Genomic DNA, 72,089 nt, shown 5'->3' with positions numbered 1-72,089 from the left:
TTACTGACTTCAAATAAGACTGGGTGCCCTTTGGGAAGATATGCTTTAGAGAAAAACAAGTTATTGGGCTTAATCAGAGGTAAGTGGGTGAAATTTAATGGCCTGTGACTTACAGGAGGTCACACTAGATGATCTAATGATCCCTTTTGGATTTAAACTCTATGAATCTCTGAGATCCTTGGATGTATGGTGATGCAGAAGAGAAAGGTATTGTTATTAGTATTTAATGAGCTGCAGCTAAACATACAACATTCCTTCTGTTCTGTGCTTGAAAGCCATTTAATGATAATGGAATGAATTAAACCTGCCAAGATAACTAATGGAAGGGACCAGAGGATTGAAAATCTCCACAGAGCGATTTTCTGTGTTTATTTAGACATCTCAGCAGATGGTCACCTTGCCTGGTAGATCATTATAATAGACTTTGCAATATCTGGGTCATCACACAAGCTGAGACCTGTTCTTCACTGAGTAACTATGCCTCTTCTCTCCCTTGTTCCTCCGTGCAGAGTTTTCTTTCCTTGGTTGTTGCGCACACATGCACTGACTTGATCTTGTGTGGAGAAATCTAGATGTGCACATAATACCAAGAGAAAACTTTGCAGAGGTTAGTGTTAGAAAACATGAATGGAAGTTGGTATTCTCACTAGGAATGAAAAATATCTTATAGTCATCATGGGCCAGATTTTTAAAGGTAGTTGAGTACCTAAAGATGCAGATAGGTGCCTAATTGGATACTAGGCTCCTGACTCACATTGATTTCAATGGACATTAGGCACCATGGGGCTTTTGAAAATCCCACAAGGCACCTATCTGCATCTTTAGGCATCTAAGTAACTTTAAAAATCTGGCCCATTATGACTTTCATCCTGAAGGATCGTTTCTGTGTACAGGAATCTCTTCATGCACCTGTAGAGTAGAACTGGCAGCTGCTAACAGCATGCAGCAACTATACATAATGGTTTAAGTAAGAAAGTGAAGAATCTCATCAACAAGAGAAACTGCAGGAGAAATTTAGGGAGGCAAGATGGAGAAGAGAAATAAATTATTTGTTTCAAATTATTCACTTGATAAATTTAATTGCTTCAGGATTGTTTGTAAGCAGCTTCCATTTGTCTCAGATGTATTCACTATTCAACTCATTCTTGGTCTGTGGCTTATTCATGAGCAGTTCATTGTGAGTATTCGATATCCGAAATTCAAGAATCAAGCTGCAGTACTAAGCTTTGAACTGCCTTCCTATATCTCTTTGCATCATCAGCTCCCCTCTTCATTTCAAATTTCAGATGAAAAATTTTCACCTATACTACTTAATTTCTCTCCTCTTCCTCCATTTTTTCTTTTCCTGTTGTAATCCTTGTCCTCATTCCTCCATCCCTTACCACCATGCATTCAATCATGATATGTTGTCATCTCTTGTGTACTTTGTCTGAATTACATTGCAAACACCTTGGGGCAAGGACTTGTCATTTTACTTGTTGTGTAAAGCAGGCTGTAAACATTTGGTGTTGTATAAATAAAAAATACAGCTACAGAGATATTAACTCTCTAAACCATTTTGCAATATAGCATGTATAAAAGATACTATGCAGAATAATATTGTACAGTATTTACTTATTATAGTTATCTTAGCTCTGCCACCGACACCCTGGGAGACCTTGGGGAAACTCACTTTACCTGTCTGGGTCTCAGTTTCCTGACCTAGCTCAGAGTCGTAAATCAATCAGTAAAAGAGCCAGGTATCCTGATGCCCAGCTCTAACCACTAGACAGTACTGTAGTGATGGGTGCTATAGAAAACCCAGGAGCACCGACAGCTTTTCTGCCGCCTTAGGCGGCGGAAGGTCCCGCCAGCGAAATACCGCTGCGGTCGCTGCCCCCCAAATTGTAGCGGCTTGGGCGACCGCCTAGGTTGCCTAATGGGTTGCGCCGGCCCTGAGAAAACCCTCAAATAGATAATACCTTGGTCTTATATGGTGGCTTACATCCATAGATCTCAAAGCCCTTTACAAAGGAGAGAAGTATCATTATTTCCATTTTACGGATAGGGAAACAGAGGCACAAAAACATGAAGCCAAGGTCACCAGGAGATAGAACCTAGGTCTGCTGAATTCTAGTCTGGTGCCCGATCCACTGGGCCACACCACGGCTCAGAATAGATAATTGCATTGAATTGAATTTTGGCTTTGCAGAATGACCCTTTCAGCACCCATATCAACTCACCTCAAAAGCAACGTTTGGATTTTGCTAAACTGGTGAAAAATAACAGCAAAGAGAGCTACCAATCCTTGCCATATCTGTCATTTCCACGTATGATATTTGCTTTTCTGCTGTTCAGCAATGAATCAGAACAGAAACCATGAGGGAGTCTTTTGTTTTCATTAAAAGTTCAAACAAATGCAGAGACTCTTTTATCCTTGAATAACAGGGAGGAATTGGTTGCAAATCTGAAGGTTAAAGGCAGTTTGGATTAAAGTGATCATGAAATGACAGATTTCATGAATCTAAGGAAAGGAAGGAGTGAGAGCAGCAGAATGAGGACGTCGGACTTCAAAAAAGATGACTTTAACAAATTCAGAGAACTGGTAGGTAAAGTCCCATGGGAAGAAAATCTAAGGGTATGTCTACACTATGAAAATAGGATGATTTTATAGAAGTCGATCTTTAGGAAGCGATTTTATACAGTCGATTGTGTATGTTCCCACTAAGCGCATTAAGTCGGCGGAGTGCGTCCTCAATACCATGGGGTTAGCATCGACTCCCGGAGCGGTGCACTGCGGGTAGCTATCCCACAGTCCCCGCAGTCTCTGCTGCCCATTGGAATTCTGGATTAAGCTTCCAATGCCTGATGGGGCAAAAACATTGTCGCAGGTGGATTTGGGTACATGTCATCAGTCTCCCCTCCCTCCATGAAAGCAATGGCAGACAATCATTTTGTGCCTTTTTTCCTGGGTTACCCGTGCAGATGCCATAGCATGCCAAGCATGGAGCCCGCTCAGCTCACTGCTGCAGTTGTGAGCATTGTAAACACCTCACGCATTATCCTGCAGTATGTGCAGAACCTGGCTAGGAGCCGCCAGCATGAGGACGATTGTGAGGAGGACACGGACACAGACATTCCTGAAAGCATGGGATGTGGCAATGGGGACATCATGGTAGCAGTGGGGCAAATTGATACAGTGGAACGCTGATTCTGGTCCCGTCAAACAAGCACTGGTGGGACCGCATAGTGTTGCAGGTATGGGATGATTCCCACTAGCTGCGAAACTTTCACATGCGTAAGGCCACTTTCCTGGAACTTTGTGATTTGCTTTTCCCCGCCCTGAAGCACAGGAATACCAAGATGAGAGCTGTCCTGACAGTTTAGAAGTGAGTGGCGATAGCCCTGTGGAAGCTTGCAACGCCTGACTGCTACCGGTCAGTCAGGAATCAATTTGAAGTGGGCAAATCTACTGTGGGTGCTGCTGTGATCCAAGTAGCCAAGGCAATCACTAACCTTCTACTAGCAAGGGTAGTAACTCTGGGAAATGTGCAGGTCATAGTGGATGGCTTTGCTGCGATAGGGTTCCCTAATTGTGGTGGGGTGATAGACGGAATGCATATCCCTATCTTGGCACCGGACCACTTTGCCAACCAGTACGTAAACCGCAAGGGGTACTTCTCAATGGTGCTGCAAGCACTGGTGGATCACAAGGGACGTTTCACTGACATCAATGTGGGATGGCCGGGAAAGGTGCATGACGCTCGCATCCTTAGGAACTCCGGGCTGTTTGAACAGCTGCAAGAAGGGAATTACTTCCCAGACCAGAAAATTACTGTTGTGGATGTTGAAGTGCCAATAGTTGTCCTTGGAGACCCAGCCTACCCCTTGCTCCCATGGCTCATGAAGCCATACACAGGCAGCCTGGACAGTAGTAAGGAGAAGTTCAACTATAGGCTGAGCAACTGCAGAATGGTGGTACAATGTGCCTTTGGACGTTTAAAAGCGCGCTGGCGCTGTTTGCTAAGTCAGACCTTAGCGCAACCAACATTCCCATTGTTATTGCTGCTTGCTGTGTGCTCCATAATATCTGTGAGAGTAAGGGGGAGATGTTTATGGTGGGGTGGGAGATTGAGGCAAATCGCCTGGCGGCCGATTTTGAGCAGCCAGACACCAGGCCACTTAGAAGAGCACAGCTAGGCACATTGCGCATCAGAGAGGCTTTGAAAACCAATTTCATGACTGGCCAGGCTACGGTGTGACAGTTGTGTGTGTTTGTCCTTGATGCAAACCCGCCCCCTTTGTTAATTTTAATTCCCTTTAAGCCAACCACCCTCCCCTCTTCGATCACAGCTGGTAAAGGAAATAAAATCATTATTGTTTTGAAACCATGCATTCTTTCTTTATTAATAAAAAAAAAGTGCGATAACAGACACGGTAGCCTGGGTGGGGTTGGGGAGGAGGGAAGGGCAAGGCCACATTGCTTATTGTAGCCACACTACACATCAACACTGTTTGAATGACAGCCTTCTGTTGCTTGGGCTGTCCTCTGGAGTGGAGTGGCTGGGTGCCCGGAGCCTTCCCCCAATGTTCTTGGGCATCTGGGTGAGGAGGATATGGAATTTGGGGAGGAGGGCAGGTGGTTATATAGTGGATGCAGTGGCAGTCTGTGCTCTTGTTGCCTTTCCTGCAGCTCCACCAGACGCCTGAGCATATCTGTTTGCCCCCCGCCCCCCATTAGCCTCAGCATTGCCTCCTGCCTCTTCTCATCGTGCTCACTGTATGCCTCCATGCATTCAGCTGTGCCCTATCAGTGCAGGAGGACTGCATGAGCTTAGAAAACATGTCATCGCGAGTGTGGGTTTTTTTCACCTTCTAATCTGAGATAACCTCTGGGACGGAGATGATAATGGAAGCGTAGAAACATTTTCAACATAAAAAGGGAGAGTAGAATTTAAGAAGATACATTTCTGAGAACAAAAGGGAGACTCTTTCACAGTGAATCAAGCAATTCACAGCAGACAGCACATGTGCTTTAGGTACAAGGTCGCATTTTGCCTTTTATATTGAGCGCCTGCCAGTATGGTGACACATCACACACGGCTGGGCAACAGAATTTGGTTTCCAGGCAGCCATGGTAAGCCAAAGTTAGGGTTACCATACGTCTTCTTTTTCCCGGACATGTCCGGCTTTTCGGCAGTCAAACCCCCGTCCGGGGGGAATTGCCAAAAAGCCGAACATGTCCGGGAAAATGGTGGCTCTGCTCCTCCCCGACTCTTCGGCTCTGTTTAAGAGCCGGGCTGCCCGAGTGCTACCGGCTTCGGGCACCGCCCGTGCCTCCGGACCCTGCGCCGCCGGAGCCCGGGAGGGGAAGTGCCCGGCTGGGGGCGCAGGGTCCGGAGGCATAGGGGCTGCCCAAAGCCCGAGCGCTACCAGCTTCACGGTTTGCCGGGCAGCCTCCAGACCCTGCGCCCCTGGCTGGGCGCTTCCCCTCCCGGGCTCCAGCTGCGCTGGGGAAGCGCCGGCTGGGGGCACAGGGTCTGGGGGCTGCCCGGCAAACCCTGAAGCCGGTAGTGCTGGGGCAGCCCTTTCCCAGTGGCTGGGAGTGGGAGGGAGGAGGGGGCGGAGTTAGGGCGGGGAAGGGGTGGAGTTGGGGAGGGCTAGGGGTGGGAAAAGGGGCGGTGCCAGGGCCCGTGGAGGGTCCTCTTTTTTTATTTATTAGATATGGTAACCCTAGCCAAAGTGTACGCGGAGTTGGCTCCTTCCGCCTTCATAACATGTGGGAATGGTTTCAAACTGCAGCGCCCTCCTTTCCCATAGCAAGCAATGCCAGTTCGGTTTGCCATTTAAAAGGAGGGGCTGTGGTTTTCGGGTGGATGTGCAGCACATCCCACCCCCCCACACCACCATGTGGCTATTCTCTGGGATGAGCCCTTCACCCTCCCCCCACTGCCTGGCTATTCTCAGGGATGATCCCTTTTAGCCAAGCGCAAACAGCCCAGCATGAATGGGATCCTTTTACTGTTCCCTTACAAAAATTCCCCTATTTCAACTATTTCAATGATATCACTCTCCTGAGGCTAACACAGAAAGATATAGACCGAATGTTGCTTGAATGCAACCAAAACCTAGGACCATTTGCTGCCATGCTTTGTGCTGCAATGATTCCAGACTACCTGTTATTGGCTTGACGTGGTAAAGTGTCCTACCGTGGAGGACGAAATAAGGTAGCCCTCCCCAGAAACCTTCTGCAAAGGCTTTCAGAGTACCTCCAGGAGAGCTTCATGGACATGTCCCTGGAAGATTCCCGCTCCATCCCCAGACATGTTAACAGACTTTTCCAGTAGCTGTACTGGCCGCGAATGGATCCCAAGTCTTCAGGTCAAATCAAACATTAAATACAATTGCTTTAAAACCCTGTAGTGTAGTTACAAGTGTGCACTCACCTGAGCAGAGGTGCCTTCTCTGCCTTCAGGGTCCGGGAATCCGCCTTGGGAGGGTATTGGCTCCAGAGAGATGAAAAGGTCCTGGCTGCCAGGGAGAACGGATTCTCCGCTTGCCTGCTGCGCATTCTCCTCCTCCTCCTCTTCCTCATCCACAAAATCCTCCTTCCTGTTGCGTGAAACTCCCCCCTTGCAGGTGTCCATGGAAAGTGGTGAGGTAGTGGTAGGGTCTCCCGCTAGAATGCCATGCAGCTGATCATAGAAGCGGCATGTGTGGGGCTCTGACCTGGAGCGACCGTTTGTCTCCTTTGTCTTTTGGTAGGTTTGCCTGAGCTCCTTAACTTTCACGTGGCACTGCTGTGTGTCCCTGTTGTAGCTTCTCTCCACCATGCCCTGTGCGGTTTTGGCATCTATATTAGCATTTCTTCTTTTTGATTGGAATTCAGCCTGCACAGATTCTTCTCCCTATACAGCAATCAGATCCAGTGTCTCCTGTTTGATCCATGCTGGAGCTCGTTTGCGATTCTGGGACTGCATGATCACCTGTGCTGCTGAGCTCGCCACGCTGACCAAACAGGAAATGAAATTCAAAATTTCCTGGGGCTTTTCCTGTGTACCTGGCTAGTGCATCAGAGTTGAAAGTGCTGTCCAGAGGGGTCACATTGGAGCACTCTGGGATAGCTCCTGGAGGCCAATACCATTGAATTGCGTCTGCACTACCCCAAATTCGACCCAGCAAGGTCGATTTTAACGCCACTCCCCTCGTCAGGGAGGAGTACAGAAGTCAATTTTAAGAGCCCTTTAGGTCAACGGAACGGGGTTGGTTGTGTAGACGCGTTGCTTATAAAATTGACCTAACGCGGCTAAATTCGACCTAACCTTGTAGTGTAGACCAGGGCTAAGCGAAAAAGGAGTTCAGGAGAGACAATATTAAAGGCACAACAGCAAACTATCCCAATGTAAAGGAAAGATAGGAAGAATAGTAACAGGCCAATATGGCTTCATTAGGAGCTCTTTAATTACTTGAAAATCTAAAAGGAATCCTACAAAAGTGGAAACATGGACGAATTGCTAAGGAGGCGTACTGAAGAATAACACAAACACGTAAGGACAAATTCAGAAAGACTAAGTATTGTTACAGAAGGAACTGATTTTTTTTTTCTCAGAAATTCAGGACTTAGCTCCCTTAGAAGATTCTTCAGACAATTCAAGAACTTGTAGGATTGTGCAGGTAACTATGGCTTGATCCCTCCTGCAGCTGCCTAGATGCAGCCATGGAGAGGACCCAGAAGTAGTTAATTCAGCTGCAAACTGTCTTAACTCCCAACCACATTTCGGCATGGAAATCTGACAGCTCTGTTGGAGATAGTGCTGCTGTAAGGCACAGCCAGTCCCATGCTCCTCCACCACCCCAAGCTCTCAGACCTTCCAGAGCTCTGATCCCATGAAGCATGCACGATGGACCAATGAAAGGGTACAAGTGTGGGGGCAGTAACGGAAGTGTCATCCCTCCATTCCTTATGGTTCATCCTCCTGCTGTTTCCCCCTCATTATAGCCCTCACCCCATTTATCTTCTCCTCTCCCACTATTGCCTCTCACTCTCCTCAATCTAACCCTGATCCCTCCTACCTGGCTCTCCTCCCCTCACTGTGACATTCTCATCTCCACTAACCTTCCCCACCCTCACTCTGCCTCTGCCTTCCATTCTCCTCAGTGTAATAGCTCCTTCCTCTGCCTGATCACTGTGACTAGAGGGAAAAATATAGATTTGCATGTTCATCTCTCTTACTTTTTTTCTTTTTCTTTTACACTCTTCCATTTCTGTGCATTGATTTCCGCTTCCTGCCTGTGGGTGAGTCTTTCTTTCTAACTAGGGAGCTTTTTTTTTTCTTACTTCCTCACTGATCTTTCCCTCATCTCTCACTTCCTGTACAGCATTCTCCTTTTCTTCTCATGCTGCAAAATGGTCTTGGATACTTTGCGAAAGATTTCAGAGTAGCAGCCATGTTAGTCTGTATCCGCAAAAAGAACAGGATTACTTGTGGCACCTTAGAGACTAACAAATTTATTGGAGCATAAGCTTTCGTGGGCATCCGAAGAAGTGGCTGTATCCCATGAAAGCTTATGCTCAAATAAATTTGTTATTCTCTAAGGTGCCATAAGTAATCCTGTTCTTTTTCCGAAAGATGCGACCTAACAATAAAATGTATCGTACTGTATCAGGTTGTGGTCCTCTTTCTGACTAATTTATCATCTATTGTATTTGTAAGGGGCATCTCACTGTAATATCTAAGCAACCTCCTTTTCAGCTCCATTGAAATCTATTCAAAATAATTATTTTTTTTATCAACCACCATATCCTAAATGTAGCAATAATAGCCCAGCTTGCAAAGGTCAGCCGCTGAGTTATAATTCAGCCATATGCTACATTTTGTTTCCCCATCAAAATACTCCATGTTTCTGATACTCTTGTTCTTGCAGAGAAATTGGTGTGGTCAGGTGACTCTGTGACAGGCTGGTTTGCTGCATTGTGGCATATTAGGAGGAATCACATTCATTTGTGCATAGAACTACCTGAGTGAATATTCACTGAAGGTATGTCGACACTACCCGCCGCGGATCGACTTATCATGTGTAGTGTAGACGTGATAAATTGATCCCCAATCGCTCTCCCGTCGACTGCTGAACTCCAACTTGGTGAGAGGTGGAAGCAAAGTCGACGGGGGAGCCGCGGCGCGCTGCGAGGACGCGAAGTAAGTAATTTTAATTCGATCTAAGATACGTCAACTTCAGCTATGCTATTCTCGTAGCTGAAGTTGCGTATCTTAGATCGATTCCCCCCCCAGTGTAGACTAGGCCTGAGAATGAGATCCTAATAACACAGTATTCTTCTCCGATGCAATATTCGGGGCTCTGATATCTGCATGGTGCTGAGCACTTGCTTGCCCTGCAACTTCTCTTTGATTCCTGACACTTCTACGCTGAAGAAGTTGTCTTTGATAAATAGTCCACTGTGGCAGGATCTCTTGATGGTCCCTCATTATAAGGCATCCCTTAATTGCCTCTGTCCGGCACAAACCTAATGTTGCCTCGCTCCTGTAGCTATATGTTATTGACATCAGAATGCAGAGACATAAAATTAAAGTTATAAAAATGTTCTTCTTCTCTCAGCTACATTAACTTTGTGCTTCATAGGTCAGAGGGGACCCCAGTCATCTAGTCTGACCTCCTATGTGTAACAGGCTATAGGAGTTCCCCAAAATAATTCCAGTTTGAATTAGACCATATCTTTTAGAAAAACATCCACTCTTAATTTATAATATCCTGTGATGGATAATCCACCACAGCCCATGGTAAACTGTTCCAATGATTAATGACTCACTGTAAAAAACATACGCCTTATTTCCAGTTTGAATTTGTCTAGTTTCCACTTTCAACCATTGGATCATGGCCTTGTCGGATTGAAGAACCCTTTATCCCATGAAAAACGACAAAGAGTCCTGTGGCAACTTATAGACTAACAGATGTATTGGAGCCTAAGTTTTCGTGGGTGAATACCCACTTCATCAGACATGCGTCTGACAAAGTGGGTACTCACCCACTAAAGCTTATGCTCCAATACATCTGTTAGTCTATAAGGCGCCGCAGGACTCTTTGTCGCTTTTTACAGATCCAGACTAACATGGCTACCCTTCTGACACTTTATCCCATGAAGTTACTTAAAGACATGGTTAACCATAGAAGCCAGGAGAGACACCTGAGGACTATGAAAAAGCAAACATGGAATCTGTTGTTCAGCTAGTTCTTGAAGGAAAAAGGAAGAGCCACAAAGGAAGTGGCTGATTGGAGAACAAGTGGGTTCTTGCATCTGAAGAAGTGGTTTTTTACCCACAAAGGCTTATGCCCAAATAAATCTGTTAGTCTTTAAGGTGCCACTGGACTCCTCGTTGTTTTTGATTGGAGAAGAGAGATCATGGTTAAAACATGAGACTCAGAAGCAAGTGTTTTAGATTCTTTTCCCAGTTCTAGTACACACAACCTCAGGTGATGACACAGGAAAAGTCATTTTATCCATCTGTACCTCAGTCTCTCTCTCTGTAAAATAATCCAAACCGTGTACTTCTCAGCCTTCTATCAGAGGACCTTAAAACACGTTACCAATGTTAACTAGCTAATCCTCCTCCTCAGAGACCTTCTTTAAGCTAGACAGATATTACTTCCATTTTACAGATGAGGAAATTGAGGTACAGGGAAGTTACATGTCACACAGGAATTCTGTGGCAGGAGCCAAATCTCCTGACTTCTAATACAGTGGTTTAACCGCAAGAGCATTCTTCCACCATACAAAGAGCAGGCAATTTTGCAGAAGAGTTAACCCAGAGGAAGAAGGGAATCTGATTCTGTAACTTTAATTTATTTTCATTCTTCTCCATCGGCAAGCTTAGTCAGGGAATAATCTAAAGAGGACTTTCTGGGTGGAAATGGAAAAACCGTAAAGAGATTGTTTCTGGATGTAGCAATGAAGCCTTCGAAAATATATTTCTTGCTATGTGTGTCTGATCTCATACACTACCGGGGTGTCCCGTCAGTGACAACAAATGACATTGGGATCTAAGTTCCCTCCAAGCTGCATGGCTGCCTATTAAGCCTTACGCAGCAGCTCAGGGCTGCGGCACGGAGAGATGCTGCTCTCCGCCGGGCAAAGTATGGATCTGCAGCAGCGGGGAGAGGTGTCCCTCCCCGACGGCCCCAGTGTGGACCTGCCCCGGATTTGCCACGGCCAGGGGAGAGGAGCCCCTCCCTCAGCCTGGCCTGGCCCAGGCCCACCAGAGCTGCCGGGGGGAGAGGAGCCCCTCCCTTGGCCTAGCCCAGCCCCACCAGAGCTGCGGCGGCTGGGGAAAGGCACCTCTCCCCTGGCCCTGAGCTGCTGCAGCAAGAAAGGGCTGGGGAGAGTCATCTCTCCCCACCGCAGCCTCAGAGCAGCCTGCACCCCAAACTCCTCATCCCTGGCCCCACCCGAGAGCCTGCACCCCCAGCCAGAGCCCTCATCCCTGCACACCCCAACCCTCTGCCCCAGCCCTGAGCCCCCTCCTGCATCCTGAACCCTTCGGCCCCACCCCCACCACATGAATTTTATGTGCACCAATATGAAGGTGATGTGTGACACATCACCTCCATATTGGTACACATAAAATTCATTCTGCACATGGACGTAAAAAATTAGAGGGAACACTGATTGGGATTATATTCTTTGACCTTTTTTTCCCCTTATGTTTCTTAGGTGTTTTATACATAAATTATTATTAATCAGAAATCATATATGGAATCTGTCTTGCATCTACATTAAACAAAAGTATTGAAATGACTGTGCAATTCCTAGTGTCCACTCACAACAGCTGACCCAGGCCTTTTACACAGGGCTGGCTCTAGGATTTTTGCCGCCCCAAGCAAAAAATTTACCATCCCAAGCGCAGGTTAGGCTGGGGCTCGCAGGCGGCGCTGGCAGCGGAGGGAGTGATGTCACCTTCTCCCAGTGCCTGCAGTGGCTTTACCCCCACCCCCACCCGGCCGCGCAGAGAAGTCCCGATATAAGGGGTGACACAAGGCAGCGCAGCAGCCAGTCCGCAGATGAGGCGGCGCAGCCCCGGCTCCCCAGCAGGACTCACCCTCTCCTCCCCAGGTAGCGGCTGGGCCCTGGCAGTTCAGCATCCCAGGGCTGGGGCTTCCCCTTTCCACTGCGGCCGGAGGCACGGCGCCCTCGCCCCGTCTAAGTGGCGCAGCTCCAAGAGCACAACTGCCCCGAAAAAAAAGGATGTCCGGAATGCCGCCCCTGGAAATGTGCCACCCCAAGCACGTGCTTGCTTTGCTGGTGCTTAGAGCCGGTCCTGCTTTTACAACCTGAGAGCAGGTTTTTAGTTAGAAAACTGAACAGAAAATATTTACCACTTTACAGAGGTGTGAATGAGTGTTTGCAAAGGACCTTGAGATTGTAACAGGTTGGTTTGCCCCTGGGCTGGAGAGCCCAGGGCTAAACTAGCTGTGATTACAAGATGAGCCAAAGGAATCAGAGAGGAATCAGACAATTCAGTATAAATGGCAGCAGGAAGGTGAGGAGGGTAGAGTAGTTGGTTGAGAGAAGTAGCGGAGACTGAAGAAGCAGGAGGCCCTGAAGTAAGCTAGGGAAGCCCAGGAAACAGGATGCTGTGAGGAGCTGGAACTGATTAAACACTTTGTGTTTGTTTTGGGACTTTTGAGTTCTGTTTTTGACAAACTGGGTTGGCTGCCTCATAAAGAGCGAATTAAAGGATTTTGGACTGAGAAGGTGACTGGAAACTGAGACTGGAGTTCTTAAAGGGGCTCTCATGAGGGGGAAATTGAGGTAGGTGGCAGACACTGCACTAGAGATCATCCAATAGAAGGTCAATAGCGTAGGATCTATTCCAGGTAAAGTACCTGACTAGGTAATAAATCAGACTGAGGAAGGAGTGATTGAGGCCTGCAAAGATTGGGTGACCCAAGTGCTCTCTTCTAGCTCCTATTTTTGCATCCTTTGTTTTGGGCCTTTGTCCCACCTTTTGGCCATGGCAAGCAAGGAGGTATATCATAGCTGGAATATTGATGGGCGGGGGGTGTCTATTTTTCCTGGAATATTGATGGGAGTGGGGTGTCTATTTTTCCTGCAACCCCTCAAGGCAACTACAGCATGTAACACAAGGACTCTGAAGCATCACCAGGAAGCCAGTTACCTGCCTTGGTGGACCAGGAGTCTGATGGGGCCTAGCAAATCCTAAATTCTCAGGAGCTGGTACCTGTGTTGCTTCTGTGTTTAGCAGCTACAGATGATGCAAAGTCGTTGCATGTAAATTTACCAGGTAAATTATTAAAAATTGGAAGAACTGCAGCAGGGAACGTGACCTGAATTAACCCTTAGCAAGCCAGAAGGAGTTCGCTGGAAAGCCGATCCTGCTCTATAGGAGGTGCTGTAGGTGCAATTGTAGGTGCTGTAGGCCAGGGGGTGGGAGCAGGAGAGCTGAGGCCTGCAGCCAGATGATTTTCCCTGCTAAAGTCAGTGCGGGTATCTCCCCTCCATCATCACCTCCCTGTATCGCAGCTGGCTCAGGACAGCAGCGAAGGAGTTAAGGGCTGGTGCTGGAGAAGGCCGGCTGTCAGGAGGGAGCATGTGCAGTTTGCAACCGCATCCATGCTACGGGTTAGAATCACTGGAACATTTAATCTCCAGCAGCCGCCGCCGCCGCCTCGAGCCATCCATGGAGGCGAGGAAGACAATGCGCGGCTGAGCGGAGGAGGAGGGAGAGGCAGGAGCGAGGCAGAGCGTGGCCGCAGCAGCTGCTCTGGAGCGCGCTCTCCCCATCTTCGCCAGGGTAAGTGCAGGGGGAGCCCGTCCAGTCCTCCCGCAACGGAGCTGGCGGATGCTGGGCTGGGCTGGGGGATGCCGGGGCCGGCGTGGGAGCCGGAGGGAGGGCTCTGGAGCCCGACCGCTGTTGCTTTCGTTTCTCGCTGCGCTGGCTCCGGCTCCGGCTCCGCTTCCTCCCGCAGGAGAGGAGTTGGAAGGGGGGGGGGTGAGGGAGTAACTCACACCCGGAACAAAGCGGGCTCCAGGGGTGGGGGGGTTGCCCAGGGCAGCGGAAGGCAAACACAACGGGAGCGGGCTGGCCCCGTGTTGTGCGCCGGAGCAGGGCGTGCTGGAGCCTGCTGTCGGAGCAGATGTTGGCAGCGCCGGGGGCTGGGCGCCAGCGCCGCTGGAGCGGAGTTGCGGGGGGTGGCTACAAGGAGCCGGGGCCGGCCATATGCTGGGCGCTGGAGCCACACGGACGATTCCGGGTCAGGATCTGTCGCCCTCTCCCGGGAATAGACAAGGCATCCGCGTGGGGCATCTGGCAGGCGCTGAGACCCGGCTCCCCAGCAAAGGGAAGGAACCTCGCCTCCCCCGGCAGGCTCTGGCGCTTGCCCGCCCTGGCTGTTCGGACAGCGGGACACAGGCAGGAGAGATCCCGGGCACCTGCAGCGTCCGCCATAGGTGCTGGAACTAGGGGGGCTGGAGGGACTGCCGCACCACACCCCCTGGCTTGAAGTGGGTATCATCATATACAGGGTTGACATTTGGTTCAATGGCTCTCCGCACAGCACCCCCAGTATACAAATTATTCCAGTCCCCCTTGTTCTGCTCTTCCCCTGCGCCTTCCACGCAGTGCCCTTCTTCCCCCCCCCTCCGCCCCCAGCAGGGGCCCTTCCCCTCCTTCCTTTGTCCCCTGTGGCTGTGAAGAGTCGGGGCTGGCACGCACTGGGTCAGGTCGAGGGCAGGAAAGTTTCTTTGTGTGTGTTTCGCGTTCAGCCAGAGCTGATTGAGATGAGGGGCAGGGACCCCTGTGCGATGTACTGGGGGATCCCTGGTAGAGCTCGCTGCACAATGTACATTCACATGGTCTCTTCGGCAAGAAAACGGGTCAGCTTTGACACTCAGCATTTTCTGTAGATTTTGAGAAGTTTTTGTTTTGGGAAACAAATTAAATGGTGTCCATGTGCCCTGCTTTTTCTGAACAGCACGGCTCAATTTTTCTCTGCCCAATGCCATTAATTGTTTTGATGTGAAACTAATTTTTCAAAAGTTTTTCATAAGGCTGAATTGGGAATGAAATGTTTTGATTTTATTGAAATGAAACACTTCAGATGACCCAAAATGGAAGAAATTTTCAGAATTTTGTTTTTGCAGAAAACTTCTTCACTTTTTAGTTTTTGTTCCTTTTTCAGAATGGGAAAAAAATGTTGAAATTCTTGAGGTTCCCACTAAACAAAAATCTGGCTTCTACCCATCCCTAGTCCTTGGTAGTGGTACTGGGATTTCCTTAGATACCTTTAGACATTTGTGATGGCTGGGATATTAGGAGATGGGTTCCCAGCCCCTGTCCGAGCTAGCTTGTCACACCCAGGCTTCCTTGTCTGGTTTTGGCATCCTCTTGCACTGGACCTGCAAACTTGTGTCACATAGGAGCTAAAGTTCAGAAGCTGGACCTGCTCTCCCTCCCACCAGAGGCAAGGAAGCTTTCCCAGCTTCAGTATTTCCTTTCAGTTTGTTGCATTGCTTAATAACAGGAGAATCCTCTTATTTCCCTCTTGCCTGCTGGAAAAGATGGTCCCTCCAGGAGCTAAAATTATTCATAGGCAGCATGGTGAATTTGATACCTGAACTGTATTTAACAAGTGTCTGTAAAAGAAATAAAGCACTCAGAGTGCAACATCCTTTCATTTTCATGTATACAAATACCTTAATACTTATACTGCATTGGTCAGGGACTTGATAGCGATAGATGATTCTAAGATAATAAATCCCAAAGGAGAATTTTTTAAAAAATTATGAGTGAGCGGAAAAACAGCACTTGTTACAATGAGACCTCTACTGGCGGCAGCCACTGCAGGCTACAAGTCAGGCAAGCCATTCACTATGTATCTAATGTTAAGTACATGCTTATGTCCTATTTACATCAATGGGATTTAAACCTGAGCTTAAGTACTTCCCTGAAGTGGGGTCATAATAAGCTGGTCCAAGATACTCCACACATAGATGACAGTAGTGAACATGTTCCTAACTACGATGACACAGTTCATTGCTGCTGGGAAAATGTATTACACTTCAAAGTGGAGGGGTATGGTGGGGAATCTCCTCCCTGAGCTGTGTTGTACATAAAGATGGCCTATTCTGCACTGCTTATGCAGAGGACCCTTCCATCTGAGAGACACTATTACCGTTTTGTAAAAGGGGAAACAGAGGCACTGTCCGTAGTAGATCTGGGACTACAACCCAGGAATTGACTCCCATCCCTTGGTTTAACCATTAGTTAACACTGCCTCTCAACAAAGGATAACAGGGGCCGTGAGGCTCACTTATTATTTTTTGTTATTATTGTAGGGCCTACCTAGGAGCTCTAGTCATGTGCCAGGACCCTATTGTGCTACATGCTGTACAGACACAGAATGCTTTGAGATCCTCCTGATAAAATGCACAAAGAAGTACAAAATATTAGCTTATCTCCCCCCTACCCAGGATAAGGCACTGGAAAGAATATTTACTTTCTCCTTATTGGTGTTGTCACAGCATGATCATAAGGGAAGTCAGTATTATTGTATCTATTCTACAGATGGGTGAAAACTCAGGCAGACAGAAAGTAAGTGACTTGCTCAAGGTCACACGGTGAATCAATGGCAGAGCAAAGAATAGACTAGGAATCCTGACTCTTATATCTATGCTGCAATCAGGCATTGTGATGGTAGCACCTGTATATGTGTCTGAGCTAGCTCAATGACAATGGCAATGAAGCCACCGAAACATGGGCAATTTCGTGGGCTAGCCCTGTCTGCCCAGGATCCTCCATTTCTACTTGAGTGGCTGCTGACTATGCTGCTGCCCTAGTTCCTTGTGCTAGCTTTGATCTAGCTTAGGTCTAGCTCAGGTATGTCTACACACGCTGCAGTCACATCTCCCAATTGCAGTGCAGATACCCCTCCAGTGGCTTGCCCTGGTCATAGTGCTATATATAATATAAACACCAGAACTGACACAACTAAGGCCCAGTTATGACAAACAAGCAAAACACCCTAATCAAACAAAAAAACAAATACATATAGAATAAATGGTTGACCTATTTGATTAATAATGACTTATCATAGCAGCAGTTCTGCCAGTAAGGGTCAAATATTGGCATTCTCACAGTACTGCAGATTATTGTAAAAAAAAACTCATGGAGGGTCACACAAATGATCCAGGGGCTGGAAAACAAGCCTACAATGTGAGGCTTAAGGAGCTCAGCGTATTGAAGGGAAGGATGAGAGGTGACTTGATCACTGTGTATAGATGCTTACATGCAGAATGAGAGAGCTGATCATCAGGGATCCTAGTTTTCTGTGATAAAAAAAACCAAAATTATCTGATTTAAAAAAATAAAAACGTGCATTTTTCCATGATTAAAATGAGACGCTGAGTTTTAGTTTCCCTAGCCACAATATATACAGGTATCAATAAAACATTGTGTTCAACTGGTATACAAAGAAACCCCATTTATCTGATGTAATTGGGATTGGGGCCAGACTAGATAATCAAAAATTCAGATAATCCAGAGAGCTTCAGCCCTGGGTGGCGAGGCTCGGGCTGTCAGCCCTGGTTCAGTTAGTAGGGAGATCTAGATAATGGAGGTGCAGATAAACTGGGTTCTTACTCTTTTTATTTTTTCACAACATGTAAAAACTAAAGATTCTGTGTAAAAATGCAAATTCTGCATTTTTCTGTGGCAAATAGATTTCTGTTATCCCTGCCAATCACAGGGGGCTTTTCAATCTTGCTCACAAAAGGCATAACAAGATCCAATGGCTGGAAATTGAAGTTAGACAAATTGAACCTCGAAATAAGACACAATTTCCTACCAATGGGGGAAATTAACTATTAGAACAGCTTACCAGGGGAGGTGGTGGGCTCATCATTAAGAAGACATGGGATATCTTTTTTAAAAAGATATTCTTTAATCCAGTTTCTGGGAGAAATTCTACAGCCTGTGTATGCAAGGGGGCAGGCTGGATGGTTGTGGTGGTTCATTCTGGCCTTGGAATCTGTGACTCTATGAACCATTGTGTCCATTCCCTTCTTTTATGGGCCAAGGAGACAATGGGAAGTTCTCCATTGCCCTCAACATTCTCATAATATTTGCAACTCTGCAGTAAGACAATGACAATCTCATGCTTCAGGGGCTTCAACCATTTGCCTGCAGGGGTCAAGAAGAAATGTTTCTTTTCCCTAATGCACAATTGTCTAGATGTATTCTGAGTTTTTTTTCCCATCTTCTTCTGAAGCATCAGCAATTGGCCACAGCTGGATACAGGGTGGGCCGATGCTCTGAAGTGGTACAGAGAATCCTCTGTCTTGATGCCTGGCTGGTGTTTTGCTCATGTGCTCAGGGTCAAACTGTTCACGAGATTTGAGGACAGGAAGGAATTCCCTCCCCACACACACACACACCCTGGCCCAGATTGGCAGAGATTTTGGTAAGATGCGGGTTTGCCTTCTGCAGCATGAAGCATGGATTGCCTGCTGGATCACCTGGTCATATCTCACCTAATCAATTCCCTGCCATTGCAGGAGCTTCGGGCATCCATGGCATCTTGGTCTCCTCTTCCTGCCTGTGGTGCACATTATTAGTATTATTATATGTATTATCATGGTACCTAGGATCCCCAGTCAGAGACAGGACCCTGTTAGGCTAGGTGCTGTATAAACATAGAGCAGAAAGATAGCCCCTGCTCCAAAGACCTTACAATCTAAGTATAAGACAAGAGGCAACAGCAGGATATAGACAGATGGGGTAGTACAAAGAAACAGTGAGACAATATTGGTCAGCATGATCACCAGCAGCCGAACTGTTGTCAAATTATTTGTAGGTATCACAGAAAAGGAGTGTTTTGAAGGAGGATCATAAGTTAGTTTTGCAGATGTTTACAGATAGCTTCTCCCGAGCAGCAGCATGGGGGAAAGCAAAAAGGTGCTTGTTTGAAAATTTAACAAATGGGTGACGGAGGCCGGCTTCCTGGGCTAATCAGAGGCAAGAGTTGACCTTTCAGTATTGAATGAGAGATGATAGGTAGGGTAGGGATAGGTCGTGAAGGGCCTGAAAAATGAAGACAAGCATCTTATGTTTGATGTGATAGAGAAGAGAGAGCCAGCAGAGGGATATAATGAGCGGGTGACATGGTCAAAGCAATGGGCTAGGACAGGAGTTCTCAAACTTCATTGCATTGCGACCCCCTCCTGACAAGAAAAATTACTACACGACCCCAGGAGCGGAGACTGAAGCCTGAGTCTGCCTGAGCCCCACCGCCCAGGGTGAAGGGCCAAAGCAGAAGCCCAAGGGCTTTAGCCCCAGGCGGGGTCCTATAACCTGAGCCCCACCACCCCGGGCCGAAACCCTCAGTATTCGGCCCTAGGGCTTGGGCTTCAGCTAGGGTTGCCAACTTTCTAATTGCACAAAACCGAACACCCCAAGGCCCTGTCCTACCCCTCCACTTTCCTGAGGCCCTGACCCTGCTCGCTCCATTCCCCCTCCCTCCGTCGCTTGCTCTCCCCCCATCCTCACTCACTTTCACCAGGCTGGGGCAGGGGGTAGAGGTGCGGGGTGGGGGGAGGGGTGAGGGCTCCAGCTGGGGGTGTGGGCTCTAGGGTGGGGCTGGGAATGAGGGGTTTGGGGTGCAGGATGGGGCTCCAGGCTGGGCCAGGAGGTTGGAGGGTGCAGGGTGCGGGCTCCAGGAGGGAGTTTGGGTTCAGGAGGGGACTGTGGGCTGGGGCAGAGGGTTTGGGTATGGGAGAGGGTTTGGGGTGTGGGGTGCCGGCGGCGCTTACCGCAGCTCCTAGGAAGCAGCCACCAGGTCCCTGTGGCCCCTCTGGCATGGGCAGCCAGGGAGGCTCTGAGTGCCGCCCCCACGCCTGCAGCCGCCACTCCCGCAGCTCCCATTGGTCACAATTCCCGGCCAATGGGAGCTGCTTAGCTGGCACTCGGGGCACGGGCAGCGCGCGGAGCCTTCCTGCCCGCTCATGTGTCTGGGGGCAGCAAGGACTTGGCAGTCGCTTCCGGGAGTTTGTGGAGCTAGGGCAGGCAGGGAGCCTGTCTTAGCCCTGGGCCCCTGCTGCACCGCCGACCGAATTTTTAACGGCCCGGTTGGCGGTGCTGACCAGAGCCACCAGGGTCCCTTTTCGACCAGGCGTTCCAGTCAAAAAACGGATGCCTGGCAACCCTAGCTTCAGCCCCACGCCCCAGCAAGTCTAATGCCAGCCCTGTCACAACCCACTTTGGGGTCCCAACCCACAGTTTGAGAACGCTGGGCTAGGAAAATGATCTTTGCAGCAGCATGCTGAATGGATATAAGTGGAGCAAGACTGCATCTCAGGGCCAGAGAGAAGAATGTTGCAGTACTTCCAAGATAAGATAATGGGAGCCTGGAAGAACATTTTAGCTGTGTGGATGAATAGGAAAGGCCCTCTCTTAGATATGTTATGCAGAAGGAATCTGCAAGATTTAAACATAGCCTGGATGTGAGGACTTAGAGAGGGGTTCAGCTCAAAGATGATAACCAGGTTATGGGCCTAAGTGACAGGCAGGATGGTGGAGTTGTCTGCAGAGAACAAGGAAGTTTAGTCTCCTGATGACTGGAATGGTTTAGTCTAACCCAAATTATTGGGCTCAAAACAGGGTGAAATTTAATGGCCTGTGATATGCAGGAGGTCAGACTAGATAATCAAATGGTCCCTTCTGGCCTTAAACTCTCTGAAACTATGAAGGCAGACAAGCAAATTTTTCGGAAAATGAAAGGAAAGTGTCCTGAAAAGACAACTACAAAACAGTAAAGATTTGGTAAAGCCTAATGTTTGTGAGGAGGTGAAGGTTACAGTGGCATATAAAAAGAATCTGTTTGTCCTGGCACTAAAGTCATACAAGTAGTAGGGTAGTCGTTATTTCTATTGATGCTATGTCACCCTCAGGATTTTGTGAGTTTCTGGATTTCATTTAATAAAAGTCATATTTAAATAAATAAAGTGAAGGGACTTCCAGTCATGGCTTTTCAATGCCAAACTGCCTGCCACCCTCATCAAGATAGACTAGAAAATGGTAATGTTAATTAAAGGGCACCAATATTCCTTCCCCCTTGGGTTAATTATTCTGGGGAAACAGAGTCAACTGAGCTGAGTAAACTTGTTGTTTACCAGTAGGAGTCAGATTGAGATAATTTTTCCTTTCTCCACCTTCCCCTAGTGGAGAGTTTTGTATATTTAGATATGTTCTGGGAGTCTTGCATCTTTCTTTGCATAACGCATTGGCCACAGATGGAGACAGGATCCTGACTAGAAGAGTGATTGGTTTGTTCTGGTTTGTCAGCTCCTATGTGGACTGAGAGTGAAGCAAGACTCTACAAAGGTACTTTTGGTTTTGGTTTACACTGAAGAACACTGGGGATGAATTTTAAGCGTCCAGCAGTGGGAGTTCCGCCTTCCAGAGAAAAACCTATCTGTAACAAGAAGGTGAAAGTGGCTATTTTCTTGTTTATTTTCAAAGGAAGATTTAGCACCCAGGGAGCTAAATATACTGGCAATACCTGTGCTCGTCATAGCCAAAAAGTAAATATATAAAAATGGCCTCATTTTGCTTCTCAGATCTGCTTCCCATAAATATATTTGAGTAAGGTCTGCTACTTGTATCATCACAACAAATGTTTCCTCCTGTTAGCCCTGCAAGCCCAATACAGATGTAGTGGAGTGAACTGGAGCCTGTTCTGCTTTCTAAGCCAGCAACAGAGTTGTCTGGTCAGTTTCTAGTCTCTCCATTATCCATGTTGATGTATGAAGCAAAAAGACCCAGATAGTTTCTCACTTCCTAGATGAAGATTGCTGTGCTGGCAGCCAGAAAAAGCACATTCTTTTGAAAACGGAGCCAGCTGGATTTGGAAGTCACACAAGAATGGGGATACTGTGTCAGACTAGTGGTCCATCTAGCCCAGTCTACTGTCTTCTGACAGTGGCTGGTGCCAGGTGCTTCAGAGGGAATGAACAGAACAGGGCAATTTATCAAGTGAGCCATCCCCTGTTGTCATGGAGAGGGGATAAATACGATGTCTTTTACAGCACCACTTTTCTGCCTATATCTGCACTTTAAGGTACAAATACCATCTGTGCTGGATGCTTGTGATATGAAGTTTAGGCGGTGATTCTATCTGATAGTGAATAGGAAAGAAAGCAAACTGAGTTGAAGCCCTGGCTCTGCAGCAACAGATACTAGCATCTGTGCCAGTTTGGACCAACGTGCCTGTTTCTGATTGGTTAGCATGCCACATTCCTGTTAGCTTCTTTGTAAGTGATACACCCATTGTTGTCTGTTACAAGTCAGAGGTTGTTCATAAACTCAAAGGCATCTAACATCTTCCAACCACCCCATCCCACAAAATGCAAAAGATATAGGTAATTTCCAGGGTTGCATATGGGCATGTTCGTAACTGTTTTTAATATAATATTAGCCTGAAGGGAAGCTGGACAGCTATAGAAGTTTCTCTTGTACACTGTAAATTCCACAGTGAGTGGGGAATTGGAACTGGTTCCCGTTAGTGGGGGGCAGGGAAGGATTTATTTCATCCTCTGCTTGCGTATTGCCATTGAACCCGGCTAATCAAATCTAGTACAGTAGTTCAGAGCAACCCCACTCCCAAACTTTCCCCTCCTCCATAAACTTCTTTTCAAGCTCTTCATAAACGTTGGATTAGCATATAAAGAGGATCTTGTCCATTAAGTCTTCACTATCATGTGTTATCTTTCCTTCAGTTGCATAAGGCTAGAGAATTAGTGCTCATTAGATCAGCATTGATGGGGTAAGCTGGCAAGTCTTGAACAATCAGTGAACTCCTTTCTTGCTGGATCGTCCCTCTCAGGCTGATATGTTTGTCTAGAATTAAGGCAGCGTCAACCAGAAGTACATATTATAAAGAAGCTCTGAAAATCAAACTTCTGTCCTTGAGTTTTGCTGCTCCATCGCTGCTAGTGGAAGAAAAGGGATTCTAAATTGCTTTGTGCTGTCGAATGGCTGCAGTGCTCCACCTCAGAGGTGACTGCACTTCAGTGGTGCTTGTAATAATCTCTGTATATGTGTCCTGGGTGTAAAATTCAAGGGGGCAAACTGTAAAACAGCATAAATGGGTATAGCTCCATAAATCTTGTCCAAGGTATTGATTTAGATCTATAAAAGCCTATATTAGCCTGGGAGCATAACGTAGTAAAATCTCATTCCATGGGCAAGTTAGTGATAGAACGGTAAGGGAGATGTCATTTGACTCATAAAATTCTATAGAATCATAATTTAAATGGTGTCATCCTCTGTGGTGTGGCAGGGGAGATTCTGAACCCCCCCCCCCCCCCCCCCCCCCCCCCCCCCCCCCCCCCCCCCCCCCCCCCCCCCCCCCCCCCCCCCCCCCCCCCCCCCCCCCCCCCCCCCCCCCCCCCCCGCGCCCCCCCCCCNCCCCCCGCCCCCCCTCCCCCCCAAACCCCCCCCCCCCCCCCCCCCCCCCCCCCCCCCGCACTTCCAGTTTCAAGTCCTCCAGTTGGTGGAATTGAAACTGGAACAATGTTGTCGGAAATGGGTCAAGTTAGGTATCATTCAAAAACCCTTTCTGCATGAACACAATGGTACCAAACCTGACAAACCTACTACAATTAAGTAGTTATGTATTTGAGAAAATGTTTAAAAATCAACTTTTTAAAATTATACTTTAACACCAGGGATGCATTGCTTATATAAAAGACGTTGATCTTTGGTAATCCAAGGGTAGTTAGCGTTGACATGTAGGAGTGAAACCATTTATTTATCAAAGTCATCATCGGTGTCCTCTCTGTCTAGGGCACCACTGCTAGACATGTCACACTGATCCTCATCTGCGCCACACTTGCATATCTCCATACAAGGCAGGCTTCTGGCCAAACATTTGCAGGATAGTGAACATCTGGTCTTTGCTTTTGATTACCTGAAGGATTGATTCGGGAGCATGTGATATTTCACACATAACTGGTTTTGATCAGTTCATCTCCCAAGATTCATCCATGCCTGATAGTGAGAGTAGTTCTGGATGCGCTCAATCATCCCGAAGCCATTCCATTGCTTGATAATTTGGCCTCTTGATAGCAGGTATGAATGCGTCCCTTGTCAGTGGCAGTTTTTCTCCATTTGTCTATTTCTTGGAAAACATCCACCAACCTAGCTCTGCAAGTGTCATAATGTTGGTCTTCAAATGGTAAACTCAGTATATGAACGCCTCCAGTGCAGTTATGACCTCATCAGAGAGTCTCTCAGCTGTTCCAAGGACTCTCAGAGAGAGGAGAGAGTCTTTGGAAGCTGAATCAAATGCCTTCCAGTAAGATAATTTGTTCTTCCCAGCCAGCCTTCCAGTAGTGTCACATCCTGAAAGAATGGTGGCTTTTAATGGTGTGAATGATAGGAACACACCTCCTGAGAGAGAGACAGTGATTCTGTTTCCCAGCAGCAGGCACAAAACCAGAATCTTGCAGAAATCTTGGGTAGTGTCTCACAGAGAGCACTAGAATATCTGTGTCTTGTGCAAAGATTTGGAGTTTAGTAGCACCTTTTTCTGTGGCACTGTGACGGAGCAGGGAGCAGGGCAGATTTGACCTGGGAATGTTGCAGGGGGGTTGCAGTGGGGATGTGGGACTTCCCTTGAAGGAAGCTACCTGAGCTGTAACCTGAGCCAGGAACGGGGGTGGGGAGAATTAACACCTTCTGCCCGGGAGACTGAACAAAGGAGAGGAGCAGCGGGAGGAGTTTGGAGTTTAGTTTCGGTTGGGGCTGGGTGGTGCAACGCAGGGAACCCCAAGCTGGGGTCTAAGCTCCCTGAACCTCCCAGAGGGACCTAATTGAGGGGGTCTGGTCGTACCTACACGCTCTGCTTGAGACTGTGTTCCTGTCCTTAAATAAACCTTCTGCTTTACTGGCTGGTTGAGAGTCGCAGTGAATCTCGGGAAGAGGGGTGCAGGGCCCTAACTCCCCCACAATCCGCAACAGGCACTGATGACATGCAAGATAATTTTAGTGTCAGCTTCCTCATGGGAACTATGAAGAAACTCCACTGAACAGAGCAAGGAAGCAGCTTCATTATGCCATCCAATGACAAAATTATTCAAGCAATTCTTCGTGTGCTGGAGTATTTTTCCTGTAAAGTATGTGGTTAACTCATCCTTTGTGTGAGTATGAGACAGTAACTTCTTCTCTGTGACGTTGGAGATGTTCATGAAGTCAGAGATTTTTGTATTGGACAGATGCAATATCATGGAGTCTCTTTTTTCTGGTAATATTTTAAATTAATTCCTCTGCATATGTATCAAACACCAGGTGGACTTTGCCATAGGTCCAATATTTTCTCTGTAGCCTCATAATGAAGTGTTCAGCCAAATCTCAGCGGGTGTTAACAGTTTTTGGTTTGTCAAGAGCTTGTACCTCAGCCATACCATCTATGATTGTATGCCGAAAGGCCTCTAGTACATAAGATACTGGTCATTTTGTCAGTAGATGCTGGCTTAGGAAGCCATGCAGGATACATATTAGTTTGCTTTTTGCCGGCACATATTAATTGTTCTGTCGCATTCTAACATCCATTGTGGTACCATGGAGAACTCATACTTCAAGTCTCACATAGATCAAGATCATGCTGAGATCTGGACACAACCAGGAAATGAGCAAACAATGACCTGTCTGTGGTAAGCCATGTAATAGTCCTGTCACACCTTCACTTTGATTTTCTTTTTTGCATTTGAGCACAGCTTTAGTCTGTTTTTGATCATAGCCCATAGATTGATGGAGCCTTGGATAATTCTTTGAATTTTGAAGGTTTCTTACAAGTGATGACCTAAAATATCCATTTGACTGACATCTTTAGCTATCTTATCCCTGAAGACTGCTTTCATCATGACATTAATGAGCTCCTGTCTGTCATACTCAAATAGGTTGCCAGTATGAGTAAACTCATCCTGTAGCTTTAAAATTCCCCCTTCTTGGCATTTAACAATGCCTAATGAGTCTAGATGGTGCTTGCTTACTTCTGGGGACATCATCCCAGCTATACTCAATGTTTTGTTCTAAATTGGATGGACTTCTGGGGTTGTCAGGAAACACCAGGAAAGAGTATTTGGATGCTGTGTTATACCTACCAACCCCATAATGACTTTCACTGCTCTGTTTTCGTGTTCTAGATTTTCATCTGAATCAAGTACACAGAAGGGAACTGGCGATCTTTTCTAACAACTCAATTTCCTTTTTGAAATTCCTCCCATGTGTCAGGGTCAGACTTTTCTCCACCTGTTATTTCAGCGAGGTATAGGGGCAATCATTGCAGAATAGTTGGCTAAATCTAAAGCAAAAAACTATTTCACAAACCGTAATGTTCCCTCTAATTTTTTCCATCCATGTGCGGAATGAATTTTGTTATGTGCAGCACCAATACTGAGATAATGTGCAGATGTGCACCACCAGTAGAAACAAAAAACCTAGATATAATATATATTTTTTAAAAGCCCTCTCTCCCCGCCGCAGCCCCAGGACTGGGGGAGAGACCTCTCTCCCTGCACAGCCATGCATGCCCCAAGCTCCCTCATCACCGCCTCCCATCTCACCCCACTGCCCACCTCCACCCCTATTCCCCACCTCACCCTACACATCCTCCAGGCCCACCTGTGCCTACACCCCGTGTGCTGTGTGGGTGCCTGCACTAATCAGGTGTGTGCCCCTTGAAACCTCTTGTGCGGCTGCACAGGCGTGCACCTTAGAGGGAACCCAGTCACAAAGTCTTCCAGAGCTGTGAGGTGCAAATTCCAATTAGCCGTCCTGACAGATCAAATAAAGAGCAGCAAACACCTGTCAACAGCTGGCATTTGTCCCGGCATCTTCATGTTTCTCCTGATCCTTGATGAACTTCCTCAACCTGCCTTGCCAAAGCCAGTTTATGGGCATACTTCTTATAGCATGTAAGATGCCACTGAGTGCCGTGTTTAAGCAGGTCCCCCACTGTGGTATTCTCCAAAGATTCTGCTACTAGTTGGTACTCTTCATCTCCCCATTGATGCCTAAAATGATCAAGACAAAAGTAAAAACAAGGATTTTGTAATAAGTTACTTTGAGATTGTAATTAGTTACTTAACGTACATTACATAATTTTGTGCATGCCATTGGATTCCTGTAATTTTTGGCTGGATGCTGATGTCTTAACCAGTGTGTCATTACAACTCGTTTGGCATAATAAACAAAGCTGATAATCAATACCGCTGGTCCTCTTCTTTTTTGCTGATGATGACAAATGAACTTGAAGCCCTCCTTCCATTTATAGTAATCTGTCACATTAAAACAATTACTTGGATATCATGTTCTGAGCATTAATTGATAGTGCAATATTGTTAGTCAAGGACCAGAATTTAACTTTTTGTGAAGGCTGCATGTTTGACATATCTGTGCTAAGATATAATGAAACGTTCTTTCAAATATATATATATATCTACATAATTGTTCTAGGTTTGTCATGGTTGGTATCGCTGTGTTCCTGAGAGAAGGGACTTTTGGATGATATCCAATTCAACGCATTGCCAATGACATTGTGGTATCAACATTTCCACCTACCAGAAGACCTGGTGCTGGGAGCTGGGGAGAAAGGGAGGGAGTATCCCTGCCATGCCGCAGAGGGTGACACCATTGAAATTGTGTAGATGTTTGCGAATCAAATGACCCCTCCCTTTACTTTTCTATCATTAACTGGCCCTCGGAATTAGACATGCTCCCAGCTTTTATGGTGTGTGGTTACTGGCTACCTCAGAAACTCCCATTCCCCTATTACTGTATATTTGCTCACAGTCCCTAGGTCTGAATGTCTGGTTGCTGGGCAGTCTCAGTGGAGGGTTTGCTATTCTGGAATTCACTTTCCTTGCTAATCTAACAAAGCCCAAGCCAGCTGACTTTCAGGGCACCCTCTTGGGACCATGTATCTTCTCAGGCTTGTGCATGAGCAGGTGATTGTGGGAAAGACATTCCAGATAAATTCTTGAGGAGGGGGAAGTGTCTTTCTCTGTTTTGTGATTTTCGTGTTATAATGTTGTGTACATTTTCTCGGAGTGGCTTGATGGGTGCAGTGTAAGCAGATCAAAATAAATATAAGGTCTGATCCTGCAGTCCTCTCAAAGGCACATTACCCAGTGAAGCCTTTAATTGGCAGTCCACTACAGGATCTGATGAATAGTTTGTGAAATACTTTGAACTCCACCAGGACCGAGATCAGCTAATATGAGATAGCAAGATAAGCAAGACAGTTCCATAGTGATGTAGGACTTCACTGTTGCCACTCTGATGCTCTCCATGGCCATTCAAAACTTCACAAAGACAATAGGGAGAGAATTCAGATCCCCCTCCCCCCATTCCAAAAGCACAAGCCCTTGCTGCTTGGGATAAAGGAGAATATCTGTTATTTGTGAACAGCATGGGAACTATCCTATGTAGCTGAGCAGTTCAGATGCCAACCAGTAAAGGGTAGTGGTAGATGTATAAAATAGCCAGTTTATTAAAATATTACAATAATATACAGTTTGGAGATTGACCTTTCATTTATCTATGTACTCAGTCCTCTTGTGAACTAATTACATGTTTTGGAAACAAGGTCTGAGTTTTGACTTTGACATTGTGAGGTATTAGTGATCACCATAAAGGTAATAAAAGGCATGATTCTTTTGTAGGTTTGTTAGAATTTGATCAGTTTTCAAAGATGAAGTCAATAAGTAGAAGACATCCATTTCTAAAAATGTTGCACAGCTACTGAATTATACCTGGTTCCTCAGAGGGGGAGCTCCATTAATTTTTGTGATTGCTGTTACTCCAAGTTTAAGTCTATGTGTGTTACTCCATTTTTTGGCTATATCCCAGGGATGGGAATGAGGGAGGGTATCACATTCTGACCGGAAAGACATACTTTTCATATTTTGCTACTTGAGATACGAGTGTAGAAAATTATATGAAAAACAAGTTCTGACAAGTGGAATGACAACAGTCAGAATTTGCTACTTGATGGACCAGGGATGAGAAAAGTGGAGAGTACAGAACTGTAGTAAGTACCAGTACATGCACTTACACAATACCATTCATCAAAGAATCACAGAGTTCATTATCAGTCTTAACAAAGCTTCATCACACTTCTGTGAGGTGAAGTAGGTATTATCAGTCCCATTTTACAGATAAGTAAATAAATCAGATAAATGATTTGCCCGAGAACTCACAACCAGTGGAAGAGGCAGGAATAGAATCCAGGAATCTCCTAAAGCCCAGATCTAATGCTGTAACCACTAAACTCTACTTTATTATCAGTAAAGAGATTAAATGGGTTACTTGTGGCAGCAATTTTTTTTGATCGGGTAAGGAAACATAAGAATGACAAATGATTATGTGACAATGATATCTAGAAGTGTATGTGACACTTGGGAAAAGGTTACTCAGACAAGTTTCTAGGCAACAGTGTCCTGCCTTTGATTACCAATCAGTCAATGAGAGTTTGTTCTGATGATGTAACGTTTGTATTTTAATCCTTGATAAAGCATGTGTGGGTCAAGTTTTGTGAAAACTGGTCACTTTTGATTAGGGAACACCCCAGCTCTCATTCTGCTAAATTAATTTTATTTTAAAGACACACTATTAAGTCAAATTTGACCCCAAATTTAAATTTGGTAACTTAAAAGTTTTTATAAAACCGAAGACCAATGGAAATGTTCCAGTTAAGTTATTTTAAAATAATTCAAAAGTAATTTTTTATAAATAAATAACCGTTCCTTTGTGCAGTGTTTGCAATCCAAACATTGCAGCATTATGCTGGTGCATGAGAGCATAAATGTGAAACAAATATGAAACTGACCAGTCTATTTTTATTTTCATTGTTGAGCAGAAAAAAATTTAAAAAGTGAACAATATAAACAGCAAAAAAGTAATAAGAATTTAATAATCGAAGGCACTTAGTAATACAGGAAAATATGTGTTTGTTTTTAAATGTTGATTTTAACTGGGCTATGTCCTGTGTATGAAAACAGTTGTAGTCAATTTTTTTTTTTTTACACTTAACTATTACTTGAAACACAGGAAAAGTCAGATCTTGCTCAAGGTAAGCAAACTTCCAAGGAAATATTTGAAGACATTATAATTCTCCTGTGATACAGGCATCTCCCCAACATTTGTGAGACGCGGGGTGGCAATGAGGCAATTAAAAAGAAATGTTATACTCTGAAACTCTACTATTGTGATTTCCAAACGCTTTGCCTGAAGTTTTCACTTGGGCTACGACTGTACCTAGTAGCATTTAGGAAAAAGGATATCTCGTGCATAGCACTGTGGATTGTTTGCTTTCATCATTTGCATCTAGAAGTTGTTGTCACTATACAGACTTGGCTTGAAATATACAGTAGAGCAATTGTTCCTTTTGGTAGGTGGGGAATGCGTGGTAGCAGTATACTGCAGATACAAATTCAGGGCTTTCATAGGGAAAACTCAGCTGTGAATATGAGCTCATGTTTTGCCTACTAGTCTAGGTTCACAAAAGTTCAGATCCCCGCTGATTGGTGTACAAGTTTGAAAAGGCATATGAAGAACTGTGGGTGTCTAATACACTGTGACACAGTGCTCTCAACCGTATTTTCATAAGAGAGTGGGTTGAGTTTCTGAAAACAGGACTGGGAGCCAGGAATTCCTGGTTTCTGTTTCCAGCTTTGTCACTAACTCACAGAGAAACCTTGGGCAAGTCACATAACCTCTCTGTGCCTACATTTCCTATTTGTAAAATGGCACTTAATACTTTATCATGGAATTGTTGTATGGACTGATTAGTTCCTTGGTTTTGCAAAGCACTTTGAAGAAAAGTTCAAAGTAGTAAACTAACCAAAATACAGAAAAATACATGGAAGAAATACAGAAACTCCCACTTTCCAGTCAAGAATTGACTCCCCGTTTTTGTTTGGTTACTGCAGATACTCTTATTTGGTGAACAGTACAAGTGGTTAATTCTATGACTGTGCAATCTCCAGCCTTGTCTACATTGGGAACATTAGTGCCCATATTACAACAACTGCCAGCAATGGTGCATCAGTGTGAGTGGTACAACAGTGTAAGTGCTAGTGGTTGACTGAGTTCCTAATAGGCATTCATGACACTTTGTTTAAAAGATGCCTGAGCCTGGCCTACACTAGTGGATTTTATTTATTTTCATCTAGGTATATTAATGGCCCCATCACCATTATCAAAAGATGCCTTCACAAGCATTTCACCTTTTAAGCATTGATATTGCAAACATGTCAGCTTCATTACATATTGAATGCAAAAACAAAATAATAATTTTGAAACTTTACAGTTGCATTACATGCTCCAAGTATGAGGCCGAGCATGCATCCTTATCTGTTCTGCTTTGCTCATATGTTTTACAGTATACTATTTCTCAAATAATATTTTTCATTGAAATGTAGATACACTCATGTGCTTAAGGTAATACAGACTGTATTGTAATGCAGCTGCATTATTTTAGTGAAAGGATGCCCCCTCATCCCCTGGTAGGCCATTGGTTAGAATTGAGTCGTAAGTAAAAGTGCCCCCTACTGAATCAGGAACACCGCTTCCTAGAGCATTGAGTTTTTCCATGGCAGTGGAGGCTCTCATCTCAGCACATCAGTTCCAAGATGTCAAATTCGTCAAAGTTAACAAGGTCAAGATCACTGGTCTAGTAGAACTGAAGGATTTTTTATTCCAGCTCTCTCATCCTGAAATATCTAGACCTATCTTCTTTTTTTCTTAGTTCTTAAATGGGGATGGGTGGGGTGACAGACACCAAAATATGTCTGTGGAGATCCAAATATATAGAAGACGGCTGCCTTCTGCTCCTCCTCCCTCCCACTAACCTAGTTTTCAGAAGATAGACTTCTGACCATGATTTTTGTCCTTGATTCTAGGTCAGCTCTTGATCCCATTTAAGTAAATGAGAAAACTCTTATTGGCTTGAATGGAAATAGTGACCACAGCAATGTGATGCAAAAATATAAAGAAGAAATCCATGGGAAATCCATGCTATGGCCAAAACTTTCAAAAGTAGCCGCTGAATTTGGGTGTCCAAATTGAAACACCTTGGACCTGATTTTCAGAAGTGTTGAACAATGCACAACTGCTGCTTATGTCAGCTGAAAATCAGGCCCAAGGCACCCAAAATAAGTGTCCACTTTTGAAAATGTTGGTCTAAATTTTTCATAAGTTTTGCCCTTGTTTCGTGTATCAAAACTGGCAGTCAGGAGCTCTAGGCTATTTGTGTGTACAGGAACTGTTTCAACAAATAAAACCTACTTCACCTTTAAACAAGAGGGCAAAACTAAGTGAATGAATTGTAGTCATAGCCATTAGTTTAAGTATAGTAATGCATTTTCCATATGAGACTGAAAAGTACATTCCCAAACATAGAGGATGGATTTGCACATTGAAGGAGTTCTGAATAACTGCAAAGCTTTCTGTTCATATGTTCTTTCTCCTCATTTTTTACAAAATTAATTATGGACTGATAGATTTGGCTATCTAAAAATGTTCACAATATTCTCATTGTTTTGGGGAGTACAGTTTTATATGCTTTCTCTGCATCTCAACCTTACAAAGTTAAATACAAACCCCTACAGCCAACTGAGACAAGATACGTAAAATGAAATTAACATACAAATTAAATTTTTTAAAAGCATTATAAAATATATAACAATATAAACCATAGCTAACCCAGTTACAATAGAAAGGCCTTTTCCATATCTGATCCACTAACACAATCTTATTATAATAGCAATGTTATTCTCAGAAAGAGAAGCCTAATTAGATTTAAATCTATCTACGTAAATATGAAATGGGTGCCAACTGTCTCTCTAATTCCCATGGCACATGGATTTAATTAAATGTTTATACTCTTATTAATTATTGCGTAAATCTTGGTGGGAGTTTTTTTTGGGGGGAGGGGGAGCTTAGTCATTTAATCTGCATTCATTTTATTGGAATACTTTTTTAGATCACTACTGTATAAATTAAAGCTGAACTTTTTGAAGGAACCTAAGGGGGTTAGGTACACAAATCCCATTGAATTTCAATCCTAACTCAATTAGGCTCTTTTGAAAATCCCAGCCTGTATGTAGTCGGATACTTAGGGCTTGTCTGTACATGTAATTGTTCCTGATTTAACTCCATGTGTGGACAATTTTTTCCACACTAAAGAGTGCCTTGTTCCTGTTTAGCTTAATGCACAAACAAGGCAGTCTTCTTTCAGAATAAGTGGGTCCATACATGGAGTTAATCAGGAATATCTCCATAGGTAAACAGGCCCTTAGATGGTCAGGGACCATCCTGTAATGATATGTTTATACTGTGTCTAGCACAATGGGGCTTGGACTACATCCATACAACTACTATTACTAGGTAACTTAGGACAATCTTTCACATACTGGCTGTTGTCTCTGTTAGTCACCTTTTGGTTGGGTTTATATTCTTCTAGACAATAAAATAGGGGGCAGCAGACAACTGTAGGGAAAACTTTGAGTTATTATGGGAGAGTTTTGTGCTGATATTTAGCAAGGATTTATTGTTTATTACTTGGTGTAAGGAAGCAGAGTGGCCTCATCTAACCTCACTCTGTCCTCTCTGGAGGAAGTGCAGGGGCAGGGCAGGAAGTATAAGAACAGGGCCCTGCAGTAGGGTTGCCAGACATCTGGTTTTTGACTAGAACACCTGGTCAAAAAGGGACCCTGGCAGCTCTGGTCAGCACCGCTGACTGGGCTGTTAAAAGTCCGGTTGGCGGCACAGCAGGGCTGGCTCCATGCAGCTCCCGGACCAGGAGCTGCCTGAGGTAAGTGCCACCTGGCTGGAGCCTGCACCCCAAACTCCCTCCCAGACTCCGCACCCTGACCTGCACCCCAACCTCCTGCCCCAATCCTGAGTCCCCTCAGGCACCCTCTCAGAGCTCGCACCCTGAATCCCCTCCCGAATCCCCTGCCCCAGCCCTGAACCTCCAGATCCCTTGGCCCCAGCCTGGAGCCCCCTCCTGCATCCCAAGCTCCTCATCCCCTGCCCCACCCCAGAGCCCGCATGCCCAGCCGGAGCCCACACCCCAACCCCTTGCCCCAGTCCGGAGCCCGCTCCCGCATCCTGAACGCCTCATTTCTTGCCCCACCCCGGAGCTTGCACCCCCAGCAGGAGCCCTCACTGCCTCCCACACTCCAACCCTGTCCTAGCCCAGTGAAAGTGAGTGAGGGTGTGGGAGAGCAAGCAACTGACGGAGGGGGGCTGGAGTGAGTGGGGGCTGCACCTCAGAGAAGGGGCAGGGCAGGAGTTGGGGCAAAGATGTTTGCTTTTGTGCAATTAGAAAGTTGGCAACCCTACCCTGCAGTACAGCTCAGTTAGGGCTGGACAAGGGAAGGAGGCGGATGTCCTTCTCAGGGAGCTGAGCCCTCAGCCGAGCCTGTGACCGGGAGCAGAAAAGAAAGGCAAACCACTGCCCCAGGAGACAGAGGGCCCCGGGGAGAGACTGGAGGAAGGGCCGCCTGATTGCAACACTGAGAGCCAGGTCCCAGTAGCGACGGAGCAGTGCCAGCAGGAACCAGTAGGAATTAGCCCAGGGTAAAGAGACTTTTGGTGTGCTGCCGGGACGTGAGGCAGCTATCACATATTTCCCTGCTGACCCCGGCCGGGATCGCCTGCCACGTCTAGGGCCCTGGGCTGGGACCTGGTGGAGTAGGGTGGGCTCGGATCCCTCTCCACCCAGCATTGTACAGGGGCTGGTTGCCCTCTAATCTTTAGGCCAGAAGGCCGGCAATATAGACCGTTTAATTGCTCAGCCCGCAGTCAGAGGGCCTGAACCATAGACTATTGTTGTTCACCTCACACCAGGATGCCTGAACTACCAGCCAGCTGGTGGTTTGCTTAATCCTCCTTCAGAGGTTTGAACTGATATTTGGGCGATTGTGCAGCTGCAGACCAGGCTGCCTGATAAAACCTCTGGTGGTCATACTGACATCCCGCCACTGCCGGAGGGGGCACCCTGGCCCTGAAAGATAGGAAGGCTACACTTGGGCTACAAGAGTATCTAGAGGCTCCAACCAAGATTGGGACCCCATTGTGCTAGGTGCTGTACAAACAGTTAGTAAGCGTCCCTGGTCCAAGGAGCTTACTGTGAAGGACAGGGGGCTGCTCTGCAATAATAGATGAATTATTGACTTCCTTCGCTCCAGCCAAGTTACACAGATTGCTTACCAAGGCTGGGACCCAAAAGATCAAAGGACAATAAAAATTTAAGACTCTCTGCCCAGAGATGAGGTGAGAGAACAAGGCCTAAGACCTGTGGGGGGCCCTCAGAGAGATCAGAGAAGGGGTATGAGGTGCAGGTGGCCTGGCAACTATGGCACTTAGAATCTAAATAGATGATATGACAGACAAAGGATGGGAGGGGAAACAGAGGCACAGAGTTGAAGTGACTTGCTTAAGGTCACAGTGCAGGTCAGTGGCAGAGCACGGAATAGGATTCAGGACTCCTGAGTTCCAGTCCCTTGCCTTGCCCACTGGACCATGCTGCCTCTGATTTTCTTTCTTTACTTTTGCATCACATTGTTCTGGTCACTCATAATTAGTTGCTTAAACATATTGTGGTGTTACTGTCTCTTTAATACAGCATAAGCAGGTGCACTCAGGGCCAATAAAAATAAGCACAACAAACAGCAGCTAGGGACTAAAGGAAAACAGCAGGTAAAGAGTGGAAGCTTTAGTGGCTAAAGCACAGGGGTGTGTCAGAAGATCTGGATTCTATTCCTGGCTCAGCAAAAGAGTTGATGCTTGATTTCAGGGCCTGATTCACCATTGTGTTACTCCAGTTTGACACTAGTATAAATCCATTGGGCTCAATTCACCATTACTCTGCCTTATGTAGTCATTTACACTAGTTGCAGAGTGGGTGTAAAATGCTATTGAATCAGAATGGTTGACGGACACCATCGACTTTACATACTTGATCCAGGCACCTGTGCATGGCATGCAAGGTAAGTGTAGCAATCCAGAGACCCTGCAGTGCTCGCAGGGAGTGCTTGATGGGGTTGCAGTGTGTTTTGTGCATCTAAAACAGGAGGCCTAGTATGGATGCTCTGATCGTTACAGCCTGCAGCAGTTCAAGCACGCTGTTATTAGCTGCCCCAGTGCAATTCTATAGTGTGGACCAATTTTCATTAATAGCTCCCAGTACTTGCAGTACTTCCTGGTCTTCTTTATCTTATCTTATAACTCTGTTTATAACAAGGCAATCCCCCTAATATCTCAGTGTGGGATATATGCAACTCACATGGACCCAACTCGCCATTCCTCCTTTGATTTATCCTCTGTCCCAATGGGGCTCATTCTTAGTAGCTCTCTCCAGGAGATCCTTGGCTGTGGCATTCTTCACTTCTACTACTGGGGGAAATCCTGCCCAAAGAGAGATTGTGACATCCTCTAACCACCCAACCAACCTCTCCCCTACCCCACAGATACTTCTCCTTTAGTTAACAATTGCTGTTTTACATAGCACATCTGGACTCCATTGTCCAGCTGAATTTGAAGTTGGGGACCAGGTGATTCTCATGGATCCCCGTCAGCTGGGGAGGGAAAGAGATGAGGTTGGTTGCAGAAATGCTGACGGGTAAGCAATATTAGCTGCTGCCTAGGGCACCAAATGTGATCTCGCTACCATTTACTCAGCTGAAAACAGTGCTTTAGTTGGTAGAAAACTGTCATCCACTGAACTGTAAAGTTCAGGCCAACACTGTAGCAAGGTTATGATAAACCAGGTGTCAGCAGTGTTCCTCAGAAAGCTGCTGGCGGACTGAGCTGTTGGAATGAATCCAAGTGTTGTGTTGATGATGAAGCTGTGAGCATGGTTATTAAAAAAGCTGGTATGAGTAGTGCAAGTGCTGCTTATCGCTTGCCCTCAAGAACCATCAAAGGAAGCACAGACATCTTCCATTGCTGTTAAAACAAAAATCAAGCACCCGTGTGGGCATCAAAAAAAACCCAGAGATATTGGCAGCTGAACAAGGCTATGAATAATTCATCCCTCAAATGCCTCCTGTGTGTTTCATCCATTTAGGCTGCTCAGAGTTCTAGCCACTGAATATGCAGACAGATCTACTTCCAAAACCACAGGGACGAAACCCTACAGACTGTGATTGCCACTTCTGTCAGCTTGTCCTCCAGGAAGCTGTGGCTGTTGCAGTGTTGTGTGACATTTCCCAGGCCAAGAAAGTGATTGTGCAACCTTTGCTCATCTTGCAAGCAGTGCTGGTAGGAAGCAGTGTCACTCAGCAAAATTGGGACTAGCTGTTATCTGGGTGAGTAAATGAGCTGGGGCTAAGCTGGGAAGTAGTGGTCTGATGTTTTCTACAAGAAGGGATATGATGGGCTAGTTGGGCAGTGGCTCTTTGCTTTGGGAGGGGAATTGGCACCTTGAACACTAGTTTATGTGCCAATCAGTCTCTTATGAGTCCATGTTCAAAAACAGTCTAGGTGTTCCCTGTCGAAAGTTCCTGAGACACGAGTAAGGATTTTTCCCAGCCCAAACCGTCTCAGTGGAAGAGAAGATGTTAAATGGCTGTGCCACAGCCTATGTGAAGTAAGCTAGTTGTTTCAGCTCATTTGCTAGTGTCAGCATCATGGTTGGTGACCTTGTTGGCAGCCTAAGCAGGGAGGCTAAAGATTCACCGGATTAGAGTCTGATTTCCCCTCCCACCCCAACAGAAGATCCTCTTGGGTCAGGAGTGAGTGTTTTTGACAGAGCAGAATGAGGGAAGGCTGCACTGAGGAGAAAAAAGGGCTTTGCTTTCCAGGGCTGTCAACCTGGTACCTGTTCCTCAGCCCAGAATTCACATATTAGGCTGCAGAGACTTTCTTATAATCTACTCCTTCCCTGCTGTTGCTTTATATTAAAAACCCCTCCAACCTCTCTATTCATCATCATCATCATGTTCCCATTACGGCTCTGGCATTTTGGGCAGCGACGAAAGCATTCTATTAGCTCTGGTCAAAGGATGCTGCCAGTTAGATTCATCAGCATTCCCCCATCTCTCCTCCACATCCCCCAGAATTCCTGTGGCCCAGAAGGCTTTTTCCCAGCTTGCAGACAGTCAGACTCTCAGCTGGCTCTCCCTCACTGTAATCACAGCAGCTATAGAGATGACTGACTGCTTAGGGTAAGAATTTAACTCCTTGCATGGTTAAAATACAAAAACCATGAGGAGTCCTGGTGGCACCTTAGAGACGAACAAATTTATTTGGGGATAAGCTTTCGTGAGCTATAACCCACTTCATCAGATGCATGGAGTGAAAAATACAGTAGGCAGGTATAAATATACAGCACATGAAAAGATGGGAGTTGCCTTACCAAGTGGGAGATCAGTGCTAACGAGGCCAATTCAGTTAGGGTGGATGTGGCCCATTTCCAACAATTGACAAAAACGCCACTAGCCATCACCTATAGCCCCCAACTAAAACCTCTCCAGTGGATCATCAAGGATCTACAACCTATCCTGAAGGATGATCCCTCACTCTCACAGCCCTTGGGAGACAGGCCAGTCCTCTCTTACAGACAGCCCCCCAACCTGAAGCAAATACACTCCACACAACAGAAGCACTAACTCAGGAACCAATCCCTGCAACAAACCCCGCTGCCAACTCTGTCCACATATGTATTCAAGGGACACCATCATAGGACCTAACCACATCAGCCACACCATCAGGGTCTCGTTCACCTTCACATCTACCAATGTGATATATGCCATCATGTGCCAGCAATGCCCCTCTGCCATGTACATTGGCCAAACTGGACAGTCTCTACTCAAAAGAATAAATGGACACAAATCAGATACACTCTATCCCGATATAACGCTGTCCTCGGGAGCCAAAAAATCTTACCGCGTTATAGGTGAAACCGCGTTATATCGAGCTTGCTTTGATCCGCCAGAGTGCACAGCCCGCCCCCCCCCAGAGCGCTGCTTTACCGTGTTATGTCCAAATTCGTGTTATATCGGGTCACGTTATATCGGGTAGAGGTGTATCAAGAATTGTAACATTCAAAAACCAGTAGGAGAGCACTTCAATCTCCCTGGACACTCAATAACATACTTAAAAGTGGCCATTCTTCAACAAAAAAACTTCAAAACCAGACTTCAATGAGAAACTGCAGAATTGGAATTAATTTGCAAACTTGACACCATCAAATTAGGCCTAAATAAAGACTGGGAGTGGCTGGGTCACTACAAAAAATAATTTTCCCTCTGTTGATACTCACACCTTCTTGTCAACTGTTGGGAATGGGCCACATCCACCCTAATTGAATTGGTTTCGTTAGCACTGATCTCCCACTTGGTAAGGCAACTCCCATCTTTTCATGTGCTGTATATTTATACCTGCCTACTGTATTTTTCACTCCATGGATCTGATGAAGTGGTTATAGCCCACAAAAGCTTATGCCCAAATAAATTTGTTAGTCTCTAAGGTGCCACAAGGATTCCTCGTTGTTTTTGCTGATACAGACTAACACGGCTACCCCTCTGAAACATGGAAGAATACATTACTTATTAGGAGAAGAAATATACAGACAAAGCAAGCCGGGCTTTTGATTTGTGTCTGGGTGGTTTCCATAGCAATGTAACTGTGGAGCCCTTTGTGCTGCTGGTCTTGAGCCTCATGGCAGTTCCACTTAATGGTTTATAAGTGCTCAACTCTCATACCAAGGGAAATGTATCCAACTCAAAAGTGGGATGGAAATCCCAAGACAGGCAACTGTGAGTACTTATGTTTATTGTGTTTGCTGTGTCCCCTGAACAAACTATGAACACCAGCGTCTTGGAAACCATGGCTCCTTTGCAGCCAATTGAGGCAATGAAACTTCACATGGATTTTGGCATAATACAGTAGCTTCTGCAGCAGACATTGATATTATAAGCACAAGGTTATGACGACCCATATCCCTTGCTCTCACACATGCTACAAACCATTAGTACTCCCATCTAACACATTCAGAACACATACACCAATCTCAAACATACACTAATCACAGGCACATTCAATACACATTAACTGATCACAGGCACAAACTTTGGACACACATGCTTCTGTCACACACAGACACCTATCACCTCACTTGCATACGTGAGTCATAAGAGTAAGATTATGATTATGGCTGCATGTAGGTCATGAAATGGTGGATTCTAGTATTTTCATGGGGTGGGTTGTTTTTTAATAGCCGTGTCTTATGACATTTGGAGATTTTTGTACATGGAGGGGTGAATCTAACTGTTAATAATTGAAAGTGAGAACATTTTAAACTTGGCTTTCAGGAGAGGCTGAGAGACCAGGATCTTTGTTACAGCTAGTGGTTTGTCAATTGATCACAGGGATGGAAAGGTACAGAATGTGTGGTGTCCCTGTTTTTCTTTGGGTGTGGGGAAAGTCCTTGAGCTAACATAGCTGGTTTAAGAGGTGACTATACAATGCTGCTTTTTTCAAAGGCTGAGATCAGGAAGGCGATGTTAAAGAAGAGTGACATTCCTCTGCCTCTCTCACCAGTGCACACCCCACCACCAGTCACAAACATGCATACACCAGTGGCACCCAGTCATGCACTTACCTATGACTGTCACGTGCACTGAAACATACAGCACACCCACTTATCACACTGACTCGCACACTACCAGAAGTATCAATCTCGTGCACACAAATCACACACAGAGGCACCAATCAGACATGTCCCGACTATACTCCCATGACTAATGCAGCCATGCCACATAGAGCCTTACGTATGCGCTATGTACCTGCCATCTATGTTTACAACACTTACACATACCCACACACCAACACCTGACATACATCATCAACCAATCACACACCCAGATGTTTACATCAACCAATCACACGTGTACCACTCCTCCATTTCCACCTGCATGCACTGATCTCTCTGAGCCCCAACATCACTGCACAGGTTGAATTCTGTTTGGATGGCAGCCTCCTGTCCTGAGGCCTCCATTGTTTTCCTAGGTATGAAACATCCGCATTGTTGTTGGAAGCTTGTTTTTCCATCTCCCTGAATGGAAGACCCTCTTCTAGGGCCTTTGTTTTGCTTGTTTAGAGCTGATGTAATGAATGTAATGGGTCCTCTGTTCTCTTTGTAGAAAGGAATGTTAATTATTTTCAGCAGACTAATTACACTGCTAATGAGAGGCTGTACTGCAGTGATATTCCCTTTAATTACTTGTTCTTAAGTGCTGTACTGAGCCGTTTTTGAACATGCTATTAAATGCAAATGCCTGCGTCTGGCTTGGAGATGTGCCTTTGGGCTCCCTGGAAGCAGGGGCGGCTGCAGGCACCAGCGCACCAAGCGCGTGCCTGGGGCAGCAAGCCGCGGGGGGCGGCCTGCCGGTCGCCGTGAGGGCGGCAGTCAGGCTGCCTTTGGTGGCATGCCTGCGGGAGGTCCGCCGGTCCCGTGGTTTCGGCAGCAATTCGGCGGTGGGTACGCTGAATGCGCGGGACCGGCGGACCTCCTGCAGGCATGCCACCGAAGGCCCCCTGACTGCTGTGCTTGGGGCAGCAAAATACATAGAGCCGCCCCTGCCCGGAAGAAATGCTTTGCTAAATTTAGGAGTCCATGTGATACAGCCAATTGAACAAATGAGCGTAGTGCGCAGATCCACCTAGTCAGGGACCCACCAGAACAACAGTTTGCTTTATCTTCTGTATGAATTCTGTGCTGGTGGAAGTGAAGGATTGTTGTTATTTCTATTCCAGTAGTGCCTGGAGGTCTCAACCAAGATCAGGGCTCCGCTGTGCTAGGGGCTGTAGTACTAACATGGTCCCTGCACCAAAGATCTCACAGTCTAATGAAGCAAGACAGGCTAAGGGTGTGTTGGGAAGTTGAGGCACAGAGAGAGAGATGAAATGACTTGCCCAAGGTGTCACAGCAGGTCAGTGACAGAGCTGGGAATAGAACCTAGTTCTCACAAGTCTTAGGGTGATGCTCTACCCACTGAACCACATTGCCTGTAACTTTATGCTTAGAGCCAGTATGACTAATGGTATGACTAGAGCCAGCAGACATATTGCACGCTCATAATGCAAGATACCTCCAGCCAACTCCACAAGTACACCTCAGCCCTGATCCCTACGTGTTCCTGTGCTTCTCTCCCTGAATTCTGTAGGTCTTCTCCCTATGTCCTCCAAAGTCTTTTCTACCTAAACTGCTGACAAAATGGTGTATTTTATGTCTGTCCTGAGAGAGCCACTGTACTGTAGCTGGTATTCAAGTCCTGCTACCCTCCCTCCAGCGCTGCTCAGTCTGGATCTGCAGCACCTCCTTTTATTCAAATGCTGCACCATCTCTGCAAAAGTACCTCATGTTTTTCTGCAGCACCTTCACCTATTCCAGTCCTGGCCCCTCTTGCCATTTTCCCAATGCACCTCAACCCTGACGTATCTGACGCCCATAACTTGAGTCCTGAGACTCTGAACACACAGTAAGCTCTGCCAATGCACCTTAGTGTGGTTATTCCAGTAACAGGGGAGATGTGAAGGGCATGATACTGTATTGCTGTCACTTGCCAGGGAGGAGGAAATGCTTGTACAATGACCATGCTAGGAGCCAGTGAAAGATGGAGTGTTGATAGGCTTCCAAAAGTCCAGAGCATCTCAGAGTTACAACAGGCAACTTCATGTGTAGTTAAAGCAACTAAAAGTCAGGTGATCTTGGGACCTTCGTAAGGAGTGAAGTGGACCCCAGGAGACAGAAAACCCTACCCAGGAGGGCAGTTTCAGCATGATGTGCTGAGAGTTGTCCCCAGAGCTCTAAATGGCCCAGTGTGTCTTCTGGAATAAATGCTGATATCTGGTATAAAGAACACCCTCAGAATGGTTGCTCTCCTGAGTGGGGCATCCTAGCAAAGTGGGCTGATCTCCTTCATTGGGCAGTTCCCACCTTCGTTTGGCTTTTCTGAGAGGCGTGTGTTGAAAGCTCAGTTCTGTTCTGTCAGTTTGGTGGGAGAATGCCTTCTCTCTCCTTGCAGGTCATGTGCCTGCCCCTCGGGTTCTCTTTGGAGCAAAGAGTTGCTGAGCTCTGGGAGGCTGAGTAATGAGTTTGAGCCTGCATCGCTGCTATCATCAGACTTCTGAGGGGACAATAATCCCTGGGGGGGAAATTCTTGAGAATACAAGTAGGTCATTTGTTTCTGCTTCTCACACTTCCTTTTCCTTGTCTTCCCCTCCCCCACTGGCTGTTGCTTGGCTGCTCACAATGCTCTGAAGCAGCTTCACAGTGTTACTTTAAAGCTTGCTGTTGAGATAAAAAAATATGGTCCAGGCCCTCCAATGCAGCGCAGCCACTTTGTACCACACTGCTGGCATAAACTGCCCTGACAGCTGGTGGAACAGGCCCAGGCAGGATCACCCCAGCGCAAAGGTGATCCTCCAGTGGTGCAGAAATGACACAGGGGTTTATGCATCACTTCCTGCTGCTGGGGTAGGAGGGGAAAGAGGTGTGGCCAGAGGAAATAGGCATGGCCAGGACACTCCTGTTGCTAATCCAGTCCTTTATGTTTTTGCTCTCTTGAAGCTATTTACAAACAGCTGATTAAAGCCGATTGAAAATGGCTCCAATTTGTTGAAAACGGGGAGCTAGGTTGGTCAGAGGTAGTGCCAGGATGAGGAGAGTGCACAGATGGTCATTTACGCCACCTTTGGATACAAACCTCTGACCTGCACTCCACAGATCATCTGCTTCCCATATTGAGGTCCATATATATACCATATAAAGTTCCCTTACCTGCCTGACTAATAACACAATAATATTTTTGATCATTACAGTGGAAAGAATTTTGAAAATCTTTGCCCCACTGAAGCCGTTTGTCTGTTCTTTTTGGACTTTACTCATCTCAGACAGTGAAACTAGATTGCCCAGTTTCATCTTATAGGTTGCAAGCCAGTGCCAGGCTAAGTTTAAAGGGAGTATAAAATGGTAGCCTTTTACATTGACTCCGCACAGGTGTAAATGACTGCACAAGCTGCAATGCAGTGGAGAATCAGGCACTGTGAGGTGTCTGTATGATATGAGGAGTGATTGCATATATTTCAAAACTAGTGATTTTGGGGATCCATAGATAGCCTGGTACTTGTGGATTTTATCAGCATCACTTCCTTTTAGTGTGGATGGAGCCGAACAGTTGAATTCTTGCTTGCCATTGATAATGCACCTCTTAGACTAGATGACATAACACAATATGCCGACCTGAAGAGAAGAATGGGCAAAATGCCCAATGCCTGCTACTCCAGGGCTGTCAATGTGCAGTTTGAGAACCAGGATGCCCAGGACTCAAGGATACAGGCACTGAAGCTGCAGATCTTTTGTCCTTTGTAAAGACTGGGACAACATAGGCTCAGTGTCTGGTTCCATTTGTTCTAGGTCAACAGATGTCATGTTTGTTTAACAGGTTTTAAACATGGGTTAAAACTAATTGAGGCTAATTTAGTTTAAACACAGTTTGGTTGGCCAGGCTGGACAGGACCAAACTATGTTTCACTGAAGTTTAGAAACTGTATTCTGGTCTAGATAGCTATCAGGAGCCCATCATCATAGCATTTAGGTGCCAGTGTTCCCATATTCATTCAGTCCCCTACCCAGAAAGACATTGTTCAAGTTGGTGTCCAGCAGGAAAAGAAGAAAAAGGAATAGTTTCATTGTACAATAAGTGAGTGTTGAAATAAAAGGTTTGCTTAGACTTCATAAGTCAGTTATGACCTGTCAGGTGAATAAGTGATAAATCAGAATGGTACCAAGGCATTATATTTATATGTTAGAGACTGAACCTCAGTAAATCTGTCCCTTGGAGGTGCAGTTATCAGCAGTCCTAAGAGCTATGTGCCTGCATTAAGGAAGGAGCAGGTCCATAGTGTTTAGCTACCAATTAAATGTATCTTTTTTTAAATAATGAATGAAGTGGTTATTTAGATGTTTTCTCTTTTTAGGAGGCATTAACTATGTCCATTGCTAAGTAAAACTCGGGCTGAAGTTTGAAACCAGCAGTTAAGGTGACCATAACTGCTGTAGGCAGATGAATGGCAAGATCAAGGGCAGGAAATACACCGGTCTCTTGAGACTCCTACTACAGAACAGTGCAGAGTGATTAACAATACAGGATACCTGTGCTATGACTGGCTGAGACCATTCTCTCTCCATCTAACAGCTGCTAGTTATATGCCACCTGGGTAAGATTTATGTTACAATTCAACAGGTCAGCTGATCTGGTGGTTCAGTTAAAAGGGCCAGGTGTCCTTATATAATTCAAGAGCTTCTCTGAGTGCTGCAGGTTCACTGCTGTGGTGTGTCTCTGCTGTCCAATACAGAGTGTGGCACAGCCACAGCTGCTGCCTTTGCAAGCAGTTAGGAATTGAGTGCCTTCTGCAAAGTGAGGAGACCTACAGTCTCTTTCAGAGGGAGTCCACTGAAACTAATAGAGTTATGGGTGCTCAATGCTTTTTTTTCTTCTCTTAACAAAACTAATTTTATTTTTTTTTTGGTGGGAGGGTAAATTTCCTGAGTGGTATTAACTAAAAATGACTTCAGCTGCCAGAGAACTCTGCAGACAGGAAGTGGCCTTCATACCACTTCCTCTTGGAAGTTACTGTGCAGAGTGAGCTGCTGTGTAGTATGAGCACTGGCAAAACAGGATTCTCTCTACCTTCCAGCCAACTGGGAGCAGCCTTTGCATTGGGATTTAGCCTCCAAGATGTGGTGGGGTGCCTGGAAACTTAGCCTCTCAAGAGAAGTGAGCAAGGTACATTATGTCTCAATGTTCTGGTGGGGTTTTTTGAATGAGAAGACATTCAGTTTGTTATTCTCCCTGAGACATGACCACAGCCTGACACCAAGGTGGTCAGATTAAAGTAATTGAGCAAACAGTGTAGTTCTCTGGTAGACCTCTGACTTCTTCTTCTCCTTTGCCCCCCATATGTCCTAAGGGTCCCTGAGTGACTATCGTTAATGTTTTTGTAAAGTTAGTTCCGTGTTTGTGAATGGTGTTGGTTTGACAGCCCGGAAGATTCATATGCTCTGTTTATATAAAAGAAAGCAAAGCACCAGCAATGACCGTATCTGCTTTCCCTACAGCAGTCTGCCTCAATGCTGCTCTGGAGAGACCTGCCTTTAGGGGCAGGAGGGGGAATTCAGAACTCCAGTCAGTTATGGAGACTGGCTTCTCTGCTGAGGATAACAAGAGTGAGAGCCAAATAGTGTTAACTGAGGCGAAGGTTTGATTATAGAAATATGGAGGTGTCAGTCATTGGGACTGAAATGTATACAAGAAAACCAGAGAGAGGGAGCCAAATGTGCTTTGGGATAGGGAGAGGGCTGACGAGACAGGACACTCTCTCAACAGCATCACTCAGAAAGCAAACACAATTCTAATTTTCAAATTCCCCTTTTCTAAAAGGAATCCAACCCTGACTAAGAAACACTGTTGGTACAGAAAGCTCTCTGGGATAGGGACTCACTTTATGCCTGCACAGTGGGGCTCCCAAGCTGGTTGAGATGTCTAGATTTACTGCAGTATAAATGCTATCGTAATAATAAGGAGGTTTATGCTTTGCTCTGAAGTATCTGGTACTAGATACAAGCGGAAAGGATAGAAGATACAAGGGAGTATTGTTCATTCCTGTGTACTTTAGGTTTTAGCGCACTTTTATTTTGAAAAGGTTTTCTTTTTGGTTGATCTATGTTTGTATTCTATCTATCTATCCATCCATTTTAGGAAACACAATGACAATAGCTGTGTTTTTGTGAGAGTGAATATGGCCTCTGCTGGTTGATGGGTCTAAGACTTAAGATTCCAGTTACACTACAAAATACTGAGCTAGAAAATCACTTTTTAAAACTGGCTAGTCTTGAGAATGGTTTCCAAAAGCTGTTTGAATCAAATTATGCCCCATCTATTCAGGTAGCAATGCCAGATTACTGGAACCCATTTTAAAATTGATATTTAAAAACAATTTGCTAGCATAGTCAATTTTGTAGGGTAGAAAGGACAGTGTGAATGATAGTCTTACCTCACCCATTTTATCTCTTATCTGCACACAGCAGCTGTTGCACTGAGGACAGAAGGAAGGGTTGCAATAGTCCAGCACAGAAACACTTGCCTGAGAAGCTGCAACAAACTTCCTTTCAATAAAACTGAAACAGTGGCTTGTACCAAGCGAAATTACTGTTGCCTTAGCCTCCCTGAGCAGGTCTATTGTCTGTACTGTACTCTTCTCAACCTTGACTTGCCTGAACACCTTTTAAATTGGGTTTTTCTGGCTGTCCAGTAGTTTATCCAATCACGGTGAAATGTTCTCCAGTCACAGTGAGCTACCCAGTCATCTTCCCACCAGCCCCTGCCTCACTTCCTGTGTTTTCTTCCTGCATCCTACATAGCAGAATGGTGGTGGTCTGCCAGGGGGGAGCCACAATGAGTAGCTGCCCAGTGGTCCAGTTTGTAATTACACCTCCCATGTTAACACTGCAATTGAACAAAATATTCCGATTAAGGTAGTTCTAAACAGACTTCTAAACACAGCTGTATTCTAATTTAAGGGACTAAATTGCTGAAATGTATCACTTTAAAAGGCTTTCTTTACTCCCTGTGTTCACCTGTTTGGACACGCAGCAGCTTTGTATCTCTCCTGCTCTCTTCCTTTCAATAGATGCCTTGTTGATACTTGAGTATAGCTTGCTCTCAGTGATCCATCAGCAGCCCAGCAATCAGAGGAAAATGGCCTTTGCTTTCCAAACCAGTTAAGATTCTCAGGCAGGTTTGTTTGAAGGAGCCTGATACAGGGCCGGTGCTACTGTTTTTGCCGCCCCAAGCAGCACGCCGAATTGCCGCCGTGGATGGTGGGGGCAGTCTGTGTGCCATGTGGGCGGCATGCGTGTTTCCGCGGCAGCAGCAGCTTCTGTCTTCAGCCGGAAGACAGAAGCCACCGAATTGCCCCCACAGGCAGCTGAACATAGAAGCTGCCGTTGAATTGCCACCGCCGCGGAAACGACTGTGCTGCCCTAACGGCACACGGACTGCCCCTGCCGTCCACGGTGGCAATTCGGCACGCTGCTTGGAGCGACAAAAACACACTGACTGCCGCCCCTTGCAGATTGCTGCCCCAAGCACCTGCTTGGAATGCTGGTGCGTGGAGCCGGCCCTGGCCTTATAAGAAGAGAGTGGAGGCATGAAGTGAGTTGAAGTATTCGGGTATTCTCATATTTACCTGGGCCCTGTAATAGCTACAGAGGAGCAGTGCATCTTCACTAGCTCCTTCTCACAGAAGGGATCTGTCTCCAAAGGTGACTGACTACCTAGGTATAGCAAAGGTGGGGGAGGATTCACTAGCTTGTCTCCCAGATAGCCCACCCCAGCAAGGCCTCTACAATAGTAGAGGTTACATTTTTAACAGTGAGGGTAGTTGCCCGCTGGAACAGTTTACTACGGGTTGTAGTGGCACTGACAATTTTTAAATCAAGGCTAGTTGTTTTTCTAAAAGGCAAGCTGTAGTTCAAACAGGAACTAATTCCCTGGAAGTTCTATGGCCTGTGTTATGCAGGAGGTCAGACTAGATAATCACAATGGTCCTTTCTACTTTATAATCTATGAAACACACTTTCTGTCTCACTTCTGTGCGTTCCTTCTTGCTCCTCCATTACACAATCACTGCACTTCTCCAGCCCACCTTCATTAATCCCCTGCCTCAGATCACTCATCTGTTTTGTCCTGCAGCCTTCCCCAAATGGAGGGGGACTCCAGCTCCACACTCCCAGCCTCTCATTTCCTTCTGTGCCTTGATCTCTGTGGTCATTGAGAAGCTAATAGAATTCTGGGCCTGTAGTTAGCAGGTTGGAGGAATCTAAAGTAGCAGTCAGGAAAGTCTCCCCTCCTAGCAAGGATCAGTCCAATGTGACAGGGTTCAAACCCAGTCTTCCTTTCCCACTGCATTCCTGCCTTCATGAGGACCGTGCTAGCCTCCTCTATCAGAGCTTGGGTATTGGCTCCTAACTGGAGTGCTAGCTAGTGGGAAGGGAGTGAGAGTTCAGTGTAACAGCATTCCCTGCCCCTCTGGAAAAGAAGACTTCCGTTCAGTGACACCCCTGCTAGCCCACCCTGTGGAAGACTGAGAGTGGGATTAGAAACTAGCAGCCTTGGAAGTTTTTGCCCTCTGAGGCAAAGTTATCAGTCCTTCAAGGAGGATGTATTGCAGATATTTTGTCATGATGTGGTGAAGTTGCATCAGCCCTGAAGTTATTTCAGGACTTTCGATGCCCTAGGAAACTGCAGGATAGCATCACACAAGGCTGGACGTTCCCATCAAAGCTGAATTGCCAGCTAAGTTTCAATTTTAGAATAGTTATTTCTGGAAAGAATACAAAAGGCAGAAAGACATGCCTGGATTCTGCAATACTAGGAGGAGTTCATGGCACCAGCAGCTAGAAAAATGAACTTTAGATCCATAGGCAGAGCATGCTGGCTCTAGAAATCACAAAGAGAATCAACATGGGATTCAGTCTAGGGCCAGACTGTTGGCCCAAGCCAAAGTGCAAGTGTGGGTGCAAGTAGGGCTGGCAACATGTTTATGCAAAGGTGGCTTAAATCTCACCTTTGTGCTCTTCTTCGTGCAGGGGCTGGTCCCTTTGCACTTGGAGTAGCATGAAAGGTGCTCTAATTTACACCAGGCTGCGATGGCCCCAGGGGATAAAAATGCGGCTAAAGATCAATAGAGTTCAAATGCAGGGGCATCTCGGGCGGGGCATCTTTCTCCTGCTACACTGGCAGCAGGGAGGAAGGGTGGTGCGAGAGCCCCTGCATTAGCTCTATGCCACTAGAGTATCCCCCTTGCACTGGGAGGATCTTATCTTGGCTAGTTAAGCCAGCTTTAGAGACACATTTCACTGACAATGTAGAGCCAAGCAGCTGTCCTTTACTGGGGAATCTGTCCCCTCATTTATACACTGCCTCTTCTGATTCTAGCTGCCCCTCCTGGCCCTGTTCTCCACCGTCCTGGTCCTTGTGTACTTGCTTGCATCACTGCACAGTGAATGTGATGTTGGGTAAAATGCAGCTATTCTGATCTGGTAGCATTTTATGCCATCTTTGCAAATGACAGCACAAGGCAGAGGGGAATCCAACTCACTGTGTGGGAACTACTCTCCTGGATCTCAAGTTCCCTGCAAGATAGGTCTAAAGTTCCTTGCCCTCCTTATCCTTTGGACAAATCCGCATTGACTATGTGGTGGGGCCAGCTGTACTAAGCCATAATAACTGGGGACTCATGGGTTGCTCATTGTTCTCTATTTTCAAGTGTCTGTGTTGAAGAGCACTTGGGTAATAGAGAATAAAACTCACCACTAATTCCTCTGACTGTACAATATGTTTCCACTGCTAATGATATGCTTTGAAAACCATGGAGGCAGTGAACTAATCCTTGTGGTAAGCTAATTGCTGGAAGCCAGGAGGAGAGTGGTTTATTCCCACAGAAACTGCTTAGGGGACCTACCTTTCCCAGCTGTAAACACAGTGGCTCTTTTCAGAAATGGGTCTTAACAGTCATGCCCACCAATGGCAAAACTTCAGAGTCAGTTTTTATGTTGCACATTTGTTTGTTTTAAAGTAGAGGTCCTGTGCTCAGTGGTTGTGATGTTTTGTTTTTTGTTTTTATTAGGCAGAAGGAACCTTTTCTAGAATTGGCCAAGTTGAGCCCAATCAGACAAGAAAGAAGGAATTTTAAGGTCTTTGGGCACAAATTGCAGTAGCAAGGGAAGGATGTATTTTAATGAATAGTCAATAGGTTTTTGAAGTGTATCCTCTCCTTCTGCTCCATCCCCATCCAGGAACTATATGATATTTGTATCACCTAGAACCTGTGAACTAAGACCTAAGAACATGGCAGAACCACACTACAGGAGACTCCCAAGGGACATGTTTGGTCAGAAAGAATCACACAATATTTTGAGGATTATTATGAGGAATTTCAGGAATGCCAGATTGGTAAATGGCAGCTAATACAAAGGTTCCTGTGCTGGTTTTCGGAGGAACTGATTCCATGGAATCTCAACTTTAGTGTGATAGAAAGATGTGTTTTTGGGGTGGGAGGGTGGAGGAGCTACAGAATTGCTATCAAGATAACAACAAAAGGGAGAGAGAGAGATTGTGGCTGGACCATTTTCAGGACCCTCTGGAACATAAGAGATGGTAAAAAGTTCAATAAAGTTGAAAGGCCCTTGAAGGGTAATTATACTGTATGAGAGAGCTCTGGGGTAAGATAAATATATTTCACAGTGGGAAGGTTTTTAAAAAAATGTTATACATTGTCTTTGCCTGGGGTGTTCAGAAAGGTTTAGAAGAGAGAAAGTGCTGTAGAGAAGGAAATTTGTTTCCCCGAGTTGTACCTTTACTTGGAAAGGGTTTTGGAAGCTGCCATTTTGTTCTCCACTAAATAACAGGTAGAATTTTAGAAGCCTAATTTGCCTGTTTGCCTGAGACAAGCTAATAGATACCATCATGTTCAACATTTCTAAAAGCAATCTTTTACTCTCTGCTTCTAGCTCCCCAGAAGCTTAACATCATACCTGTTTTACCCTTCTCTATAGCACTTTGTCTGAGGATCTCTGGGCATTGTACAAATGTCAATGAAGTAAGCCTCATAGGACTCCTGAGAGGGAGGGAAGTCTTGTTATCCCCATCTGTGAGGAAACAGGCAGAGACAATTTAAGTGACTTGCACGAGGTCACATTAGCAGAGGTAGAAATTTAGATGCTCCTAATTTTGTGCCTTAGCCATAAGACCCTCTTTCCTCCAGAGCACCCTTCCTAAAGCTGATATGTGATTTCACTGCCAAATGTGGCTTTCCTCCATTGCACACTGATGCTGGTTTTGATGATCACAGTTTGCTCAGAAGAGCTGGGCTGAACATTTTGGTTTATTATTGTAGGGTTGCTCCTGAGCACTGGCTTTCTCACATTGGTTAGTTATTGTAGGGTTGCTCATGAAGGATGAGCTGGTGGAACTGATTTTCTTTTTTGGAAAGAAGATTGGGGAATACGTTCAGAAAAGATACACACATTTAAAAAGAACTCTGTGGATTTCAATATGGCTTTAGGAAATCACATAAGATAGGTGATAGTGCCCTGATCTTGATGGTGTCCTCCCTTGAGGTCTACTGGCTGCAGCGACAGTGCAGAAGGTGATGGGGACTGCAGTGCTTCCTTAGGTGGCTGGATGCTGTCAGCTCCAGGAGTCACTCATCACTTTGCAAAAACAAACCAAGGAGCCGTGATGCACATAGTGCTCTGCTGATTGCTACACTTGCTGCCATCCGCTAATACAATATTTAGGCACAAACTTTCAAAAGTGGCTACTGATTCTGATTGCAACAATATTTGGGTGCCCTTCTTAACAGACTAGGGGCCTGATTTTCAGAAGTACTGAGCACCCACTTCTCCAACTAGGAGGTCTGAGTGCTCAGCTCCAGTGACAAACAATAGCCCTAAAGCTGGCTTGGACGGCTGCTGGAGGATTCCCCTAGTGTCAGGGGACCCGTGGGTGCTGTTAAGCCACTATAGCAGCTCCTGGTCCCAACCACCCGCTCCTGACCCCTTGAGCAGGAAGAATAGCATCTGGTATTAATTAGAACAGCCCTGTCCCCAAGGGACCTTTCTGGCAGTCAGAGACTGGAGGAGTACGAGGAAAGCCTAGCAATGCTCCCTTCCGCTGCCAGTCATGCTGGTTTATTATACGATAGTGGTCTCTGGACTGACCCCTAGAGCCCCAGCATCGGAGGGGGGCAAATGCCTTTGTACACCCCCCTTTCAGCTCTGCTGCGTGCTGCTCAGCTGCAGCTGAGGCTTTGGCCCAGGGAGAGCAGAAGTAGGTCCTTAGCTAACATTAGCCTTCTTAGGCTTCTTCTACATTTACAGCCGTGTGTAGCGTATCTATGCTGTATGCCCCCTGGCATGGCTATAAGTAGCAGTGTAGGTGGGGAGGCACTGCTTAGGCGAACACACCAGAATCTTAGCATATGTGCCCTACACGGCTCTCTACGTGCCCAAGCAGTGCCTCCCCTGCTATTTTTAATAGGGCAGTGTCTCACTGCCAGAGCCTTTCACTGCCGCGTGTAGCAACACACCGCAGTGTGGACACAGCCTGCTTTTCACTGTGGCATGTAGCTACAGATATCCTCCAGGCTTCCACCCGTGTAGGCCCGGCCTTAGACTCTTTGTTCATTGCTGTGCTGTAATTCCCAGGAGAGAAAATTAACATTGGGCCTGCCCCCCGTGAGCACCTGGAGGTAGCCAAGCGGGCAAGCTTTGAATGGCCAACCAGTGATATAAACAGAATCTACTGGTTGAGAAACAGGCAAGTGCCACAGCGTAAACTATTAAACACAATGAAAACAGTGACATACATGCCTTTTGAAATCCAGTTCACAGCAGAGATTACCACAGGCTTTGGGATGAATGCTTCTTGGTAAAGTCACATCTGTAGTTAGGGAGAGCCTGGGATTATATTTTATGGGTCTGTAATTCTGATCTTGTGTACATTAGGATCCCAAGGAGGATGAGATTTATCAGTTTTTTATGGGTCTTTCATGTGAGTCTGGCCCTTGCAGGACTATAAGAAGGTCCTGAAATTAGGCATCCTCCTTGCATAGAGATACAAGCTATGTTCTTTAGTGTCCCCACTCTTCTTACAGAGACCATGCAATAGTAGGGTAGTACGCAGGAGTGCTGATAAGAGAGTGAACTTTATTTCCTCCCCTGAGTCACCTGACCCGGGTGAGCGATACAAAGGTTAATACACTTGTCACATAACATGGATCAGTATCCACTGACTCCTGTGGCTGTTGTTACACTGGCTGTTCCCCACCCTACTGTCAGTGAGTGACAGTCATGGACCCTCAGAAATATTCCCACTTGACCAGGCCATTCGTTAGTGATTAAGAAGCCTTTGGGGACCTGAGTGGAGTGCTGGCAGGAGCCAACCCCTCACTCAGCAGCACTTTGCTTTGAGTAGCACAGGGTTGCTCCTGATAACCCCCCACATGTGGCCAAAGGACTTAAAACCTTGCTGCTAATACTATGCCTGCAATTCATCTCCAGAGTAGCCTGGCTGGCTGTGAATGAAATGCCAGTCTCAGCCATGGAGTCAGTCTGTCCCAACAATTCTTCATAAGCTGCTGGATTGCGTGGACAGGCACACATGCATTATTTAATATGATAGTAGCAATCAGAAGATTAGAATCAAACCCTCATTCTATTAAGCTATGTACAGATACATTCTTAGACCAAGTTTTTGTATGTGGGCTGTGCATGTGTATGATGGATTACATGTGTGTGGACATAGACCCAGGGATATGCATTTGCATGTGTAGATGCACATGGGTGCGAGTACTCATAGGTGCAGACATAAATAATTACATATGTTTGTGGTTCTATTCATGCCTGTCAACACATGTTGGTGCACATGTCAAATGTGGGTGCATGCCTGCTGGTGCATATATAAATGTAGGATGCAGGTATGAGAATGCATCTATGTACTTGGGTGCCTGCAGCCATGTGCATGGGATGTGAGTGTGTGCATGCATACAGTACATATGCCATACAGTACAGTTATCGGTACAGTAGCAAGCATCTCTCATCCTATTGTAAACATAGAGTCTCTGTCTTCATGGCTCCCATGTTAGTGTTGCCATTTGCCAGGCTTAGTTGCAGTTTTCATACTCTGCCTTACATTTTGTGGCCCCTAGATGAAGGTAATGGGAAAGTGCAAGCTTTATACTCCTTTACTGCCATTCTCCATGGTTAAAGTCAGTAAAATGACTACATTAATGATGATGTCTTAATTTGTTCTCCCTTTACTCCGTGAGCAGTCACCTAGGGAACTGGACTGGGGCTGCCTTACTGCTCCCTTGCAATGAACGGTGCCTTCTGGGCAGCATGAATGGAGGAGTATTACTGTTAAAACCCACAAGGACTCAACTCCTTTGGCTTAGCTGGTAATTGGATTCATGTAATCTTCTTTGGTCATCATTCTTTTTTATTGTATTCATATTCTCTCCTGGACAGATTTGAGAGATTGACAGGGATCAGTTGCTGCCACCAGCTACAGGATGTACTGGACAAGACATCAGAAGTGATTGGGAAGGTGTGGGCCCTGGAATGGGAAAGAGACAGACATTAAGAGGCAATTACACAATGTAGGTTTGGGGTCTTGCTTTTATCTTAAAGTGTATTCTTAAAAACATGAATATATATATTTATATTAAAATTTATTCTCACTTATTTTGGTGAATGTCCTTAAACATTTAAACTTAGTGATGATTGATTTAAAAATAAATCTTTGAATAAGGAACTGGGAACTGTGAATAAGGAACCAACTTCAGCCTTGTTAAAATTCACCTGAGCTTACATACATACACCCCAGCTGGGGGAACTCTCAGCCTCCAGTCCCCCACTAATTTGAAGAAATGTCCCATGAAAAACTTTTTGTTGTTGTTTTTTTTTTTAATATTGGCAATTCAGAATTAGGTAAGTTACCTTGGATCCTTTTCAAGGTAAGCTTGCCAGCCTCTATGGGGGTGCAGGGAGGATGTGTAAGATCTGGTAGAGCCTTTGGAAGACAGGGCACAGATCAGTTGATTTGGCCTTGATCCACCACAGCATGAGAGCTTCTAAGTAGGAGAGTTTTGACAAGCAAGCAGATTGTGTTCTACATTTTTGATCACACATGCACATGACACACATTAGCATGTTCCGCAAAGCGCTTACGTGGCAAATCTGCCCTGCTCTGTGGGTCCCACATCACCACTTCACTACTGCTAGCCTGGATTCAGCTTGGGCAATGGATAGTGTCTAGCATCAGAATAGAATGTCACCATCATAGTTGTGCTCACTCTCAGATGCGCAGAGTGGGCTTCAATAGGGTTACCATATGTCCGGATTTTCCCGGACATGTCCGGCTTTTGGGGGCTCAAATCCCCGTCCGGGGGGAAATCCCCAAAAGCCGGGCATGTCCGGGAAAATCGGGAGGTCAGCCGGGCCCGCGGGGAGCCGGGCCGGCCGGGCCGGCGGGGAGCCGGGCCCGCGGGGCCGGGAGCCGGGGGGTGCTGGGCGGGCCAGGGGTGGTCAGCCAGGGCCGGCACCCCAGGGCCCGAGCTGACCCAGGCTGGAAACGCCGGGGGGCCAGCCTGGGCCGCGCCTCCTCCCCCCACACCCCGCTTACCTGCTTCAGGCTTCCCGCGAATCAAATATTCGCGGGAAGCAGGGGAGGGGGCGGAGACTTTGGGGAGGGGGCGGGGTTGGGCGGGGGTGTGGGCGGGGCTGGGGGCGGGGCCCGTGGAGTGTCCTCCATTTGGAGGCACAAAATATGGTAACCCTAGCTTCAAAAGGGAAAGTGACTAGGACTGCATGATCTCTGCATATAGCTTGCTCTATGTAAAGGACCACATCCCAGGGTTGTTAGACTGCATCAGGGTATTGGCATGTGTGGTGAAAATATTGGTTGGGAGCGGGCAAGATACACTGGGTAGAAGAAAAGGTTATTACTTACAATGGGAGGGGAAGGGAAGAATTAGCTTGCTCCCACTTCTAACTTCCGGAAGCATCTCTCTAGTCAGATGTGAGGCAGAAAGATGCTATCTTCCCCCTGGAATTTGGGCATATTCCTCTAGCAAAGTCAAACAAGCTTGAGTAGAGAGTTGGTTCCTGAGAAGAGGATTTGGAGAGTGGTTTGTTGATTCAGTGTGATTATTCTTCTCCTCCCCCACCCCCCATTTTATCTGCCTGGCCCACAGCATCAGCCTCTCTCTCCATATCTCCTCCCCAGATTACAGGAATGGCTAACAGCCAAATCCCAATTGGCAAACTGGCATTTGAAGCCTTCATCTCAGTGCCATAACAGTATCCCTCTTCTTGCAGTCCTGGGCCAGAAAATCTAGCTCTGATCCTAAAACCAGGCTTCTGTATGGTAACACAGCCCTTTAAACGTAGACTGCCAGGCATTTGCTTTGAAAGTGCCCTTGTCAACTGCAGATAGAAGTTCTTGGCTTCTGTCCTGTCAGCAAATTCTATGATTAACCACAGAGGCCTTGCCAGGCAAGGAAGGAGTTCGGTACGGTCTGTTCCCAGGTACACAGTGGGGGAGGATGATGTGTAATTTCAATACTTAGTCCTTTTCTCTCTCTAATTCCATCAGCAGATTGGGAAGGAAGCTCCTAATAGGAGAATGGTAGCACATGCTGCCCTAGTTTAGCCCTGTTCAGACAAAACATAGAATCATAGAAATGTAGGCCTGGAAGGGTCCTTGATGGGTCATCTAGTCCAGTCCCCGGCAACGAGGCAAGACTAAGTATTATCGAGACCATGAATGACCGGTGTTTGTCCAACCTGTTCTTATAAACCTCCAATAATGGAGATTGCACAATCTCCCTCGGTAATTTGTCCTATTGCTTAGCTACCCTGACAGTTAAGAAGATTTTCCTAATGTCTAATCTAAATCTCCCTTGCAGCAATGTAAGCCCATTGCTTCTTGTCCTGTCCTCAGTGGTTAAGGAGAACAATTTATCACCCTTTTTATAACAACCTTTTTCATACTTGAAGACTATTATGTCCCCCCTCAGTCTTCTCTTCTCCAGACTACCCAATTTTCCAATCTTTTCTCATAGGTCATGTTTTCTAGACCTTTAATCACTTTTGTTGCTCTTCTCTGGACTTTCTCCAATTTGTCCACATCTTTGCCAAAGTGTGGTGCTCAGAACTGGACACAATACTCCTGCTGTGGCCTTATCAGTGCTGAGTAGAGTGGAAGAATTACTTCTCCTGTCTTGCTTACAACACTCCTACAACATCAATCCCAGAATGATAGTAACTGTTTTTGCAACAGTTTTAGTCTTATATTTAGTTTGTGATCCACTGTAATGCCCCAATCCTTTTCTGCAGTGCTCCTTCCTAGGCAGTCATTTCCCATTTTGTATTTGTGCAATTGATCATTCCTTCCTAAGGCCAGGTCTACACTATAAACGTCCATCGGTATAACTATGTCACTTAAGGGGTGTGACACCCCCCACCCCCTCCGAGTGACACAGTTATACCAACCTAACCCCTGGGTAGACAGCGCTATGAGATTCTCCTGTCCACATAATCCACCTCCATGACAGGCAGTAGCTAACTGCGCTGACACAAGAAGCTCTCCCGTTGGCGTAGTAGTATCTTCACTGAAGCACTAATGTAGCGTTTTAAGTGTAGACCTGCCCTAAGTGTAGTACTTGGCATTTGGCCATATTGAATTTCATCCTATTTATTTTAGACCATTTCTCCAGTTGATAAAGATAATTTTGAATTCTAATCCTGTCTTCCAAAGCCCTTGCAAATCCTCACAACTTGGTGTCATCTGCAGAATTTATAGGTGTACCTACTATGCCATAATGCAAATCATTTATGAAGATATTGAATAGAACCAGACCCAGGACAGATCCCTGTGAATCATTGATAACTACTCCCTGAGTATGGTTTTTCAACCAGTTGTGCACCCACCTTATTGTAGGTTTGTCTAGGCTATATTTCCCTGGTTTGCTTCTGATGTCAAGTGAGACGGTATCAAAAACCTTACTAAAGTTTATCTATATCACAGCTACTGTTTCCACCCCACTCCTGGACTACAAGGCTTGTAAGGCTTATTATCCTGTCAAAGGCGGTTAGGTTGATTTTACAAGAACAAATCCATGTTGACTATTACTTATTACTTTATTATCTTCTAGCTGCTTACAAATTGATTGTTAGATTATTTGTCCCATTATCTTTCTGGGTACCAAAATTAAGCTGTCTGGTCTATAATTCCCTGGGTTGTCCTTATTCCCCTTTTTATAAATAGGTACTCTATCTGCACTTTTCCAGTCCTCTGGGATCTCTCCCATCCTCCATGAGTTCTCAAAGATAATCACTAATGGCTCGGAGAGCTCTTCAGCCAGTTCCTTAAGTATTCTAGGATGTGTTTTGTGAGGCCCTGCCAACTCAACATCTAACTTGTTCAGCCTGGTCTACCCTGAAGCGCTACAGCGGCCTAGTTGCAGGGGTGCAGCTGAGCTGCTGTAGCATTTTAAGGGTAGACATATCCTAAGTAATTGTTAACTTGTTCTTTCTCTATTTTAGCCCGAGATCCTACACCATTTACACTGATGTTTCCTGTGTTAGTTGTCCGATGACTGCTAACCTTTTTGGTGAAAACTGAAGCAAAAGAACTTAAGAGCTCTGTGTAGCTTGAAAGCCTGTCTCTTTCACCAACAGAAGTTTGTTCAATAAAAGATATTACTTCACCCACCTTGTCTCTCTTATATCCTGGGACCAACAGGGCTATAACACTGAATGAAACAAAAGAAGGCACTTAACACTTTGGCCATTGCTACATTTTCATGCTAAGTTTGAAGGCACCTCTTTCACTTTAAACATTTGAATTGTAAAGTGAATCTAGTGCTGGAGAAAGGTGCCAGTTTCACAGCCTTGAATAATTGAAGTCCTCTGTTTTTTCCAACTCAACTTTCTAGAAAACCATCTCATACTGAGAGCTAACTTTAATAGCAGTGATGGCCAATTAGGAAACAAAAAAATTCTTTGTTATAACAATCTATGGCCCGCTAACAACCCCCATCCCAAGCTGCCTTTTTTCCTTCTTCTCTCCTCCTACCCCACGAATGGGCCACTTCACCTTGAACAGTCCCTTAAAATATGTGTTAACTTCTTATACTAAACAGTCTGTTCTACCTTATTTAGCTGTGACAACCTGTGTATCTCTACACTGCAATTACACTGTTGCATCCGAAGAAGTGAGGTTTTTACTCACGAAAGCTTATGCCCAAATAAATCTGTTAGTCTTTAAGGTGCCACCAGACTCTTTGTTGTTTTTGTAGATACAGACTAACACGGCTACCCCCTGATACTACACTGCAATTAAAAACCCAGGACTGGCCTGTGCTAGCTGACTGGATCACACTAAGGGGCTATTTCATTGCTATGTATAGGCTCGGGCTGGAGCCCAGGCTCTAGGACCCTGTGAAATGGCTCAGGATACAGCCCAAGCCCAAACGTCTACACTGCAATTAAACAGCCCCTTAGCCCAAGCACTGTGAGCCTGAGTCTGCTGGCATGGGCCAGACACAGGTTTTTAATTGCACTGTAGACGTACATTCTGAGTACATTTCCCAGACCTGAGGAAGAGCTCTGTGTGGCTTGAAAGCTTCTCTCTCTCTCCAACAGAAGTTGGTCCAATAAAATATATTACCTCCCGCACCTTGTCTCTAGAACTAATTTATATCAATCTTTGCAGGCAGCTTTCCTAACAAAAACGTGCCCATATGTGAACAGGATGTGGCTAGACAAATTACTGCAGAGGAATGGGGTTTTATCTGGAAAAGAGGACCAGCAATATCAGTAGGTAGCACAATAAAAGAAAATGTCTTTAAGATACTATTCCAATGGCACCTCACACTAGTCAGGTTAAAATAGAGAGAGAGAGATTAAATGGCGATAAATGGTGAAGAAATTGTGGTGGAAAAAGATGATTTTAATGCATATATGGTGGATAAGACCAGTCATTAGAAAGTATTTGGATGCAGTCTGTAACAAAATACCACAAATTGTTAGATGTTTATTACCAAATGATCTGTTGGTAATCCACTTGGGCTTCTGATTGGAAATGGTCAGGCACAAAGAAAAAGAATTAATCTCTCATCTTCTAGCAAATGCTCAGCTATTGGTAACCTTTCATTGAAAAAAAGAAAAATAGCCCAACTATGGAGGAATGGTTTAAATAAAAAAGTGGGGGAGGTTGTGGTTTTGGAAAAATTAACACACCAATTATATACCCAGCAAAATAGACAGAGGACAGATATTTGGTGATCTTTTATTCAATATTCAGACAAAGTGCATTCACTTGCAAAAACAAAACTACACCTGTCCAGTTTTTTTAAATATTAACATTTGATATTCAACAGACATACTATGTCTGTTGATGTGTAATCGGAGATTTCACTCCATTTAATAAAATCACTAGGAACAATTTTGGGGTTTTAATGATGTTGACTCTGTAATTTGGCAACACCCTGTTAAATAGGAAGATCTGATGATGACTGTAATCCTGTAGAATCTCTCTTTAAACAAAAGCTCACTGTTGTAATGATTATTTGTTTCTGAAATTTATATGGCAAAGATTTATAAACATGTAAAAACTTCCTAAATAAAGTTTTATTTTTTTATTTTTAAAGTGCAGCATGAGCAGTAGCAGAACAAGCTTTGCCTATGCTGCCCTCTGCCAGGGGGACCTGAAGGGACGACCGCCAGGGGTTGGAGAAGAGTGCATTCTCTGTGCCCCATTCACTTTCTGCTGTGAACAACCAGCAATGTGCCATCTGCAGCGCTGTCTTGCTGGGAATTGCACTGATATACTCCACCTCATTTCCCACCGGTGACAGAACAGCTATCAACTCTTAAGAGCTTTTTGATCACTATCACAGTCATTCCATTAGAAATCCTGCCATCACATTCAAGCTTCTCTTTGCCTTTAAGACCCTTCACAAATCTGCTCCTTCCTGCTCATTCGTTTTTGTTTATCACATCTAGCCTCCATTTCATAGATTTTAGGGCCAGAAAGAATCACTGTGATCAGTTAGTCTGCTTCTTCAACAAATGGCTCCGTGCTTTCTTTCAGGATGCCCCTTGAACATAAAATGCTGTCATTGAATGAATCTGTAAAGCCATTAATCTCGCCTCCTTCCTATCCCTTCTCTACAGCCACTTCTGCTGTGATATTTACAAGAAATCAGCTAAGCACTGAAGGCTAGGTGGTATGGTGCTTGGGGATTAGATGGATTTTATAAACACTTAGATGATTTAGAACCACTGTGTTGTGCAATTGCTAATCTGTGTAACTATGTAATCTTATTGTTTCTTGCATCTGCCCCTTACACTTCCTTTCTGTTTGTTACTCACATGTTGCATCTTGTATACAACAGAATGTAAGCACTTCAGGGTAAGCGGCTGCAGCTTCCTATACAGTTGCAGAGTGCCTAGCAGGATAGGGTCTGATTTCATTTGGGGCCATTGGGCATTACCAAAATCCAGCAAAAGAGAAATGCAGGCCTTGTTTTGGAATCTTTTAATCAGCGAGGAAACTCAGGGGTTAGGGGTAGAGCTAATTGGAAATTTTTCAATGGGTCATTTTCCCATGGGAAAATGCTGATTCACTGCTGTTGAACTGTTCCCTGGGAACATGTGAATTGCCTCAGATCTTCCTCAGAACATAGGCAGGTTTCAAAACTAGCATGGATTCTTGCCATCCTTAGTAGCCTCCGTGGCAGACGTCCCTGGAGTTGGGACGCTTGGGCATCCAGGCCCTATGGCTGCACTGCAAGGCGTCTGGGAGCCAGGGCCGAGCTGAGAGCTTCTTGGAAGCCAAAGCTCTGAAGATATTTTGATTAGAAATTTTCTAAATGAAACATTCTGGTTATTTCAAAATGTTTTTTTCAGAATTGCCCTTCTGCGGGAAATTTTGAAGTTGCTACTTTTCATTTTGAAAGTGACTTTTTTTTCTCCAAAAATGTTGGAATTTCTCACAGAAAGGGGCATTCTGACTTTCAAACAACTCTGGTTAGGAATTGATGGGGTTGTCACTTGAGGCATATGTATAGGGATAATGTCTCCACAGAATTTGCTGGGAGTTATGTACATTGGTGTGGCTGACACTGCTGTCAGTTGATAAGTACACAGTTACCTGGTTCATTCCCAGGACAGCTGATAATTGTGGGCAGTTGAGTTTTCATTAGTGATTGTCACAAGGCTCAAAAAAACCCAGTTATGGTCTGTCTGGTGAACTAGTTGCTAGTGCAAAGTATGGCCTGCAGGAGGCCTGTGTTCAGTTTCTGGCCCCAGTCTCCCATTGTGTGGACTAGATGCCTATTTAGAAAAATACGAGAGAAGAGAGAACGTTGACTTGGTCTCAGGTTAGTCCCTGGGATGAATAATTATCTAATAAATATGGAGTGTATCTTATCAGTAAAGAATGGCTTTCCTCTGAGAGCACCACAACACAGCTCTGGGAATGCTGGCTGTGCACTGGAAGGGGTGCAGTTCTAATCTGGACTGAACACCAGATGCACCTGCACAGCAAAGCTGGCCACCAGAAGGGGGCGCTGCTAGATGGACACATTTACCTGAGTGTTTGGTCACTAGTGGGCAGGCATGCGGCAACAGGACTTGAACAGAAGCAGTTGTGACTTTGAGAGAAGATGCTTACTGCATCTTTCAATGCTTCTCTTGCTGAGTTTTATTTTGTAAGGCCTCAGAACATTTTGAAAAGACATTTCTGAACTTACTGGAAAGAAAGACCTGAGTATGCAGACAGCATTGGGGCTGCGGGAGTTCTCAACCAACAGAATGCAAACACAGCTCCTACAGGGGGGCTTGGGGGGGGGGGGGGTTAGAAAGCCTTATAGAAATGACCTATAAGAACCTCAGCCCTGGACTGTGTCCTCCTGGACTCCCCGACCCCTCTCCTCTCCAGACAGTGATAGCTCCCTGTGCCTTGTCTTCCCTGGATAGGAATAGTTCCTCTGATCCTTCTCATAACTCCTGTCCTCCCTCAGACACTGTTCTGGCCTCCCCCCACCCCATCTCCTACTCCTAACTCTAACTAGCGGGTATATATATCAGTTTTCTCTTGAAATCATGTGAAAATGGAGGAATGATATGAAAACTCATTGGCCCAGGTCTCTCAGCTGTGCTGAGAAGAAACCAAGTAACAGCACATAGAATAACTGCTGGCAGTTCCCCTGATCACCCTCAGGAACATTAGTGACATGCACTGCACTGAAGCTCTCAGTGGCGATGTTACACCTACACAAGTCTCAGGCAACAACCCTATTGCCCTCAAATCCTCAGAGTTTCTTGGTTGATTAAATCATTCTTAAGTTGGGGTCTGAATGGCTCAGAGAATTTTCTAATGACTTTATAGTCTTTCACTTGTAGGTCAACCAGTTTGATATTGACCCAAAGTCTGCAGCACCTGAAGGCTGGTGAGTGGCCTATGTAAAATGGTATGGCTTTGCAGGTATCCTGCCCTCAGCTCCCTCTGGCTTCTTGCAATAATTCGCTCCCATGCCAGAATACTTAAAGTAAGATCCCCCTAGTTGGTATCATTTATTAATTCTTATTGGCACTTTGTCCATCCAGTTCCAAACCTTGTTCCATGTAAATCAGGAGCCCTACAGCCATGCTTCTTTGGCTTGTGCTGTGATTAAAGCAGGGGTTTTTCTCCATGACTGAGGAGTCGCACGGCCCCCTGCTGGGGGGGCTATACTGTGATTAGAGCCAGTTTCCAGCTCTACTTCACAAAGCACCTCTTCTCTCCTTTGGTTCAGGGGGGCCCACAGCTCTCCTGGGGCTCTGCTTGGCAGACAGGCAGTCTCCTTTCTGAGCTGTCTGCCTTTCCTCCTCCTTTTAGCTTTCTGGGGGCTTCTCTCTAGGTCTGGACTGACTTTTAAGCACATGACCTACCTGTTATATGGCTACACTAATTTTTCCCACCTGAGGAGGAGGGTTGAATGAGTCATAGGTGAGGCTGGACTCATTACCTCATAAAGGGGCCAGTCGCCCTGTGACAGTGGGTCTCAGTTCATTGACTAGTGGGATAGGTGCGCACTTCATAAAAAACATCATGACAGTGGGCGCTGGTTGGTCATCTTAATGGCTCTCATATAAGAGTGAGTGGGCCATGGGCACTCATCTGTCTTCCTTATGTTCAGTACTACCTTGATCCTTCTCCTTTTTCAGAAACAAATAGCAGATTAACCTCCTCTCCCCACAATAATTTTCCTTCCCTTTATGCCATTTTTAGGTAAATTTCCTCCCTCTGCCCATTATTTGGATGCCTTTTCTCCTTTGGAAGTCTTCCTTCTCTCCCAAACAAATCCTTCTCTCACTCACCTCCCACCAGTACCTCACCTCCAGTGCAATTTCATACTGTATAGAGAGAGGCATCATGTTACAGAGCAGGGAGGTTTTACGCTCGCTCTCTATGGCATTGTTAAGACCACACCTGACATTCTGCAGTCAGTTCCGGGTATCTTGTACCATAAAGCTGTCCAGGTCAGAGGGCACCTGAGGGAGGAAGGAAGTTAGTTAGAAAGCAGCATCTGAACAAGGGACTGGAGAAACTGATTTGTAAGGATAGATTTTTAAAACAATAAATTGGTCAGGTTCATTTCTGGTGTAACTCTACTCAAGTCAATGGAGTTACACCAGGATGAACTTGGGACAATGTGTATAGCTTGGCTAAGCAGTGATTAAGACATGATAAATCTCTACAGATATTTGAAGGATGTAATAGTAATTGTTTGGGAGGGGGAGGGTTGAACTTGATTAGGGTGATGAAGAAGTTATTCCCTTTTAAAATCTTTTTCTCCACCCTCATGTCTTTTTCTGTAACTTACACTCCAGTATACAGACATAGGGTCCTTATTCCAAACCCCCTCTCAGCATGACTAACTAGATCTCTACCCTCAGCTTTCCTTTTTATTCTCACCCTTTATGCTTCCAGAAGCCAAATTCGAATGTATTTCAATAGATCTCTTGTGCCTTTTGACTGTAAATCAGGCAATTCTGTATTATATCAAATGCTTCCCTGAATCCCAGATATCTCATGTCTGCCAGTTCCTTAATATACAGCAACGGTTCAGTTGAACAGGGGCAGGTGTAACAGCTGAGAACACTCCTCTTTTGTTTCTCTCACTAGCCAGTTAAAAGGGCACCCTCAAATCCCTGTTTGCTAAACTGAGATTTCTGGGGGCATGAACCATGGAGGGCACCAAAAGGGTCTAAGATTATTTCAATACCTTACTTGCCTCATCTGTCCTATATTGCCTGAGATTCAGCAAAATGGGGGTCAGTGCTACTTCTTTCAGAACTAAAGGACTTCTTCCTCCTGTATTTTTCATAGTATTACTTGTTTCCAGTAAGCTGATTTGTAGTCACACTACCCTTCATCTCCCTCATTACCACTGAGTACCAGCTCGATCCAAGTCCTCCTGGTAGTGCAGTGTGCAGGAAACCTGCACTGCTGCTGTCTGATTGCCAGCCTCTTAATCACCAATCTGTCAGCTTTCACCAGCACTAAGATTAATGCTACGAAGAATGAAACCACCTAAAGTTTTTTGCATCTCTGGTTAATCCCGTCATCAAAAGGGATACATCTCATTTCTCGACTTCTCTCTTGTCGATGTTGTTAATTTACTTGTATTCCTCCCAATGAGATGAGACCCAGTGATGTCCTTATTGATTTTCTGCCTGTCTTTGTTCCTTTCAGAGTTCCGGCTGGGGACTGTGTGGAAGGATGGCTGCTGCAGAACCCCTGACTGCCTTCTCACGGTGGTACCTCTATGCCATTCATGGCTATTTCTGTGAGGTGATGTTTACGGCTGCCTGGGAGTTTGTGGTCAACTTTAACTGGAAGTTCCCAGGTGTCACCAGTGTCTGGGCACTCTTCATCTATGGGACCTCCATCCTCATCGTGGAGAAGATGTACCTGTATCTGAAAGACAAGTGTAACATTTTAGTGCGATGCCTCATTTACACTCTCTGGACATACCTTTGGGAGTTTACCACTGGCTTCATCCTGCGCCAGTTTAACGCCTGCCCTTGGGACTATTCACAGTTTGATTTTGACTTCATGGGCCTCATCACCCTAGAGTATGCCATCCCATGGTTCTGTGCTGCGTTCATCATGGAGCAGCTGGTTATCAGGAACACCTTGCGCTTGCGATTTGATGAAAATGCTGAGCCAGGGGACCCTACCGCCACAATCGCCTTGGCCAACGGCCATGTCAAAACCAATTGAACAATAATCCAATGCCACACTTAGTGAGAGAGCCCAGCCACATCCCAGACTGGTCTCAAAGACTGATACATCCTGTACGATACACAATCCCCTTTATGATGGGGGCATGCATGGGATATAGCAGAATAAAAATGGAACCAATAGATTTTCTATGGATTTTATGTTTTTGGCCACAAGAAGCAGTGTCAGCTACTTGTTGGTTAGGTTGTTTCTGACTTCTAAATTATTATGGGGAAAAAAAAGTCCTGTTAGCTGCATTTTACTGGATGTGGAGAAATGAGAGAAAATGCTACAGTTGAAATGTATACAAAAAACAAACTAGTGGATGGGCATAGACGCCCTGGCTAAATTAGTGATTTGGCTTATTCCATTAGGCAATATTCAGGTGCTTGCTTGCAACCAATACCTCCCATGGGACCTGAGATGCTGCAGGATCAAGGAAAATCCATCTGCTGTTGAGAACGACCCAACAGTGGTGCTCTACTGGGAAGGTAGACAGCGCCCCCTCTTGTGGTCTCCCTGACCTTCCCCTAAGGTTCTTTATTGCACCATAGTATGTTATGGTGCTGGACATCTTGCTGGATTTATATGAAACTTGTACTTTTTGAATTCTCAGTCCTGATGCTCACTCGAGAGTTTTCCCCCCACTCCTTTTTATAAATAAAAGGCCTTTTCTGCCGGGTGAATTCCACCATACTCTGTGCAATCTGAATCACGGCGAAGTGGCCAAAGAGAGAAATAGCTGAAGTCTTCCCCTCACAGTGGAACTCATCACAAGGGCTGCTCCAAGCTCCAGCTCCATTTCCAACCAGGCAAACCCATGGAGATGTAGACGCCACCTGGGGTTTTCTGCCTTCCTTCCCAGGGATTTCTCTGTCACTAAGGATGCTGATGACTTAATTCTGACTGCAGCCCCTTGCACTGCCTGATGTCAAAGTCCTCATTTGATTAAGGCAGCAACCAGGAATCAGTCGGAGTCCTCTGGGACAGACTATATCGCCTGTGTCTATTTCCTCCTGCACCAGTTGATCTTGTCTCAGCTTGGCCCAGTGTTCTTCTCTGAGTACTGACTTTATTTTCCCTTCCTAAATGCTATTTTAAACTAAGTACAGCAAACCCTCTCCATAAAGCTGATTTGGGGTAGCACAGGATGTGCCTCACTGCCTGATATCAGGGAGTATGTTAAAAAAGAAAGTTTCTAAGGAGCACAATGGGGCTATTCCTCAATTTCTTCCAGATGAGAATGAGGTTGGGTTGTGAGAGGGGCAGCAGGGAGGTGGAAGGGCTGCAAGGTACTGTTGCTCTATTTTAGAGCTATCTCAGCTAGAGATAGTTTCAAGTTTAGCCACTTGGGAACAATCCTGAGGCTGTGGGGGAGGTGGTGGCATGAAAGATGCATTGCTCTGGCAGCCACACATTAATTGTTTGTCCTGAGGACTCTTCTTGGCTGCCTGCATAAGCAACAAGGATGCATTGTACCACGTGGCAGTCTTCTCTCACTCAGAGCTTTATGAGGAGGGTGTGCTGTAAATAGGTATATGGGGCCAGATTAATTCCAGGTGTCATTCCACCCAAGTCAGTGGCATTGCACCAGCAATGAATTTGGTTCAAGATGTGAATGCGTGTGTGATTGTGGAGTCTCGCTTTTCTGTTGTGTTGGGAATGGCTGGATTATTACCATGTTGGTCCATGACTGTTCTCTCTAGCCAGCCCTCAGCCCATAAATCTGCCCATTGGTCTGTGGAATTCCATTCCAGAGGGAAAAGAAACTCTGTTGCTATCAATGGAATTGTTTGTTGGTAACGCTGCTGCTTCTGAATAAGAATCAACACACAGTGTTAATTTTTTTCTGTACTGCACAAAATGCAATTGTTTTATTCCTCCCTGTGCCCCATTTCACATGACAACCTTTGCCGGCAACGGACATGTGAAAGCAGTGGCAGCAAGGAGTTAATGAGCTCTGTCCTGTGGTATGCAATGCCTCCTGAAATACCCAGAACATAGAGAGAGGTATTAATATTCCCTTTTTGTAGTTCATTAAATTAAACCAACAAACAAAAAACAGAGAACAGAAACGTGTTTTCCATGCTATGATGCCAGTACCATGAAATCAAAGATATAATAGGTTCAGTTTATCAGCCAGGTAAATGATGGTTTCAAATATTTAGATCTTAGCAAAATAATCACTTTGGGTGTACAAATGCTATGGATGGGTAATTTGCACATGGGGGCAATTCATAGGCAGTAGAGTCAGATATTAGGGGGTGAGTGAGGGAGAGGAGGTGCAGACAGGAACTGGGACATGCCTATCCATTGTGGCAGTTGCATTCATGAAGAGAATGTGTGAGGGTGACTAACCTCAGTGTCTAAATCCTAGGACCTTCTAGCTGCCCAGTTTAACTCGGCTGTAGCACTGCCTTCTGTGCAGCATGCAACGTTTGCGTCAGGTCATGCCCTCACTTTGGAGCAGGTTGCACTGGAACCCTGCCATTACAGAAACATTAAGAAGGTTTAAGTGGCTTAGTGAATTGGCAGCACAACCAATGACCCCACAGTTATGACTCCGGGGTGGGGGCAGCTATCCACGGTGGTGACCAGCACCTCAATCATGTGTTCTTTGGCTTTAGAAACTCCCCAAGTGCGACTGTTTTTGCACAGCTGCATAACAATCAATGGCTCACTTAAGGAATGGTCCCTGAGTGGCCTTTGACATGTGGCTATATCATGCAAATCAGACTCAGTTGCCCACGAGTTACCATTGTGGCACCTATTCAAGCTTCTTGTTCACCAATGACTGACAAATACCGCTCAGCTCTTGCACCCTCCCGGGGCTCTAATTTACCCACAAAAGTGCACTTTACTTGCAGTTTGCACACCAGGAACTGAATTGGACCTAGTACATTATTAAATCACTGTGTAGAATCCACTGGATCACTCTCCTACTATTACTGGGTACCCTGGCACCTTCCAACAAAGACACCATTGGCCAGATTTCCAAAAGTGCTGAGTGCTCTCCAGGTCCTGTTTTCAATGGCACCTGCTAGGTGCTGAGTACTTCTGAAAAACTGGCTCTGTATCTGCTGCTACACCATGCAGGACTCATTTCTCTTTCTGAAGAGCAACGGTGGCTGCAGTCAGAGATTTAATCTCCCCTTCAATACAAGTGAATACTACTGATAACATTTTACAACAAGGGTGCCCAAACTACATGACAGCAAGGCCCACATTAGCAGCTTCTCAGGAGCCTGGGAGCTATACCTAATGTGCAGAGATATTTACATACAAAATTTATCACACACCCCCAACCCCACACAAAAAGGCCTAATATTTGCTTGTACATGTATCTTCAATAGATTAAAATTGCCTGTTTGAGTTCACCAGCAATAAAAACTTGTGATTTATCAGTTTTGTCCTCACTCTGCAGCTTTTGGGAGAGGGTGGCCCAGAGCTGCATATTTGGATACGATGGGCCACATTTAGCCCTTGGGCTTCACTCTGGATACCTCTATCTTATATTTCAAGAGAAGCTTTCATCCCAAAGGTTCCCCAAGCACGTCACAAAATATATACACTGGTGCCTTGTGGATGAGAGCTGGCTCTAGCACCACCGTGGTCATCGTTCCTGCTCCGAAGAACTTGGCAGTGCAGAACGGTTGATATTAAAGCAAAGTTAGCTAAACTATTTAATTTCAGCATTATGAGCTAGATGCAGGGATACTAATGTACCAGAAAGTCTTCCCACTGCTTCTGATCTAAGTCTGTTTTGCAATTGAAATCCTCCTTGCGTAGAGATAATCCTGTCAAGGCTTTGCTTGAACTACAAATAGTTGTTTAAAAATAAAAGTAAGTGAAGAAAGACAAAGCTTGAACAGGTTTGGAATTAGCAAGCAGGTAACCCGAGACCTCCTGGGTGCAGCAGCATTGATTGTCAGTAACCAATTTACCAAAACCTGCACAAAGGGAAAAGGGATCTCATATTTAATTTGAACTTCTACCCTTTCTGCATTATGAATATAGTACACAAGTCACTTGTAAGATGAGACTTTCAGATGAGTTTAAACAAAATGTCCTTTTGTTTTAGCCTGGCCTGACTTTTCTGAATTGATGCAACATACCATGCAAGAGGTAAGTTTACAGACCAGTGCTCTCTGCTTCCAGTTCCTCCTGGCTTCTAACCAGGATCCTCTACTAACGAACAAAATGCTTCTTTTCCCCTTTCCTGTACAATAGAAGGATCCCATTACAATCCCTGCTTTTGCTTCATATCTGATATATTAAAACAGAAAGTGTCTCTGCTTTTATGGAGTTCCTTCCAAGTCAACTGCTGGTCCTACAATGCAACACCTCCATCCAATTGCTTCAGCATCCACCCATCACGGAGCTGTGGAGAACTAAGAGCCTAGTTCAAGTTTTAGCAAATAGTAATTACATTTCTGTCTCTTACTACCCCAAAATGTGCTTTTCATGATCTGGAGCCATTGAGAAGGGGCTTTCCACAATCTTTGTGTAACCCACACTTGCAGTGTGTGCCATTCTAACACTGTCTAGAGCAGGGGTGGGCAAACTACAGCCCAGAGGCCACATCCAGCCTGTCAGACATTTTAATCCGGCCCTCGAGTTCCTGCCGGGGAGCAGGGTCCGGGGCTTGCCCCGCTCTGGCACTCCAGTTGGGGAGCAGGGTTGGGGGCTTGCCCCACTTCGTGCATTCCGTGGCTCTGCATGGCTCCCGGAAGAAGCAGCATGTCCCCCCTTCGGCTCCTACACATAGGGGTAGCCAAGGGGCTCTGCATGCTGCCCCTGCCGCTCCCATTGGCCAGGAACCATGACCAACGGGAGCTGCAGGGACAGCGCCTGCGGATGGGGTAGTGTGCAGAGCTGCCTGGCTGTGCCTCTGTATAGGAGCTGGAGGGGTGACATGCCACTGCTTCTGGGAGCTGATTGAGGTAAGCACCGCCCAGAGCCTGCACCCCTGACCCCCCTCCCACGCCCCAGCCACAGCCCTGCCCTCCCTCCTGCCCTCCAAACCCCTGGATCCCACCCTGGAGCACCATCCTGCACCCCAAACCCTCATTCCCAGACCCACCCCAGAGCCCACACCCCC

At 45.7% G+C, this 72,089-nt stretch overlaps 1 protein-coding gene across 6 annotated transcripts; it reads left to right on the top strand.

Moving 5' to 3' along the window:
* The first annotated feature begins 13,569 nt into the window (after positions 1-13,569).
* TMEM229B (transmembrane protein 229B) lies at positions 13,570-67,131 on the top strand. Of its 6 annotated transcripts, XR_004645575.1 has the most exons (4): positions 45,735-45,871; positions 55,177-55,307; positions 60,428-60,531; positions 61,365-61,714. XR_004645575.1 is itself a non-coding variant. In XM_034769509.1 (3 exons), the coding sequence occupies exon 3, from the start codon at positions 66,485-66,487 to the stop codon at positions 66,986-66,988; it is 504 nt and encodes a 167-aa protein (XP_034625400.1). In that variant the 5' UTR covers positions 13,570-13,805; positions 55,177-55,307; positions 66,458-66,484; the 3' UTR covers positions 66,989-67,131. The 6 variants fall into 6 exon arrangements, 4 of the variants coding, with proteins under 4 accessions (XP_034625400.1, XP_034625401.1, XP_034625398.1 ...); XM_034769509.1 differs by lacking the exons at positions 45,735-45,871; positions 60,428-60,531; positions 61,365-61,714 and adding exons at positions 13,570-13,805; positions 66,458-67,131; XR_004645574.1 differs by lacking the exons at positions 60,428-60,531; positions 61,365-61,714 and adding an exon at positions 59,257-59,657.
* The last annotated feature ends 4,958 nt before the right edge of the window (positions 67,132-72,089 follow it).

The sequence above is a fragment of the Trachemys scripta genome, chromosome 4 (assembly GCF_013100865.1).
Source record: "Trachemys scripta elegans isolate TJP31775 chromosome 4, CAS_Tse_1.0, whole genome shotgun sequence".
NCBI lineage: Eukaryota > Metazoa > Chordata > Testudines > Emydidae > Trachemys > Trachemys scripta.
This window is presented reverse-complemented; position numbering and strand designations above follow the sequence as displayed.

Excerpts from the sequence above, each read along its gene's own strand:
- TMEM229B (XM_034769507.1), top strand. The coding sequence starts at position 45,824 with ATGTGGTGGGGTGCCTGGAAACTTAGCCTCTCAAGAGAAGTGAGCAAG. Across the intron at positions 45,872-66,457 it reads TCTCAAGAGAAGTGAGCAAG|AGTTCCGGCTGGGGACTGTG; the intron begins GTACATTATGTC and ends TGTTCCTTTCAG.